The 72,089-nt window shown below is 35.6% G+C and overlaps 1 long non-coding RNA gene across 1 annotated transcript; it reads right to left on the bottom strand.

Annotated features, from left to right (window-relative positions):
- Positions 1 to 24,886: 24,886 nt before the first annotated feature.
- On the bottom strand, positions 24,887 to 57,993 carry LOC308188475. Its single transcript, XR_013945518.1, has 3 exons — positions 50,480 to 57,993; positions 47,244 to 47,336; positions 24,887 to 26,155 (listed from the first exon to the last, which is right to left on the bottom strand). It is a non-coding gene; the product is annotated as an uncharacterized lncRNA (long non-coding RNA).
- Between the last annotated feature and the right edge of the window lie 14,096 nt (positions 57,994 to 72,089).

The following is a 72,089-nucleotide window of genomic DNA, read 5'->3' as shown; positions in this document are numbered from 1 at the left end:
GTTAACAACTCCTTTTATTCACTTCTCTTAGCCAAGAATCATCATAAGAGATTACCTACTTCAGAAAACAGCATGATTCATGCACTCTACTCACTCCTTTGAAGAATTCACTAGCCATATTACTTTAATAGTTTTAGCTTGATCTATAAGTACTAACTACACAATATACACATTTCACTCACTAATTCTGCACTAAGAAATTAAATTGAAAGTTTGTTCTCTAACATCCTTTCTATTATAGTTCCCAAAAAAAAGAATCCTTGTCCCACCACTACTCAGTTGTCACAGGCTCTGTTATCTCACAAAACATATTCCAGAAGACTTACATGTTGACCACGGCACAAAAAAAAGTTACCCACATGTAACACAGGATACACTTGTTAACTTGCACACAACCTCTGTCCCAGAATGGATATTTGGCATGTGCTATAGGGCAGCAGCCAGGTTCATCAGCAGCAGGTACAGTACATCCACATGCCGCATTCATTCTTTGCAGGGAGCTCTGGCCATCCTCAAAGTCCATCCCAGTACAGAAATAAGTTGCCATCACCTTCTGAACCTTTGCTACCTCTGACTCTCCTAAGTCTTCCCTGGAAGTCATTTCAGCCACCGCTCTGTTATGCCAATGAATACCGTTATGTCAGAGACCCCAAGGTCCAATTCTGCTCTCCACAGGTGAGGTAAAAGGGCAAGACGTGGTTGAAGATATCAGCCTGGGTGTGGTCCATATTCGAGCTTCACCATAGCAGAAGTTACCTACTCATTACAGCTGTGAGCTCTGAAGCCACTTTCAGGACAACCTCTGTTCACTTCTGTCCTTATAGGTCTTGGAGGAGTATGTATTCAGACACCAGACTGTGGAAAGGTTACTTTTGAGAGACAGGGTGGACAACATGGTCCTTAATGCTAACTGGGTTATCAACTCTTGCTCTACCTTATGCCCCAGGATGCTTAGAAGCCATTCTGACAACAGGCAGTACATCTCGACAAGATCCTTCAGATGCTTCAGAGCTGAAGGACCTAGTCCACTGCTGTCATACCAAGAGTGAATGACAGTGAGATGGAAAAATACGTGTAGCCATCTGAGCAGGCTACAGCTTCACCATAGGCCTCAAGAATCAATGCAATGAGGCCTTTCAGTCTTCCTCCAGCAGCTGTCAAAAACTGGATCTGATTCCTCTTCTTTCTCCTACGCTTTATGCACTGGCAATCACTGCTTGTTACCAGTTTCTCTGCTGCTCTTTGCATGGTCTTTTCTTCAGAGAGCCTTCCTGCCAACATCCTTCCAAATCCCTCCCCTAGGAGCTACAGACACAAGGCATGCTTTCCTCTGTTCCCTTGATCATTGCTCTCTATCCACAATGTTTCTTTCTCTTCACTTTGCTCTGCATTTTATACAGACAGAAATAAGAGTGTCTATCTTTCACCTGCTACTGATAATTAACATGCAGACCACAGTTATCACCAAGACTTTAAACTTCATTTAAAAAAAAAAAAGATTTAACATAAATCTGAACTATGAATAAAGTTTGCTTTAAAATATATATATATATAAAAATAGCAATATTAAAGATGAAAAAAGCATGCAAGAAAGACATTCAGACTTTGGAAAATAAATAATTCATCCACTCCATTTGCTGCCATGATCACCTTCCTAAAGAAGAAGACATTCCAAAACATCCAGTGGTTCACTTCATACAGACTTCAGCTCTCACATTTAACTGTTTGCCTGGAACAATTTGTCCTCCAGCTGCAGCCAGAGGAAGGTCCATTCCTTCTAGTACTTACAGACCAGCCTCTAGGGTAACCCTGTCATTGTACTTAGACTGTAAGTTAGGGTCACACAAAATATGTGAGGGGAGAGAGTAGACACAGAAAACATGCTATGGCAGCAGCCGAGTTCTCCAGGTTATACTTTGTGTGTTCAGGAAAGACTGGTTCTTCTAACTGTACTTCGTGCTTCTAGGAATGCGTGAAAGAAATATTCTGCTATGTAGTTGTGATACACAGTGTCATTTTTAAAGGTGGTGCCATGTCCTCAACCAGGTGGAACAGTCAGTAGAACTGATTGCTGCCATGCTTGGGTGTTGCCAAGGCCAGCCATACTCAGGAGACCTGTGCACAGGAAAACTACATTAGCAGTTCTCTCAGCACGCATGGTCTGAGTGGTGATGTAGGATGTAGTTTATGAGATGCAGATTGACTACCCAGCAGCTGCTGTTTTCTTGACTTCAGTTTGCCTGGCAGGTCATCAGTTAAGGAAATTGCCCTCTCTCTTTAAGGCACAGTGTCTGTCATTTTTTGTTGCCTGGTATAATCAGATATTGTACTTGTCTCCTGAGCTGAACCCAGAAAACTGTCCCCTCTCTTCCACTCCTTTCTTATAAGTATAGAAAACAATGATCACATCCCACTACTTCTCCTGGACTCATCCTGAGCTCAGGTGGAGGTTGATTATGGCAACCATACCAAACTGCATCATATCAGTGTTTATGACTGTGGGTCCTGACACATGCAACTTTTAGGTTTTGGAACTACCTTTCCAATCAAGCCCAATGTTTTGCAGCTTATCTCCATCTAGGAACTGATCTTTATTTTCCTTCTCACCCTTCTCTGCTTTCTTGCTGCTTTTCTTTTGGCACTGATTAGACTAGTACAAGGCAGTGTAGTCTGGATGGAATTGCAACCCTAACTTTTATCAAGAAATTAGAATTTTCTCTGCCTTAGTCATTGTTTCTTTGGTTATGCAACCTGTCATCTTGATTATTTTTGACCAAAGATGCACAGTGAGCTGTCTGCACTGATAAGCTGATACACTTCTTATTTTGATGTACTTACGTTTTCAATCCTGCAAAGAATTTGAGTCATTTAATTACTTTTCATATCTAAGGTGCGTTATTTTGCAATTGAGTTACATTAAATAGCAATTTAATATTGTTAATTAAAAAATATAAATTTACAGCTTTGTTCAAGTAGGTAATTTATGTCCCCAGTATTCCCTGTGATTTTTCTTTGGTTGTGACTATCCTATAAAACCTTATAATCTAACACTTCTGACAAGCATAATGAAAGCCTGAAGACCAGGACTCACAATTAAAAGATGTGATTCCTATTGTAAAATTTGTGTTGGTGAAAATAAATGAGAATGTTTTAACGGTTGCTACAGCTGGTCTTGCATGCAAAGAAAATTGATCACCTTTTGCAATTTAAAATACATGAACAAGTAGTTCTAACCAGTTGGAATCTAAGACTGAAGAAACAATAACTCCTGAAGAAGCAAGTATGTTTATTAACATCTCTTCATCTCACGACATAGGAAACTGATACTAAACCACAGATTCACATAATACTTAGACTTATAGAATATTGAATTGCTTTCAATTAATTTACAGTTTCCTAGTCATCCTGGAGAATTCTCTCATATCCTTCGCAACAACATAGACATTTTGGGAGGAGAAAATAGCAAACACTCAGAGTGTTAAAAATAATGTATGTGGAAACATATAAAACCCTTATTAAATAGCCTCCATATGACTCAGACAAGTTTATGCTACAAAACCTATTTAATTTAATTCCAGAGTCTTTTCATCCAAAACATACAAAAAGACACATCCTTCCTTTATATTCTTCTGGACTTTCAGAACAGTTACTTCTTCTATCAACTCTTAATTTCTGAATGCTGTTTAGAGGGTGGGATGGAAAAACAATTTACAAATACAAGGAAGGAAGAAATGTTACTTCTATGAAGGGTTTTACCTCTGCACAATCCTCATAGAGCGTAAGTCTCTATTCTTACTATAGAATCAGAACCCTCATGCCTTTTCTTTTTCCTTTCCTTTCCTTTCCTTTCCTTTCCTTTCCTTTCCTTTCCTTTCCTTTCCTTTCCTTTCCTTTCCTTTCCTTTCCTTTCCTTTCCTTTCCTTTCCTTTCCTTTCCTTTCCTTTCCTTTCCTTTCCTTTCCTTTCCTTTCCTTTCCTTTCCTTTCCTTCCTTCCCTTCCCTTCCCTTCCCTTCCCTTCCCTTCCCTTCCCTTCCCTTCCCTTCCTTCCCTTCCCTTCCCTTCCCTTCCCTTCCCTTCCTTCCCTTCCCTTCCCTTCCTTCCCTTCCCTTCCCTTCCCTTCCCTTCCCTTCCCTTCCCTTCCTTCCCTTCCCTTCCTTCCCTTCCCTTCCCTTCCCTTCCCTTCCCTTCCTTCCCTTCCCTTCCCTTCCCTTCCCTTCCCTTCCCTTCCCTTCCCTTCCTTCCCTTCCCTTCCCTTCCCTTCCCTTCCCTTCCCTTCCCTTCCTTCCCTTCCCTTCCCTTCCCTTCCCTTCCCTTCCTTCCCTTCCCTTCCCTTCCCTTCCTTCCCTTCCCTTCCCTTCCTTCCCTTCCCTTCCCTTCCCTTCCCTTCCCTTCCCTTCCCTTCCCTTCCCTTCCCTTCCCTTCCCTTCCCTTCCCTTCCCTTCCCTTCCCTTCCTTCCCTTCCCTTCCCTTCCCTTCCCTTCCCTTCCCTTCCCTTCCCTTCCCTTCCCTTCCCTTCCCTTCCCTTCCCTTCCTTCCCTTCCCTTCCCTTCCCTTCCCTTCCCTTCCCTTCCCTTCCCTTCCCTTCCCTTCCCTTCCCTTCCCTTCCCTTCCCTTCCCTTCCCTTCCCTTCCCTTCCCTTCCCTTCCCTTCCCTTCCCTTCCCTTCCCTTCCCTTCCCTTCCCTTCCCTTCCCTTCCCTTCCCTTCTTCCTTGGGATTTTATAATGTACCTTTCATTACTTTTTTTCCAGGCATGGTTATCTTTACCACAGAAAATATTTTTTAAAGAGATCTATTAACATCAGAATTAGCTGAAATTCATAACCCTTCCATAACACAGGTCTCCCCCAAACACCCTATAACTTCCTTATATTTCATCTAGCGAGGCCATTAGCTTGATTTATTTATGCTTTTTTCTTTTTCTTTTTCTTTTTTCTTTTTTCTCTTTTTTTCTTTTTTTTTTTTTTTTCTGTACACCTCATTATTTTGAGCATGTACAGCATCTCTACTTGTCAAGTATTAGCTCTCTTTTTGGTTTCATCTAACTTCTGCAACTCCTCTAATAATACCTTCAAATACGTCTTCAATCATGTTCAAAAGCTTTCTATTTTTGCTGGTTCTTTCACTGAAATTAAAATTTTACATAAGTGAAAAATCTCTACAGTTTTTACAGATGAACAACTTTTTGAGGTAAGAAGCAGTAAAGGAAATTAGCTGTTCAGAATTATGCCATTTGTGAGAGTCAGCTTTCAATTGGACAAAAATTCCAAGATTTAAAAAATAATAACCCCAGAATATTGCATTGTTCTTATGAAGCTAAAATAAATATGTATTAAACAAAAGAAAACAAGAACAAAAGAGATTAAGAACTAGCAACACTCTTTTCATAGTAAATAAAGACCTTGCAAACAGCTTAACCAAAAAAAGGGTTCTAGAACTTTATAGTATCAAAATAAGTTGGAATTAAAATCATGTCATAAATGAGATAGCTATGTTTGGTTTTGTTAGTTAACCAAGAGATCTGCTTGTGAATTTGATGGATGATGCACAGTTGTTGAAAGGGATTGGATGATTTAAGTATTGGAAAGAATCATGTTTGACAAAATTATATTGATTTCCTGAGGGTATTTTAAATTTTTGAGTTGGTAGTTAACATGGATAAGTAAACTTACTCTTGCAAAAATTTATTGTTTTGAGTGGTATTTAAACTAAGTAACTACTATGGATAAAGATAAACCTAAGATCCTTATTTATTCTTGCTTTTCATAAAAGAAAGAGATATATGTATATCTTACTTTGTTATCCTATATACATAGAAATCGAAGCAAGAGTAACATCATTAAAACCAAATGATACTTAATACAAGCTACTATTTTAAATGATTAAAAAGTCACTATGATTTTTTTTTGTCAAAACAGACAGACAAAAAGATTTTTTTTGCCTAGACATGTAACATTTAAATTTGAGCTGATTGGCTCCTGGTTCATCTGATCAAATGCAGACAAACTACCTTGCATATACCTTGCGTTCTATATCTGAACGGGTCACCTTCTGGTTTCTCTATAGTCACCACAGAGAAATAGGCACTTCCAAGGTAAAATTTACCTTATCCTGATCAGCTCAGCTCAGACAAATCATGCTTTGTCAGTGTTTATTTCTCCCCATTGACTATAAGTTAGTTTTCAGTGACGAGTGTATGCAGATGTTCTACACTGATATATATATATTATTATTATTATTATAACAATAATAATAATAATAAAATAGTCAATTTGTTTATATTTGTGGATTCCTCTACACAATCATTATAGCTTATTTTAGCCAATGTTATCAATAAAAGCAAAGGATACTTATATAAAGTTTATTTCTGTGATCTTCAATACAGAAAAACTTCAGGTAATGTTCAAATGAATTTTGTTTAATTAAGCAATTCAAAACCTCACTATACAATTGTTTTATTATAGCATAGAGGTAAGCTTATAACAATACCAAGAGAGAAGAGTGACTTCTTAAAAGAACAAATCACCAACTAAAAACGTGTTCTGTCCACCTTTCACCATCTGCAGGACTTTTGTGTGTTTGTGTTGTGCTTTGTGTAATTTTAAAGAAAACTGTGGCCAAAAGTAGTCATGTAAAAGTAATAAACAAGGAATCAACTCCCTTGTACAATGCATTTTTAATTAGGTATATTGCTTTATTACCTTTTTTTTTTTTTTTTTACATTAAGTATGAAAACATTTCCATACATGAAAGTCTGTATGAAAGTCAATATGGTGAATACAAATGAAAATCTTGACTAAATGTTATGAAGGAGAACATGTTACAAAATTAAATTTGGAAAATGAAGTTATAGGGAAATCTTGTGTATTTTCATTTGATTACAATAGTCTTACTTTACAAGATCCAAATTCTTAATTTCTGTGAATTTATGTCCTCAGTATATAAGATGTCTGGCTTGCAGACATTCTGATTAACTGGACAAGATTTAACATTTAGGTTTTAATCTCTTCAAAATATCAAGATTAAAAATAGTCTGACATCTTTTTACTTTAATCTGGGGCAATGGTGAAGCAAAGATTTCTGAGAGAAAACTGATTACTCCTTCAGATCCCTCATAAGTTACCATGATGAGTCAGACCAATTATTTGTTCTGGAGCAAAATTTCCAGAATGTCTCGGTTAATTATAAGCCTTAGTCTCATTTTCCAATTTATTTTCAGGATTAGGATTTAAATATTTGTGAAAACTTTATGTTAGAGAAAAAGGAAAATCTTGACTTTCAATGATGTGGTGATAACTAGGTTTTCAGGTTTAATTTTCTTTTTGCTTCTCCAGAGTTGTCTGTCTCCAGCAGATTTCAGAAGACTTCCCGATAATTCTCTTTAGACGGCATACATTATTCTGTTCATTATATGTAGAAACTAGGTTTACACAAGAGAGGAAGAATTAGACAGGCTGACAGGATATGATAGACAAAATAAAATGATATTTACTCAAAATATTTCATGGCTTTTTTTCTCAAAATTCATATGCAATTTTTCAATCTTCTTTTTATTCAGTCAATGTCAAATAAAATGCCAGCAACATGTTAATTTCCAATCTTCTGTTTCCAAAAGAAGTAGTGATAAGACAAAAGCTTTAAAAGTTCTTGAAAAACAACAACAAAATGTAATATTTCTCTTTCATATGTTAAAATCTTATCAGGTTTTAGTGATCTGGTTCTCTCCGAATTTGGTTTAAATTAAAATCAATTAGAACCATAGAATGATATGAGAAGCAACAATGCAGCTGCCTAACATTGAAGTATGTCTCTTGTAACAATCAGTCCTAATTCAGGGATCTGAATAATACAGATGGATTTTTTCTTCAATTATTTCATAATAATGGATTTGCAGGCAGATTAAAGTCTGGAGACCTGGAAAGACTCGGGGAAAATTTTGTCATGTATAAATAAGCATGTCCTAAAGTGTCTGGAAGAATGGAACCCAACTTGTCAGCAGTGTGTTATCCATTATAAACTCAGGGTCAGGAAAACAATGACTGCATACTGAACATATATCTGTACACAGATTTCTGCTAGTAAAGTCTCTTCAGTGTCAATCTTTCTTTTTATGGGAAGATACATTACATCTTCAATCCTGTCACCATATACCTGCTCAGGCTCTACCTCAAGCCAATACCCCATCCTGGTTCAAAACACAGGTATTACTCTGCCTTTGTTTCCAGAGTGTCTAAAATGAATGCTATGTTTGGAAAGCTCCTATCTATTTGAAATACACATGGAAAAAGAGAAGAAGCAGAGTCAAGAGGAAAAGTTCAATTTTATATACTAAAAATTAAAATATTTCCTTTGGAAAACAAAATATTTTAGAATTCAGAAGGGATTTGCAATATTTTAAAACTAACTATCCAGCAGGATAAACCAGCCCTCACAGAAGAATGATTTTCAGCATAAATTCCTTCTGAAAGGGACCAGAGGCTTTGTTTCTTGGGTTGATAGGTCACAGAAAGGATTTTCAAAGCTTTGCAGCTGCCATCTGTATGTAATATCATATCATGTCAGATCATATATCATATCATATCATATCATATGCATAACTGCTGTTAGTGATTTTGAAATCCCCCAACCTTCATTTGCACCTTTTACAGATATTAACATTTTAAAAGTATACAATAGAGACACATTAAAAGAATAATCATACTAATCAAAACACTACGATGAATGAAAAACTTTAGTAAAAATTGAACAATAATTATTCTTTCTAATATTACAATTTGTGAAGATGGCTTGGTGGAAAGAGTTATTTCCTATCTCTAGTAGGAATCCAAAATTAAGTTTCAAGCCTCTGGAGAAATAACTAATTTCCTGAATTCTGAAAGTCTTGACATTTTCAACAAGATACCTCTTCTACACAGGCTTTAGACTTCCATTTTAATCTTCACCAAGCAAATCTTTCTTAATTCAAAAGACAGCTGCTAACCAGCAGTTGTGATAAGCTTAATACTCCCCTCAGAGTAAAGCCCATCCCTGAAGGACAGAGTCTGAGACATTCTAGCCCTGGTTATTAGCCAAGAAGCCTTTATATAATGACCTATATGTAGCTCCTAGGCTTTTTTTTTTTCCCTTCCTATATAGCAAGACCTCACGCAAAAGCTAAGTTATTCTCTTTGGATCAGCCTGGTTGCTTTATTTCTGTAGCTTCAGCACAATGAAAACAACTTGCATGAGCTGTCAAGCCTTATCATTCAAATAACTCCTAAATACTTCACCACAGAAAGTAAAACATGGTGATTAATACCATAACATCTGTTGCACATTGTCATGTATCCTGCAATTGCCTACCAGCTAAAACAGCATCACATTTTAGAGCCAGATGTGTCAAGTTTCATCTGCTTCTTCACTAGAATTCTAGCTGATCTGAGCCCCTACATCCCTTATATTCTAAAAGATAAGAATAAGAATCAAAAATCTTCTCTCCAAACAAGATTTGTCATGTGCTTTGTCAAGTGTAAAGGGTTCATGCCCTGCTTTAGGCTTCTCTTATCTAATTGAAGATTCAGTTTTAGAAATATTTAGTCACAACAGATAGTTGAGGGGAATGCCTCAAGACATTTCTGTTTTGATGGATTATAAAGTAGATGGAGAAAGATCAAATATCAACCATTATATTTTTTTTTGGTCTGATGAAATCAGTTTCCTTGAAGGATTTCTACTGTTAATAAAATATGTGATTTTGAAAAAACAAAAAAACCAGCAAATGTTTCATGAACTGAAATGATTTTTTAAGAATAAAATCACAGCTCACTCTTCATTCTGAACCTGATTCTTTATGCTTGAGGTTTGTACATATTACCTCTTAACAAGAGAGACTTTGTATGTTAATTTCAAAGCAAACCAGCTAAGTACAACTGTCTTGCTGTCCTGCACGTCTTGTTTGACATATCAGAACAAATTAGACAATTTCTGAAAGACCAGCTGTAGTTTAAATAATTTGTTAGACTCAATTAATAGAAATGTTTTATTGACATTGTTCTCACATCATCAGGGAGTTTATAGAATTCTTCAGGTGTCCAAGCTTAGCAGCGTTTACAAAATACCATAATCAATAAGATACCTAAGACACAGTCTAGCAGTATGTATGAAATGATTAAATGATTTGTCTGTTTACAGCACTTCCATAAATCCTAGGATGTATATATCTAAATGTTGTAGTTTAAATTTATTGGTATTTTCTATGACATAAATGTTCCTAATGAAGTTGAATTTTCATACAGATTCTGAAATCCACACATTAAAGCCTCTTCCTGTCATGAGATATTGTGCATATCATTTCATAAGAAATCCTTCAGCTTCCCTTTACTTTACAGAATCATCCTGTCTGATTGCCCTCTTTGGAAGTATAGATAATTCAAAAAATTGCATATGACTGTAGGATTCTAATTTTATTCATCTAAAAAAAATATCTTTTTTTTTTACCTTTGGCCATTTGGTCTTCTTTTTTTTTCTTTTTTTTTTTTTTTATAGATATACATATATACATAATCTTTTCTTCACGTGACAGAATCACTCCGGCAAAGTCTTTTATTTCAAATTCTTAAAGGTAAACTGCCTTTAGACATAATATTTTATACTAGGATCTCATCAGATCTTACAAACTATGTAGAGTCAGAACAGATTCATACTTGGAACAGACACCTCCTAGGAATATCCAGGTCCCTTAGAAAATCTAAATTAATATACAGCACAGTGCTAGACTGTAATGTACTGCTTAAAAAAATGTCATCCTGTATATACATTAAAAAACTGAAGTCTTGACACCTGCAAAATCTTGTGCCTGAAATAGTATGTTTCAGTTTTCGGTATTGTGTTAGGAGTCTTAATATTTTCAATAGCTGAGCTGCCAAAATACATTTTTTTCTAGTACTGGAAAACTAGACCACCTTAGTTGAACCAAACTACACTTGTAAAAATGGATGCTCCTAAGATAACTGCCTTTCTGAAACTTTTGGCCACCATCTACTGAAAACCTCTCCTCCAAAGTCTAATAAGTAACAACTGACTTCTAAGTACATGTGGGATTTCCTTTGATGATAAAATTACAGACTCCATTTTAACCTAAGACAGAAAATCTGTCTTCTGTTTTCACTGATTACCGCTGATCCTGGTTGCAGAGAGCATAAACTGATTTGACACATGGAACATCCCTATTTACATCATGAACACAGATTCTGGCTCAAGTTACAACATTTATTATTTTTTAATTTTTTTTTATTTTGAGGAGGCATGACAAAAGCCTCTAAAATCAGATTCCTTTTCAAAGTACCATTTATATCTCCTGTATATCTGCTAGGCACATCTTCCCTTTTTTTTTTTTTTTTTTTTTTTGGCAAAGCAGTGCATACTGAGCAGAAGTATGGATTCAATGAGCAAACTAATGCATGTTAAAGAGGAATAAGGCATAACAGAAACTGAGATACTTAAGCTCAATACACCAGAATCTATCTAACATTAACTCAAATCTCAAATTAAGCAATTAGCTTCCCCCAATACACCATAAAATTTAGGCACTGAAGGGTGAGATTCATAGAAGTCAGCTACCAGAGCTGTGAACTGTCCGAGTCTGCATGTTATAGGCTCATTCTTCCGCTAAACTCCCACCATTTGATTATTCTCATGGGAAAAATATGTATCAAAATTTGTATCAAATGACTGAGTGCTGGCAGAGGTTGCCCAGAGAGATTGTGGAGTCTCCCTGCTTGAACATCATCAAAAGCCATCTGGACCATCCTGGTCATCCTGTTGTATGTGGCCCTGCTGAAGCAGGAAGGTTGGATGAGATGGCCTCCAGAGGTCCTTTCCAACCTCAGCTATTCAGTAATTCTTTGACTGTGAGTCTTTTACATACTATGTGGTTGTTCTGCCCTAAGAAAGGGGAAAACTGGAGAAAAGTAGGCTAGAATATTTCGTCTTGCATTTTATGCAAAGTCTAATCTTGAGTCATCTTTTGACAATGATAATGGATGCAGTATTTCTAGATGACATAGGGTGAATTTCAATGGAGCTTGCAAAATGCATGAGTGTGAAGTAGTTCAGTGCTGCCTAGAGTGCATACATGGAAGGAAGCAAGCAAAGGCATTCAAGCTTTCTCAGACAGTGCAGGAAGCGTATGTTAATGAAGTTAACATTTCACTTAGCTTTATATATACAGCTTCTCAACTGCGGTAACTAGATCATTTGGAGTACAGTGCCGTAATGCTGCCGGAAATTGAATGAGTACCTGTAACGCAAACTCCAATGTATTGCCATAGTATTCTATTTTGCCCTACTGATATCCCTGTCAATAGTGAAACATATATAATGCAGGTAGTTACTTTTAAACAGTATGTTCAACCCACAGTATGGACTTTAGTTTAGAGTATTTCAAAGTGTTAGTAAGAGTACCTCTTGGGAGGGTTTATTGCTCTCTCTTGAACTTAGACATAAGATTTAAACAGTAACTAAGACTGATCATATGGCAGTGTGTTTTGAGGAGTATAAATGGCAATACTTTCATTCTTAATCCATTTGCTCATTGAACCATAAGTCTATCAGAACAACAGATCTGTCTTCTAGTATATCAACTGTTTTCTCACAGTTTGGTATCATCTGCAAACTTTCTGAGAGCACCTTCTGCCCTGTTGTCCACATCATTAATAGAAAAGTTAAACCCTATATGGACCCCTGAGGGACACCACTATTAATTAGCTTCCACATGGATTTTGGAGCTTTTTTTTTTTTTTTTGATTTTTCCCTTTGAGTCCAGCTGTCCAATTATTTTTTCATTCATTTATTGTTCACTTATCCAGTCTATATTCACTAATTTGCTTCCTAGGACTAAAAGGTATCCTTTAGATAAGATAGGGATGTTATCAGAAACAATGTTGAAAGTCTTTCTAATGTCAACATTCACTACTCTTCCCTTATCTGCCTAGTCATCTCACCATAGAAAACTACCAGTCTGGTCCAACATGATTTGCCTTTTGAGAAATCATTGCTGGCTGTTAACAATTACCTTCTTGTTCTTCTTTGGCCTGAAAATGTCCTTGTGGAGGATTTACTCTATGACCTGCACCAGGAGTGATGGAAGTCTAATTTGCCTGTAATTCTCTGGATCTTCCTTCTTGGAGATGGGTGTGGTTTTTGTCTTTTTTCCAGTCGTTAAGAACCTTCCCCAGTTGGAATAAGCTTCCAAAGATGACAGAGAGCTGACTCCACTAGCACCCTGCCTGGCCTCATGCACTTGGATATGCCCAATTAAGTTAAGAGCTCCCATCTCCTCTAGCTAAGTCCACCTTCCTCTGGTATGGTTAATGTTTCACTTTGCATTAAGTGAAGATCTTGAGGCCTAACAACTGGACTTCAATCTATAAAGCTCGCTTGTCAATGAAGCTTCTGTAACAATGTTTTCTCCCTTTTGTTCACTCTTTCTTCTTCATGACAAAGAGATGGATTTACAGGTTAACTGGTTTAGTATCTACCCCTCTGTTAGCACAGTCCAGACATCAGGTACTCTGAGACAAAAGTGGAGAGGAAAGCAGAGTGCTACGGAGGTACCATATCCATACCTGAACCGTACCAAGACTTATTCATGAAAATAAGAATATTTGATATATTCATTCCTTAACTTATTTTAATTTTATTTTTTAATAGGAACTTTATTGTTATTTTTGCTTTTTTAGGTACCCATAGATCATGGGTAGTGTATATGTGAAACAAAGGGGAGTCATGAAGATTATGACACAGTGAATCACTGTTTATTCTATCTCTAGAAATGCCTGGGGACACATAATTTGACTTTACAGTGATTATAGCCCTATTACTCATCTGTTCTCCATAATGGTAACAATTGTTTTAATGAAAAGAATACAAGAGTTATCTGAAACACCTAGATTAATTTTAACTTGATTCTAGCTGAGAAGAAATAGCATGTCTTCTATAGTATCCCAAAGAGTTTCTGTTTGCAAGAATAGAGCAAGAAGAATAACTTCTCAAGTCAGTGCTCACTGAGCTTTACTGGAAGACTATATCTCCTCAGATTGTTGTTTTTGTTTTTTTTTTTTTCCCCAAGCATAAAAGATACTAATATCATCTAGATTGAAATGAAAACAAGCCAATGAAGGAAACACATTTTTCTTGTGTAGCTTATTGTTTATAGATGAAAAAAATAAGGATTAGTTTTTAGATGTAGATATTATCCCAATTAGTGAGTTTGTTTGGCTTGATTTTTCTTTTGAGATTTTGTTTTAGAGCCTCCAGGATAGAATCATTATTAACAGATAACTTTGAGTATTCTTCATGTTCAGCAGCTCAGTGGTTCAGTTTAGCTCTGATAGGATACATCTGTCAAGTGAAATTGTTTCCTATCATAAGAAAGAAACTGCTAGGAAATACATTTTAAAATCTGGAAAAGAGTGCAATCTTTATTTTCAGACCATCTAGACCTTGCCTCCAGCATCGTTTCTACAATATTTGGTTATAATGAGATATATAGAGATAAGTGCAGTGATCAGTTTTTATGTCTTGTCTTCAGATTTAAAGAAAGTTTTGCATGCAGAAGATGACTTCATGGCCTTCTGTGGCTCATTTCCCTGCCCTTGGCAAGAAGATTTGGAACTTCCCTTGTCTGTTTAAGACTGTATAAATCCAAGGTTAGATTTGACTAGGAACTGTTTTGCTTTGCCATCCCTTAATCTCACACTTAAATACATAAAAGTCAAACTAATATTTTTCTTTTACTTGAAAAAATATCTTGATACTTTTAGCCTACAAAAAAAGCTTAAAACTAAGCAGGTAAAAGTAGTCATTTCTATGAAATTGTTTTCGCACTCAGAAAACTTAAAAATTAGTGACGCCAAATCTTACATTAAATATAAAGCAATTTTCCTTTTTAAACATAATGTAAAAAGCTTTTTTCCTTCTGTTACAGATCTAAGTTACTGTAACAGAGTAACAATATGTACAGAACCTGTCACAAATTAAAAAGCCTTTTCTTGTTCATTCATTTATCATCAGTTCTTAAGTGAGTGTTGGAGTTTCCAATTATTTAATATATATATGTATGTATATTCTCACAATCATAATCTAAAATTCTTTCCACAAACTTCCATAAAAACAAAATTTCATCCCACTCTAGAGAAAGATTATACATTTCCACTATTAAGCATATAAGTAATATATTGGGAGAGAATATACTGTTCTTCCTCCAATGAGATATTGATTTAATATCAGTAATCTACAGGATCACCATCTCTAAATTAAACCTAAGAGATTGGCTAGTTTCTTACAGCTCTTAAGGGATTCCAAGTCAATAATAATACTTGACATTTGTATAGTACAAGATTTTGAGATATCTTACAGATGTTAATTATATTTCACAATAACCTTTGCAACTAGTAATAAATGAGGCACTATATCTACTACATGAAAGTCAACAACATCTTTTTTCTGGTACCTAAGATGTCTTAAAATATTTTTGATCTGCTAGTCATACTGGCATAAGTATTTTATGGGGAAAGTGACCACCACATAAAGTTACTTGTGTACCTGATAAGAGCTCTCTGTATACCACAAATATAAACAACCCAGTAACATCTGTTTTAATAACACTTGAGTTAAATTCTAAGGGCCAGCTGGTGTGAGCACTGGCACTTCTCCTGTCTCAGTTGGGCAGTCTCTGTAGCCTGCCTGCTGCCCAGCTGAGCACACCCAAACAGCACACAGGCACCCTCACCCTCTAAATTACCAATGCAACTTTTTAAGAGAAGCAAAAATAAAATAGAAAACTGTTTAACTTAAAATGTCTTCAAACTGCAGTAATTTAACAAGGAGTCAGTACTCACTCCAATGTCCAGGTAGGAAGGGCAGCTGCAAGGAGATGGCTCGTAGACTGTCCCCAGTGCAGCTGTCACCCCTATCAGCCAAAAACCAATGCAGTGTTTCCAAGATGAAAGCCAGAGGATATGCTAAGCAGCATAAAATTACACCTAACATTTCCCAATATTTTTGGTTGTCTACAAAAAGAATTGCTGGCCCCTTTCATTGGCGTGGGTTAATAAACTCTATTCCTAGAGAAATTATTTCTCAAGGGGAAAAAAGTCTGTTTTGTGGAAATTTGTAAGCTTCCCAAATCATGTTTTCTTCACATAAATTAGTATATTTGTTTAATTATTTTCTCCTTCCATATATATCTTCTTTAAAAACTAAAAAAGAAAAATAAAATTAAAAAAAAAATAAGCAGAGGAGAAAAAAAGGAGGACAGAAAGAAAGCAAATTAATGGAATACGTTATCTTACATGCAGATGAGTACTTTTATGTCTTTCATATGGAAAATTGTGACATTTTAAAGGATGATAAAATGTTTTTTTGAAATTATAAAGTATAAATATTTGTAAATTTTTTTTTTCCCGGTTAACACTACTTACGATGTTCTTTTATACACTAATGCATTACATTAGTGTTACCCTAACAAAAAGACAGTGGATTCAGCCTTTCAACTTTGCACAAGGACAAAGGAGAGGAGGCACTTCTGAGATTCCCAAAAGAGGCCACTGCCTCCTAAAGATCATTCCCCCCATTACAGGGACTATCTGCCTATCTGCGGTGCCTATCTTTTTTTCCCTAATTGTCTCACTCAGTAACAACTGACAGTACTAGAGCAGGAGTAGAATCCAGGAGTTTTAATTTCCTATTATCTTAAACCACTGGAGTATTCTATTCCGCATGTGTTTTTTTTTCAATTACAAAAAAAGTGAGGAATTTATTTCAAGATGGGTGTTTAATTTTATGGCCTTTTCCTTTGTTGTCCCACGAAGTCTGAGGTGGAATGATATTTATTTATTAAGCAGACAGTGCTATAAAACAGAGTATTGCCAGTTTCCCTTTGCATTAGCATTCATTTCATGATTTTTATTTTTTTCCTTGACTGGAAGAACTGCCTACACCCCTGCTCACCATGGCAACTGAAGAATCTAGCAACAGACTCAAGGCAGGAAAAACATAAGGAAAAAAAAAGCTTGAAAATATCCCCTGATACTAAAATTGGTTTTGTTTTCACAGCAACACACTATGCAATTGAAAGAGAAAGAGAGCTATCTACCTATATTTCAGTTGGAATCACCCAGCATGGGAGGAGTACAAAAAGTGTGGATGTTTGCATGTTACTCTGGAGTATGTTAAGGGTAGGTGGCACTTATTTTCAAAGCGTATTTTGACTGCTGAGGGAGGATGAGTTGTTGACAATGATGTATTAATGGATGTTTCTGCGGAAGAGAAGACATTCATATATACTGGATGGAAGTCACAGCAATTTTGATCAAAAAGTTTTCCTTCTGTTCCTGAGTTGGTGCAATAAAAATAACTGTTGACAGACATTTATGTCTAAATATATGGAAAGAATGAACCAAACTTTTTCAACCACTGTAAGAATGAAAACAGGCACTGATGAGTTGGCTAACAGCATAGCCAAATGCTGTACAAGAATTATCATGTTTTAATTACTTAGATGAAAAAAATTGATTTTATAGGAATAATTCTGTATAGTTTGCTAAAGAAAGTTATGTTAAACATTACCTGAACACAAATTAGAAATTAAAACTTAAAACAATAGTAAAGTATGCTTTTTCTTTTCCAGGCAGAAAGCCACATATATTAGAAATAAGAAAGAACTGGGGGGGGACACATACTGACTCACCTTACTGAAGAGAAACGTGTCAGTATCAAAATTTATATGTTAAAAAAAGTCTACTAAAAATTCTTCATTTCTGTGGGAAAGTCTTTTGACTTACATGAGTCTTTTGACTCATATAAGTAAGGAAAACAGTCTGACATGCATTAGCCTAATCACAGCAGACAAGTTCATTCAGACAAGTTCAAGTTTTCTTTCATAGAGCTAGTTAAATGATCTAATACTCTTAATGAGAAGACAACATGTAAAATAACTTTCCATGTTTGCCATCAGTTGCATATGATGGCAACTTGATCGTAAGAAAGAAAAAAAAAGAAAAAAAAAAAAAAAGAAAAAAAAAGGAACAAATTGACTTCCAACATCATTTTCCACCACATTTTAAATGCAATTTTTTCTATATAATAAAAAGATCACTGGTAAGATAGACACTGTTATCTAGAGGACAGAGCTCCATTAGATCCATTGTAATGTTGCATTTTCCTCCAAGCATACTTTCCACATTCCTCATGTGGAAGGAAAGCTGTAGTTACATTGTGGTTAAAGGAGAGAAACGAATGGGAGGTGCAGTACGATTCAGGAACCAAAATGCACACCTGTGTCTACAGGGCAAATGGCACGCATTGTCAAAAGACTAATGGTCTTGGTTTTTCCCACTAAAGAAATCTGAATAGGTGGTTATTGAGTTTGATAAGCCAGATAGTAATAGGCATGTGTTGAGAAATACTGTATGAACTTTATTTTTTGTGAACATTTTTCTCACTGCATTTTATTTTCATAAATTAGTTTTCCATTGCAATTTATTCATTAATTATCTGACTTTTTCTCTCTGAATGTGAGTTGCAAGAGAATAAAAGACAGAAACAAAAAAAAAATAGAGAAAGCAAAACTAGTGCTACAAGAAATGTAGTTTAAGACAACCATACCTCTATACCTCCCTGCAAATTCTGCTGTAGATAGAAGTTGAAGGGCAAAGGCAATTGCTAGCCCTCCGATGTAGAACCATCTCTGAATAGTAAGCTAAAGGCATTAAACTAGCTTGAGTTTGCATTTCAAGCAATGGAAAAAAAATGTAGAAATGCTCCAGGGACGGTGCATGAAAATCACCCAAAGACAGATATTATGAGTAAGTCAAGGGACAAGGAGAACTGGAAAAAGGACTCATCAGGAAAGAGCAAGAGTAAAATCAGACATGCCAGAAGATGAATGATAAAAGTTTTTTTTTTTTTTATACAAATAAAAGAATAAGATGTAAGTGCAAATAGCCTCATCTTTACTGTTAAAACAAAAGTAACCTTTTTCCACTGTGTTCAACAAGCAATGTTGTAGTGAAGACATCATCAAGGATACTGAAATTGTGAAATTTTAATGAAATATCATTGCTTGAAGTAGCAGGGGTTGGAACTGCATGATTTACTCCTATGCATGTCTGATATAGCTTTTTATTTCATCTTTTAACTTAATATTTACAATTTCTTTTTATGACAACTTAGTCATGAGAGGATGACTAATCTGGACATCTTCTCAAATTAGTTTTGTAAAAACTAGAGAAGCACTTACTTGGAAGTACCCTATAGCTTCCAAAGGTACTGCTGAATAGTCAGGTGGTACCTGTAAGATTTGCAACGTTCATATCTGCCTAGGAAGAACTGGACTTTTATTTTCTAATTTTTCTTATTAGTTTCAAATGAATTACCTAATATTCAGTCATGTCTTCTTTGTACTATGTCAAAAATAAACAATTAAATTTCTTGTTATTACCAGACACAGTGTAGCAGTAAGCAATTTGGGTAAAGTTTCCAGTTTTGCTTTCTAAGATGAGTAATGAGAAATGTGAAAATTGTATATTCTCTACCTTCATTTATCTGCAGATATTTTAAATGACTTTAACTATTTTATTTTAATTCACTTTTATTTATTAAATTCTTTGGATCAAGATCTTGAATATACCTTTTAAAATAAAGAAAAAAACAATCATGGGATCTTAGCATCATCTAGGTTGGAAATGACCTCTAAGATCATCTAGCCCAACCATCCACCTACTATCAATATTGCCCACTAAACCATGTCCCTAAGTACCACATCTGCCCTTTCCTTAAACACCTTCAGGGACGGTGACCCCACACTACCCTGGACAACCTGTTCCAATGCCTACCCACTCTTTCTGAAAAGAAATTTTTCCTAATATCCAACCTGAACCTCCCCTGGTGCAACTTGAAGTCATTCCCTCTTGCCCTATCACTAATATATGTATATATATATACAGACATATAACAAAACTTCCAGAAGTGGAATTTTCTTTGCAAAAATTTCATGAGAATTTTCCTCTAAAAGAAAGAAAAATGTTTGCTGGAAATTTGTATTCATGTTAGTCCATTTTCATTATACAAAATGACATCTCCAAATGCTTCAGGCAGGCATTTCTAATAGAAACCAAAAGAAGAAAAAGTGATAAAGAAATTAAAATCTAATAACGTATTATGGTAGAATATTTATAAGTGATCAGCAGTGTATTAAGCTGTAAAGAATACTCATCACAGTCACTCTGACTGGTTATATTCTCTCCTACACAACTACCTAACCTAAGGCTAGATTGCTTTGAAATTTGAAAGCAGGTTTCTGAGCATTAGACGGTGCATCTATTATCATAAACAACTTTAGCATGTGAGCATGCATATATACTAAATTAAGCAAGGTGCTATCTGCAAGGTTTCTTATTTATAGATACACTTTTCTTCCAGTGTTTATTTAAATTGTTTTTAAGTGAATGATACTGAAGAAGTAGATACTTCCAGTGCAAATGAACAGAGTGCAAGTCAGTCCTTATTGGGTATGAATTAAGAGTAACTGCAGAATAACTTTACACCACCTGGGATCTACTCAAAAACATCAAAGTTTTTCTTCATAACAAATATCCCAAAACCATCATCCCAAGCCCAATATCTAAAATCCTTAATTCCAGCCCTTTGATATTAACATTCTTTGCATCACAGTAAAATCATATTTCATTGAGAGATTAATTCCAAACAGTACTTTCACTTTTCTTACCGAAGTAAAGCAGAACACCAATTCTAGTTTCAAAAACACACACACACACAAAAAAAAAAAAAAAAAAAAAAAAAAAAAACAGATGACATTATACTAAACAAAACTTGGCTTTGGTCAAAATCTACATGTAGAATTCTTGTATTTTAAAATGAATGTTCTAAAAGTTAAGAAGGAAGAAAGCAAGTTTGGGCTGCTGATTGCTTTGTTTTTATTTTTACATTATGGAGGCTTTTGGGTGGAGGATTTTTTCACCATTCACAACTATGGCCCATAAATTAAGGACTTTTTAAAAAGTACCATGTTGCTTCTTTTGAAGTTTTTTGGATTCCTTTTCATAGTCTGAGTTACTTAACATTCAACAACAGATTTGCAGAAAGTGTTCTACTAAGGCTTGGAGTGCCTATTGTAAGATATTAAATTTCAATCTTACTATCACAAATATGTCCTGTGCTACATGCAGCTACTGTTCATCAAGAAGCCTTGGGCACAATAAACCTAGTTTAGCTGGGAATGTCCAGAAATAACATACAATAGGTATCTGACTGCATACCAGGAATGACAGAAATACATATCCTCAGCAACCATCAGGCATTAGTGAGAACAGTATCTTGCCTGACCTTTGGAAATATTCAACAAACTTAGTGGGTATTCTGTAAAAAAAAAAATAATAATAATAAAAATTGCCTGGAGTTTTTCAGGAAGCTTGATGCGGTACTGACATATGGGCAGCATCTGATGAAGGTCATCATTACTTTAAGGAAATCTGAAGTATATTTTGAAGTTGAGTATTAGAAGATATTCTTGATACCAAAGAGATCACTCTGAAAAGCAACAAAGACTCAGTGAAGGTATGAATTAAACTACCATTTCTCTTTACTCTGAACATGACTAATTTCCAATTTTCTATTTTCCTTTCACCTAAATTATTTTTTTATCATCCTGAACCTGGTAGTTCTAGCAGGATGACTTGCTCAGTTGTCCTCAGTTAATAGGCAAAGAGCAAGTGTAGCCTGCATTGAGGGGAAAATGCTCATGAATGAAGTATTTGAGAAGACTTTGTTGTAGAGGGAGTCCTGCGTGATTTCTTATGCTGAATGAAATATGAAATTAAAGACAATTAAAATGATGTCTAGTGAAAAAGGAAGCTCACAAGATATGGTTATAACATTCCATGGCCCTGAAGGTACCAAGGGACTATTATGACCCTACCCAGCCCCCACCAGTGCCTTCCACAATTTATCCATATCCCAGAACACCATTTCAGTCCATCCCAGGGCCATCAGTCCCTGCCCCAGTGATGTTATAAATGTGTCATTCTCCAGTTCTGTCACTGCAGTCCCGACTTGCTCACTGGGCTTCCCAGGCTGACCTTGGACTTGACTTATTATTTCCTGTCTGAGGAACCTCTCATCACATCAGCCCCAACCCTTTGCAGGGTAGCAGAACTTGCTACTCTTGCACCTCCCTTCCAGAAAAAAGCATGCAGGAAAAGCATGCAAGTAAGAGAAAAATCCATTTTTTCCGATAGCTTCTCTCCACTGTTACTAATATTGTTTTGAGGCTGAAAGGCTTCAGAGGTATTTCATCCACAATGACTTGGTGGTTTGTAATTGCTCTTCTTAGGGGAATGTTGAATCAAGAAACCATTTTGCAAACTAAAAATATTCCTTAAGTAAGATCACAGGTATATAAAACAAAGGCGGGAACCAAACTAAAGGGAAAGGAGAGCTTGAAGAAGCAGGCTGAGGTTTGGGGATTCTGGGCTAGTTTTTCTGACCAATGAAGAACCAAGGAAGGTCATGAACAGATGTGCTGAACATAATATACACTATTACCCCAGAGCACAGTAAAATCTGTAAAGTCTGAGAATGAGACATAATTCTGCTTCTGCATATAGCAGAGCTGCATCAATATAACATGTTTAAAATTATTCACGATATTCTTACTTCCACTGAAAAGAAAACACACAAAAAAAGAGACACAAACAAACATGCATTACTTTTTCTCCTCAGCCAAAGCTAGTACCAAGACAGCACTGTTTTGTCAGGGTATGTGACGTAAGAACATGGCTTGTGCCAGGAGCAATCAACTTTCTTCTGTGAGATTGATGTCACAGAAGAGTCAGTCAAGTCAATCACTTCACATTGTCATCATCCAGTCCACCTCCTTCTCCAGCTCTTCTTGAGCACAAGTCACAGACATTTCAAAGTGAGTGGAGACAGGCATGGCTTAGCATCATTTTGAGTGTCTGTGAAACACTAGGACTTCCAATTTGTCTTGTATGACCATAGAAGATTTGTTATAGGATTTTCTTGGTGGTTTTTTTGTTTGTTTGTTTTTTTGGTTGGGTTGTTCTGTTGTTCTGTTAGTTAGTTTGTTTCTTTGTTTGCTTTTGATGGTCAGGACTGTCTACAGAGAGTGGTCTTCATTAGGACCCAGCATTCAGCTGTTCATGAGGATATATCATGCAGAAATTAGCAGACAGCTGTCATTGCAATGAAAAAAATAGCATCCCCCACTCATGTTTAGAAAAACTGTGATACAGGTATTTTAAATGTCACTCACAACTGCCTTCTAAACTCTCAAACTAAACTGAATCCATCTACATCTCAATTATTCCCTTTGTTTGTTTGTTTTTGAAACTAAAGTTACTTTGTTTGAAAGTTTGAGGCTCTCAATAGTGATTGATTTGCCCTCTTAAAACAGGGAAGCAAGACATACAAAACATAAGAAATGGTAAATCCAAATATTTTTGGTGGAGTTTTTTCTCTAACTTCTGACCCAGTTGATGATATCACTGTTTCAAGTTCTACCTCGGCCACTGCTTTTTCATAGTTCCAACTGGAGTGTCATGAAAGAGAAGCAGAATCTTTACAGTCCTAGGCAAAGCTTACAGTCTGATTTAAATCTCTATATAAAATATTAAGGTCTGGTGTTTTTTATTTTTTTTTAACTTATCTTCATATAATTTCATAAAATTGCTGCATCATAAGAGATAAAAATGAAAACTTTTTATGACTAAAATTTAAAAATAAATCAAATAAATAGAAACAGTCTTCAGTAAAGGTGAGGTTTTTTAGACTTCAAAAAGGAGAATCAAAGGGCAGACCTTCGATTCTTCTAGACAATTCTGTGATTCACCTTTTATGAAGACACGTCTTCAGGGTTTCAGTGATTGTGTTCAGCTGAAAAACGCCATGTCCAGAGTCAACACCAACATTCATTTGCTGTGTAGTTTTGGATATTAAAACATTTTGCTATCCCTTTTTACTTTTCATTATTTGGGAAAATTATTTCTTACAAATCTACATTTATATTTCCTTACATGCAGATAGATAGTTTTCTATAAATAGTAGTACGTATTCATAGTAATGAATACAGACATACACCTGCATATGTATTACTTTATTTTTTTCTGTGTTTTCTGTAATAGAGCAGATTAAGTATCACCATGAATTTGCCACACATACAGCACAGCCCAAGATACCTTTTTTCTTTGGGTTTTATTCATTTTCTCTATAGACCTTATATTTTCAGCAAGAGCCATATGGACATAACAGTTCCTGGTAAAATTTTGGATAACAATTAACATAAGCACAGCAGGAGATTCCAACTGTTGACCCCTAAAAGGTAGTTAATCAACAGCATATGGGTTTATTTATCCCAGCACGGCCTTTTAATTAACAGTTCTGGAAAGTGTATTTTTAATGAACACTTTGTTATAATATATTGGAAAAAATCTGAATAGTGTAAATGAAACTCCAGCTTGAAACATAATAACATTGTTTATTAGGAAAAAAAATCCATCAAGAATTCAGCCCATGAGAAACATTAATACTAACCTCAAACAATGCTAAAGTAGCAATGTTCATGTCTGGAATCAGATCTGAATTTCAAAGAAAATCCCTAAACTGCAGAAAGTTTGGATTTAGGCTTCAAATTCACTTTAAAAAAATGTACATTGTAAAGTTCATGTTTAGAGTAAAAAATATTAGTAGGACAAAGAAGAAGGTCTCCAATCCTGTGTTTTGGTTTGAGCCCACCCTCTGAACAATGCTGTGACATTTACTTTCAAACTGACAGTAGAAGACACTTGATAATTAGGGTAGGCTGAAAGGAGGAGAGGGTACAAAAATACAGTGCTATCAAACTACAAAACAGAAACAAACGCAAACAAGTGCACAAATGACACAGAAAAAGCAAACAAAAGAAAAACAACAAGCATTCAAAGTTCTATTTAACAATGCATCTTTATTAATGCAATAAAAATTATTTAAAGAGAACCTAAATAAATACCTTAAATCAAAATATTTAAGGTAAATTTTTTAAGGAAAACAGTAAACCAAATTTTCAGTTGGTGTGACTCAGGGTAACTACTGGCAGAAAACTGATTTACATGGATCTTCAAAATATAGTATCTAGTTCTTCATACCAAAGAAATTCTGACAACAAACTGAAGAGCTTCTTCTTTACCTTTGATCAACTAAAAAGAAAAATGTTTTTGATAATCATAGAATCATTAAGGTTGGAAAAGACCTGCAAGATCTTCTGGTCCAACTATCACCCTACTAACCAATGTCACCCACTAAACCATGTCCCTAAGCACCACGTCCAACCTTTCCTTAAACACCCCCAGGGACGATGATTCCACCACCTCCCTGGACAACCCATTCCAATGCATGACTACTCTTTCTGAGAAGAAATGTCTCCTAATTTCCAACCTAAACCTCCCCTGGTGCGACTTGAGGCCATTCCCTCTAGTCCTATCCCTAGTTATCTGCAAGAAGAGGCCTATTCCATAAGCTTCTTGGTAAGCTTCCTGTAAATTATGTCTCTAAAATAAATTAATTGTGAGCTCTTAAGGTTTTCAAACACCTCTAATTAGAAAGCTATACAAACTGAAATAGTTGCAGAACACCTTGGAATATATTCACATTCCACTCTCAACAAAGAAGTCTATCCCTGGTTAACAGCAACTACTCCACCACAAAGACTCTTTTATATAACCTTATTCAGCAGCAGAATCAGGCCTGTCCTACAGTGTAGAAACATGGACTTATTTTACTCTTTTACAGGATATTGTGCTAAATGAAAGAAAAGGCATTTTTGCTCTTAGAAAATAATTTCCCGATATCAAGAGTACTAGAGTCACCATAGTTGAGATCCTTGATTGCCTTACAGCAAAATGGAAGATTACCTTACAGAAGAATGCAGATTTGAAGTATAGTGAATATCAAGGTAATTCCAAAACGTAGCTACAGACAACACATTCTAAAAATGTTTACCAAAGAGTCTGTCAGTCAGCTGAGATTATGCTATATAAAGTGTTACATTTGTCTTCAGAACAAAACAAAAAATGTTTCTGCTGTATCACCAGCTTGTTTTGTCACCTGAAAAAGTAAGAGAAAACAAAATCAAATTAGTCACTCACCGTCTATCTTGCATTAAGTACTAATGAAGAATGAGAAAGCAAGAATGTGTATAAGAGTAGTCCACTGAAAGGACCAATTTTGGAGAAAGATCTCTATGGACTGCTCATAAAGAATGTGATTAAACACTGAATATGTTTTATAATTTCATTTCATTTCAAATTTCACTTCAAGACATGGAAGTCTTCAGCAACGCAGATAGCAACATGTAAGCATTTTTGTATCTACATGAGAGAAGAAAAGAAAAGAATAAATGTCCTGTCTAAACTACACCAGCTATCAATCTTCTGCATATTGAATACTAATTATTGAAAAAAAAAAAAAAGGATAAAATAAAGATTATTATAGAATGTTACCCTAAGAGAGCACCTAATTTCATAAAACTATAGCCAGTATCTTGTATAAACATAAAGAAAAAAATGTATTTCATAATTATTAAGGTAATCGATTCATACTGAGCTGTTGGTTTGATTTTTAAACATCAAAGATTATGCAAATATGTGTTCTTGGATTCTGTCATCACTAGTAAAATGTTTTATTTTGAAAAAAATAAAAAAAAATGTTTTTACTCCACTAAAAGATATTTCTGAGTTTATTTTTTAAAATGCCAGTGAGTAATAAAAGTATTCTTGCTAGAGTAGAATTATGCTCCACTTGGTGCATTTAAAAGATTTCAGCATTGTTTTTAATAACAGCAACAAATATATGCATGTAATTACATCTAGTTTATATATAGGGACTACTACCTCAATAAGAAACATCTTGAGTCAGTTTTTCATCTATAATGAGCTACCTGTTTGGTACATGTTTAGTCCTGCCATGTTAAGTAGGTCACCGTTAGTTTAGACCCCACATTTTCTTTTTGATTGTTTCTAAGAAAAGAAGAGATGGTTAAGAATTATTTTAGGTGTGGGCACTGCTTCTCATTTGCATAAAGTGTTTCTTATTTATAGATGCACACAACCAGCCACATTAAGCAACCTGATATAAATGATTTAAAAGAATTATCCAATTCTAGAGCAGCAAAAGTAAAAAACTCTGACATGCTTTCAGTCCAGTTATCTCCAGAAAGAGTTTATTCCCAAAACTGAAAACATAGATCTAAGAAACATATATTAAACATCTTAATCCTGCAAAAACAGGAGAGCACTAAAGGGCTAGATTCATTCTTCAGCACAGACAAAAGAGCCTGGCTATATATATACCATACTATATGAATACTATACTATATGATATATATATATATATATATCTCATACTATTCGATATAAATATATTTCATACTATGTGATATAGTATGGTATATATAGCTCTCTGTTTTTTAAATCTTTCTTGAGTGGAAGGTAGAAGAAGCATTTCCTTTGAAATTATGGAGTCTGGGAGTTAGCCAAGTGAAAATTAGTTAGCTTCCACTGTAACTAATTAAAGTTAGATATTGTTTTCATTAAACTCTCATCAACCTCACATTTTGTTTATTTTCAAGTGTAAGTTTCAAGTGTTGCAGATGTGTTGGTTAGGTCTCAGAGAGGGAATATCATCTGTCACACCTGGTTCATTTGCTGTGTTCTGCCTTTCTGGTACTGAGCTGTGGGACACCCTTTTCTTCTCTAATGCTTGGGAGGTTTTGGGGTTGCCTTTCATTATATAGTTATCATTCATTCATCTCACTTTCTGGTGGTTAAAAATCAATCTATTCTGAAGTGCTCTCATAATTTGAATCAAAACAGGCAAGCCTGTTAGTACCTCTTGTTTGCTGTGACATGCTTTGTACTAATGTAGACTCCCACCAACGGTGCTTTGTTTTACTAGATTTCCTGCATTTACATATTTTCAGAATCTGACTAAACTATATAATACTTAACAATGAGCATCCTAATATTTTAAAGGAAAAAATTGTTGTATACAAAAAAGATACCTTTCCAAAGATGAAGTGAATTACATTTGAGGAACCATTTAACTGCCAAGACAAAATTTCTTTTTCATTCCAATATAACAATGATGTAAATACGATGTTATAGTGCTAGGAATATTTATCTTATTTTCCATATATGAGCATTCATTTTGCTTGTCAAGACATATACTCGGGAAGTATTCTTTTTATTACTATTTACTCTTGGTTATTCATCTTATTCTGATAATGAGGAAAAGAGAACAATACATATACGTGGAATGGACATGGCAGAAAGCAGGTTAAAAGAACAGTTGCCCAAACTGTGATGGACTGAGAAGCATGGTAAAGGACCAGGAGATAAAAAAAAACTCAGCTGTCTATATGAAGGAATAAAAAATTGTGCAGAAGAAAGAAGCAAGCAGACCTTGACGGTTAAATAACTTCTCTTAGATAAAGACATTAATAATAATTTTTAATCATTTTAATATTAATGAATAATTATTCTGAAGTGTTTTCAGTAATGTTGAGTATTAATTTACTTCCTTGTTTAAAATATATATAATTAATTTATGTCATTTAAAGGTAATGATATTCCCATGTCTGATTATATTTTGTTAGAGAAACTTTAGAGAAGTTATAGTTCTTGATAGCAACTCCAGAAAAATAAATTTGCATCAGTACATAGCTTTCAGTAGGAAAGTATTAGGAAAGTCAGAAACCATTCTGAACATATAACCATCCTGTTTTTAATCATGTTAAAATGTGTCCTCTTACTAACATACATGTGAACTGTACTTCTAACTTGTCTGCACTGCTTACAACTCCACATAGCAAAACCAGAAAACTCTCTCACTTTTCTGATTTCTTTGGATAGCCATAAGAATATCACCACACACCCTGACAGAGCAAAATAGCTATTGCATAATCATATGACCCATTTCATAAACTAATGGAGAACCATTCAAAAACAAGTTTAATTTCTTGCCTACTTATTTCTAGTGGAAGATTTCTTCAGAAACTTCTTCCAAACATGGTTGGAAATTTGAAATATCAAGCTTGAGTCTATTACTTACTGAAATATAATCACTTTTTATGTTCACAATGTCATCCTTTAAAGAATGTTTTCCCGTCTGTCCTTACTTCCTAGATTTAACCACAAGCATACCCAACCTCTGTTTTACTTAAAAAAAAAATAAAAAAATAAAAATAAAAATTAAAAAAAAGAGAGGCATATATTTCAGATTCACAGAATATAGACTCTCCTGGTAATCTGAATAGTATGTTCTGAACATATTCTAGTTATTGTTTGTTTATTTTTGTAAAAGCTGAGTGACCAGAATACTGTTTTCAGTTGAATATTGCAAAGATACTATTCCTTCCCTTAAATATATATATATATCAGATTATAAATCTTAAGATTGTCATTTTCACAGTCACATTAATTGACTGATGCTTGACTGTCCTTTATGATTAAATAATTCCTTTGATTTTCTTCTTCCTGCATCATTCAGCCCAAATTCCTCTCTTATAGAGGAATTTACATGATCCCAAAATGAATGATATCATGCTTGATAAAAAGATTTCATTACATTTTGTCTCTTTAAGACATTTACATTAGTCACATATTGACAATATATTTCAACTTTTTTTTGATTGCAAAAACAGTTATTGGAACATTACTGTTCTCTGTGCTGTGGTCAGAAATGAAAATATTTAGCAGCATTTACCTCTTTCTCAAGTAGTACCATTACAAAATTCCTTTCAATTAAATATTAATCATAACCCTTACACTTTTTAGGTATCCTACATTTCTTAGATTATTTCATTATCATCAGTTTTACCAGTAATGTTGTATGTTCTTTATCTAGAAAATGACATACCTTATCAAAGAAAATATTGGATGAGTGCAGCATGATGGACTTGGTGAATCTAAAATGTATGTATTTTTTGTTTCAGTATCCTACTTACTCAAATGGCTGATAACATTTTCTCTTTCTTTTTTTTAAAGGAGAACCTTTTCTGAAACATTTACATCATTGAGATAAGATTAACGGTGTTTGCTATGTTTGTGTTCTCTGCATTCTTAAGCATATCTGCCACATTTAATACTTTTCAACTGTATAGTATAATTTAATAAAAAACATAGAGTTATTAAAAATCTTTGCCTTTGGACTACCTTCTAACAATAGAATTAAAGTGACAGCTTCTGTTGAGAAACTCTCACAGCTATCAGGACTCTGAAGCTTTCCTTTTTCTATCGTGTTTTGGAGAAAAAAATGTAAAAGTGCATTTTCTTATTCAATAAAAAATTAACTGTCTCAGGGGCTTTGACTAATCATTGCAGCTCTCTTTTAACTGCAGAATTTTCACAGAATCTCCCAGTAACATGAGCATGCAGCAGTATCCTCACTGTGAGTGTAAAGAAAAGTCTTGTGTTTATCAAGGTAGAGAATGTAGCTGCAGTCTGGTTGGAGTCTCACACAGATGCACAATCACGGTGATATAGGGAGATGTGAATATGGTGTGTGGTAGGTAGTAGGGGTCACAGCTGATTTATCCTGTCAGTAAGTCATTAACTAGCAATAAGATGATATTAAGTAAATTAAACATGTGCTTCATTTATATGTGCAAATGTACTCATAACTTCTCTTCCTTTATGTGGGGTTCAGCTTTTTCTGGTGTTAATGGACTGATTTGCTACTGATTTCAGAACAGATAATCTCCACCATTTTACCAGCATTTGTGGGCTATAGATAATCTGATTGATTCTCAGTTATGTCCATCCAAAATAGAATAAATATTTCATTAAAAAATACCAAATCATACAAATCAGTTTTGAATATTGTCTGCTATATAACAGCATTTCAAGTTAACCAGTCATTCAAATTAAACATATCACAGAATGGCTGAGGTTGGAAGGGACCTCTGAAGATCGTCTAATCCAAACCCCCTGCCAGGCAGGATCACCTAGAGCACATACATAAGTAATTAGTTGAATATTTGTAAGCTAAGCATAAATCCAGAACCTCTGTTGAGCTAATGATGGACTTTGACAGCAAGACCCAATATTCTACCTCTTATATTCAAAAGTCATATTTAAAGTTTACAACATAATTTCCTCAGAATAACATACTTCATTTTACTTGTTTACTGGAAGACCACCTAACAGATGTAACCATCAGCGTTGGTGCTAAAGTAATACTTTTCATGAATTAATTCTGTATTTTATATTTAGGTTATAGATTAAAATGTATTACTTAGGCTGAAATCCATCTGGGCTTATTAAAGCATAGTCCAAAGCCCAAAATATAGCCGGGAAGGCAATAAATAAGTTAGCCAACTACAATGTGACCAACACAATAACAATACAGCCAGCTGCAAGCTGAATGTAGTAGAAACTTCTCGGCAATTAAAAATCACTTATGCATGCACAGTTTCTCATCAACTATTTATAACTGCTTCCTTTATTTATATTAAAGATAGGGAAAATGTAATCATGTCCAGCAGAATTTTGTTTTAAAGAATATGAAATAGTTTAATAGGTAAAATTACAAGAATCCAAGCAAGTGAATATAGATGTTTTTTAAACAAAATACCACTTATCAGAACAAGTTGTCAAGACCTACTTCAAGTAAGTAGCAGAATTATAGAAAGGCAAGTCCAAAAAATAATTTATGACACCCAAGGCAAAGCTGAGCATGCCACTACTGTCCTTAATATGTGGTGCTTTACAGATATCCAGTGAAGAAAACTACGAAGGGGTTTGCTAGCAAAGTAACACAAATAACTACCAGCAGATTTGGCAAGTGGGAAGGCTGTAACAAATGTCTGCATGTCAAATCAAGGTGGACAGGGAGAAATATGAATCATCCTGCAAGATGAAGATCAGATACATGACTTCTGAAAGAAGGAGCAGTATAGAAAGAGCAGGTGAGCTTTTTATTTAAGTTGCTGACTTTACCAAGCTGTTTCAACACCTCCCTCTCATTAAACAACTCATTAAATGTATTCCAAAGTTTCATACGCTTTTAAGCCAGATATTAAGAAAAACTTTATTTTTTGATGATAAAGTCCATGTTCTCCTGTGTTTTTCTTATTCAAGTGTCCTTCCTATTGAAATCTCTTCAAACAGAAATATATCATGTATCATAATCCTTCTGGCATCCCTTAGATTTCTTTCTCAAGCTGAATGGAAGGAGTTACTCCAACCTTCCTTGTGTAACAAAGAGATGTTTGCAAAACAATCACGACCTTAGACGTCAATAGATTTTGATGGGAATGCTTCAATTAATCATTTTTATTCATCCAATAAAAACTTCTGATCCTTACTTATAGTTTTAACCAAAAGTCTTTGAAAATAACATGGAAAATGTCATCGATATTTTTAAACTGAAAGATTCAATTTTCTTCAGAGCTAATTTTAATTTTAAAAGTGTTAATTTATATTTTAAAATGGGAAAGTTCAAATTAAACAAAACTTACAAACTCAATCTCTTTTTCTTTCTTTGCTAATTTTCAAGTTGATTGAATTTGAGTCCTAGAGAAATTCACCTCCAGTCATATTTTCAATTAAATTCCTAACATACAACAGCAGCATTTATGTTTGAGACTTCTGTCTCTATAACACAAGCCTGCATTGCTTGTTTTTATAAACTGGATCAGTCCCCTGGTCAACCATTTCAAGTACAAATGTATATTCATCCAGCTGTCCTGTTTCATCCTGTGGAGTACAGAGATATATGTGTGTGTGTCTATGTATAAATATATATGTATATAATGCTTTAATAAAGGTTATACAAAATTGGAACTCACTGAAGCATCTTAGAGGTCCATTATATTAATTTGGTATGTATTGCAGCATCTTGAAATGGCACAGCAGTGACTGTCACCTAGCCAGACTGCCTAATGTGGAGAATTTCCCTTGTTAGGTACCTTATTAAAGTTCTCAGCAGGGTTTCTGATTCGTCTCAATATCAAATGAATAGCACCAGTCTTTATTCAAGAAAGAGATAACTACAGCCTAACTGGATTATGCCAAATTCCAGAAATGTGCTTTCACAGTTGCCAAAGATTTTTTTTCCTTTTTTTTCTACTGTGCATATTTCCAAGGGACCTGTCAATATGGACCCTACTCATAAAAATATTATGCTGGGTTAGCTGCACTACTGCCTGAATAACACCACCTAACTTTCACAAGGTGATTTAATCTAAGACAATTTTTTTTTTTTTGATTTGGGAATATCTGTGCAATTTTCAGTCCTTTGGAAGTAGCTACTACAGAAAGTAAAATAATGAAAGTTCAAGGCAGCTTGCTCTGTTCCCCTCCCTTTTTTGAAGTTCCTCATGAATTAGTAGAAAATGTTGCTACTGAATGTAATTCTAAGCAACATTTACCAACTTTTATTAAAAACTCTCAGCAAGAGTCTACTTTGCATAGCATAGAATCAGATTCTGCACAGACAAGAAATAGATAACTCATCTCCAAAGTAAATCTCTAAGTACAATTCCCTTTGCCCTTCATTCAGCAAGAAAGTCATCTGATAGATACCCCAAATGAAGTAGAGTTCAAGAGCTTCAATCAATGGAACAAGTTAGACCTGTATTTAACTTCCTGCTTCATCAGACCGTGCTGATCAGAGAAACAGTTACTGAGAATCAGTGCTATTACAGGACAGAGCTGCTGTGACAACTGCCTTTCAGGACCCTGCTCTCAGAACCACAGAGATTACAGACATCTGTAATCTCTACACAATATACCCAGATAGTTAAGTACCTCAGAAAAGCTACTTAAAATTGCTTTGGGAAGAGTGGGGAGGTGCCTATCCAATAGCAAATGCCACAAGTAGTGTGTGAAATCTCACTCACATTTGAGGTTTAAGCAGCTCATTGAAGGCTGTAGACAGACACATGTATGAATAATCAACATATGGACACAGGAATACTGATGGTAGATGGCTACAAACCGTTCTTCCAAAGAGCTGAGTAAGGTTTTTTTTCCTTCACTGGTTATGACTTTTCAGTCTTCATATAAGATGCTCATGGTTAAAACCGTTCAGGGAGATCTGAGCACCACTCCCATGGTGTTACCAGTTTTCTACCAAACATCTGATTCTTACAAAATAATCATGGGTGCCAGCACTGTTCTGCTCCCTCATATAAAGTTACTGTTAAGCTATCTTTTGCTCTCTCTTGCTAATCCCAGAATTTTTTGCATTACCAGATGCACTATAGCACAGCTTCAGCAACGCAGATGCAAAGACTCCCCATCCTCTTGAGGCTACAGACGCACTTGACAGATACATTAGGAGAGACACCAGCTCAAAACTTGCAGGATAGAGATTAAATTCTCTATTTCTGTAGGCCAGTGCTTTAGGAGGCATTCTAGAGCAAAGTAACATGTAGAAGAATGGAGGGAACACATCAATCTTTTTAAAAAGAAAACCATCACAGCTGTATTTTCTGGGAGTTCCAGGTGCTGTCAGAGTAGTCAGTAGAGCATGACTGCATGTGAGATGTTGTTTTGCCTAAATCCTAATGCAGGAGCTGGTTATCCAGCTGCTCAGGACACAGACAAAGAGAGTTGGAAGCATATCAACATCCTCACTCAAGTGTTTCACGCTCCAAGTACCTCTGAGCAAAGGAAAGCTGGTGAAATCACTACAAAGAGATCCAGTAAACTGCCTCAGAAGTGTTTCCCATTTCTTCCTGAAAAGCATTATACAACTTTCAGTCCTTACCATTATGTACTTCTCAGAAGTTACTTGCTTGTATTTTGCAATGGACAACTAGTCTGGAATTTCTTGAATGTCTTTGAAAGTATCATTTTATGATTTTGTCACCACACACAAGATTACACTCAATGCTGGCACATAAACACACACACAAATATCAAGGGGGAGCTATTCCTCATTTATAGTTAATGTTTTTTCTCATTATCTGTAAAAACATCTGATAAAGAAACAAAAACATTAATATGAAAATAGGTTGCATGTCTTGCATACCTTTGTTACAGCCCAGGGCCAAACAGTGTTTTCCATGAAGGTCAATTAGGAAATTATGGATCAATTAATTTTTAATGTATCACATCATGATCACAGTGGAGAAATTGTCCCTTCTAAAGGATTTGAAAAGATTATTGAAGTTAGGGTGAAGCATTACTTAAGAAGTACAAAGTACTTAAGTACAGTTTTAAACACACACACACACAAATGCTTTGCACATAGAAATTTTTGTCATTGCAACACAACCTCATATTCAATTTTGACAATTTTAAATCATCATATAAATCATAGCATATAGCCACTGAGAGTTGACCATACTGAATAAAAGAGATTAATTTCTACAAAGTCAGTTACCACAGGCTATTCTCTCATCTTTAACACTTCTTAAAAGCTTGCAGTTTAATTTACTTGGTGTTTTAACAAGGGGCTGTTTCTGCAGAGTAATATAAACATTATCCAGTGAGGTCATTAGGAGCTTCAGATTCCTCCTGAAGCCTTACTTTTGAGAGGTTAGTGGGAGGCAGATTGCTCAGACAATCAATTTCTCTTCTTTTAAATTAAATTTCTTTCATAACAGAGCAGCTTAGGTTACAGCAAGAGGGAACCATAGAATAGTTGCAAAGTCTTAGGAAAAACTATTTTTAAAGTAATGGTGGGAACCAGTGTCTGGACTGTAGTGTCCCCACCCCCAAATCATCTGTTCTGTCCTGAACTTCTAATATAACCTACACGGTGAAGAATTTGCCTGGTGAAGAATGTGCCTGTTAGGATTTAATTTTCAAAAGGACTTTAAAATTGCATGTTATAAATGTTGATGTAGTTTTCCATGTTGAGCTTGATCTGATGCTCAGATCTTACAAAAAAATTAAAAGAGAAGTTGGGTTATAAATAAGCACCTCTCCCCACTTCTGCCATCCACAGATGTTGTGTTCAGATGATAGACTAGATGAAGAAACAAAGTAGCTGAATTAAGAGGTCTGGGGTGTGGGGATGGGGAATACTACAGCAAATGTCTGCACAATTTTATGGAAAAAAAAAAAAACAGGTATAGCTGTACTTCTCTGGAGGTTCAGGCAGAAAGATTTTTAAAAGTTGGAACGTAGTTCCTAAGAAAATGCACATAAGCTGTCAGATAAAAACAAAACTGGTTTAGATAATCAGTTTCTCACTTGGCTGAGCACCTTAAGAAAGAAAGTTTGAAAAAAAAAGGAATTAAAAATAGTCTGTTTGAGGAAAATTTTCTTTAATTTGAACAAATTTAACCTGTGGAACTCACTGTCATTAGTTATCTCTACACCTGTTTTCCTGGATTGAGTGAATTCGCAATAATTTTTAGCATTTATACTGATAAAATTATAAAGTGCAATTGAATATCATTTTTCAGAATAAACTAACCTGGATTTCTGCTGTTTCTGTTATTGTAAGGCACATTGTACCAGATACAAGAGGCAGAGAGAAATTATACTGCAGATCCAATCTTGAAGACAAGTGATGTTTTCAGTGATACAGTTTGCACAACTGATAGTCTCCTGGCTCGTTCAGAATCAAATATGACAGTTATGAAAAGAAGTAACAATTTTCCGTTGTTGTGTAGAAAAGGCAATATTGAATAGTCTGAGCACAAAAAGCTGTTCAGATATAGCCTGTACTACAGAGAAGACATCCAACATCTCATTTTCATTGTTTTTTGTACTCAATATTCACTCAGCTGTGGAAAGATGTTTTCAGATATCAGATAGTCGGAAGAAACACTGGAAAATGAATAACACTGATTCCATTAAAGAGAGCAATAAAATTCTCATTGGACTTCTACAGAAGACAACTTCAGACAATGCAGGTGACTTTTGAATATCTGTATATTCATATTTGTTCCAGCTATTTAAATATATTCCAAGAACCTAGATATTGAATTCCTTAAGCCAGATCCTGCAAAACCAAAACTCCCACTGTTGCCGAATTTGAAAATACAAAGAAAAGTTTTTGTATAAAAAGCACAGATATAGTTATTTTGTAAGCCAAAGTTTATACAGGACCATGGAAATATGATACTCAAAACACAAAATAAAGGTTATGTATTTCTGTCCAAAGGTCTCTGGTGACTTGCTTAGACAATAGATTTATTGCTCATGTCTGTTGCTAGAAGAAGGGTGTTTCTTGTTTAAATCAGGTTACATATGTTATGACAATTTTGGTTAAATAATAAAAAGAATGCATATATGATATGTATATATGTAATGTATATAAGAGAAAGAAAAAAAAAGTCATTTTCTTTTGGAGGAAAAGGCAGATGCATTCCCATAGTTACACATATCAGTAACTGTTGGAAAGCAAAATGAAAAATATCTATTAATAAATTCAGCTGTAGAAAGTTCTCAAAGTCTTATTATCTGTTGAGAAATTCAGAAAATTTCAAGTTAAGAAATAAACACCGTTTTTCTGAATCTGCAATTTCTGCCAATGTAGGCAGCATGCAAATGAATATTAACCTCTCTGACTGCCTTTAATGTATAACATATGGTTACTGCTGCTGGGCTTGTTGAAGGAGTTGGGCTGAGGGTATGGGGGAAGGAGGGAAAAAGTGAAGAAGAGTGATTCTGGTGAGCATTTGTTGTTTGTACTCTAGCTGCAAAAACTGAAAGTGTTTTCAAGAAGGAAGAAAATTCAGCGCTGCTGAAAACAAATGGCCTTACTTAAGGAAAACTGGAGGTGGTTAGGGAAGGGAATTTCTTTACTGAAAACAAAGCAGTCTCGCTGTTGAAAGAAGGAAAAAAAAAAAAACCATGAACACAATACCTCAAGACTGCTTAATACCAGCTGGGAATCTATTTCTCTCTGATTGGAAGAGAAAGGGCAGTAGGAGGGGTTGCCTCAAATTTCTCCCAAACTGAAGGATTGTGGGGGTGGACTGGAGGGGGCTGAAGACTATGTAACATCAGGAGACACATTTGTTCAGTCTGCACTGGCATTTCCAAGCTGAAGAATTTGTTTCTGAAAAAAAGGTTAAAAACTGTTCTGTGACTTAGATGAAATTAATTTCTTTGGCATGAAAAGATAGACTTTGACTTCTCTGTTTGGTGCCGAAATCAGAGCAATCTTACTTTGTTTCTGTTCACTGTTTTAGTTTGTCATCATTGTAAGGCTTTCTCTTGCCTGCACAGAAATCTTCCGTCATTAATTCTGATTTCTTTCCCCTGTTACACATCCTAATTCACATTTTTATCCCCTGTTGGTACTTGTAGTCTTTCCCACTCTAAATATGGGAAAATAAATTTTGATTAAAACTTGTTCAAAACTTGTTCAGGGCTTATTTAGTTCTCATTTATGTCTGCTGGAAAGAAAATAAAGCCTAGATTCAGGAAGGTAGAACTTTCTTAAGTTTCAACATCTGTTTTTCTTTTTTCTTCTTTGAGATATTATATTAAAATATATTACAGGAACTGTATTCTGTTACCTGAAACATAAAACTCAACTCAAAATGCATGTTTAAAACTATTTTCCCACATGAAATCACAGCTGGATAAAATATAACCAAAATAAATCTATGCTCCAAAGAGTACTCATAATTCTCTATGCATTCCACTTTTGCCATAGTTATATTCAATCCCTTGTAATGTCTTGGTTTTTCAAGACCTCTAAAGGTGGAGAGTCTACAGTACTTCTAAGGACAGAAATTTGATACATTTATTGTGACAAAATTTCTTGTTCTTTTTTTCCTTCATGTCTTCCTAATCTCCAGCATTTTCTTGCTGAAATTCAGGACCATTATTTCCTGTACTGTCTCACGCAGACACAAGAAGTAGATTATTGCCTTGTTAACAAGCTTTTATCGTTCTGAAAACTGTCTCCTTTCTCTTCTGAGCAACCTTAATTCTCATCCTGATGAGACTCCCAAAAGGATCTATGGGTTTTCCCTCATCTGCAACTTTTATAATACTCATGACATATATTCTGCATTTCCACCATGAACCTAGATCCAGTTATGAAAAACAACCAGAAAGTGATGAAATCCACAATGATAATGTAGAATGCATCTTCTGATACTTAGTTTCAGATGAAAGCAAAGTTTTATTTTGTCTGTCCCTCCTTAATGTATACTTTCCTGGCATTTTGGACTTTACTGTTTGTAAAGCAACAGTAAAAAAAAGAATATAGTTATTTCCTGGTTTAGTAGCTTGGTATACATAATTTCATTAAATAAATAGGCTAAAAAGATGCAAGTGTTTGTCCTTTCCAGATATATTTTTTTCTTTCATATTTAGCTGGTTTTTTTTAATCTTATTTTTTTTTCTTTTCTCCTCTGTGTGACACCAGATTTATTTGAGTCCCTGTCCCTCAAGCAGGATAATAACATAAGAGAGCAACCCAAATTAATCCACTGGGGAGTTCTGTAATGTTGCAACTGCCCCCAACTTTCCAGCTAAATAGACATAGACTGATTTAATGGAGCATTGTTTAAGGTCTTCTTGCTTGCAGCCCATGTTCATTTCATCAGTTTTCATGCAGTCAGTAACTTCTATTTATTGTTATAATTTTACTTATATTTCTCTATACAGTCATCATGACAAAGAATTACTCTTGAGAGGTACTCTAAAGCTTTCCAACTTTTCTGAATGTGACAGGATAGGATACTGGAAATGGTTGAAGTCATGGAATGAAAACATCATGGGAATATGACTCAGGACTAGTCATCACCACCTGGAAAGCTGTCATTAGAAAAAAAAAAAAAATCACGTTAGAATTCAGCATATAGTTCTGAGTCTTGCAAAGTTGCTGGAAGGCATGCTGATAAACACGAACCAGGTTCTGGAGGTTTAAATCAGTGATATTTCTTCAGGGCTGAAGTTTTCACTTTAAAAAAAAAAAAAAAAAAAAAAAAAAAACCCTTCTAGAGTCAGAATTGACCTCCAGAATATTTTTACAGAATGCTGTCAGACTACTTCAAACTACCTCTGCACTATCTCACTTTCCTGTAAGTGGTGCAGGCTGTAGTAAGATGTGAAACAACATCTGATATTCCAGATTATGCTGGATAAAAATGTTCCTAATAGCAAAGCAACTCTAATGTGTTTAAGGCCATACTGGATGGGGCTTTTTTCAACCTGTTCTAGTAGAAGGTGTTTCTGACCATGGCAGGGGGTTGGAACTAGGTGATCTTTAAGGTCCCTTCCAACCCAAAGCATTCTATGATTCTAATTACTGTGAGATCACTCTCAAGTCACTATGATCTTTTCTGTTGACCTTGGGACATAAAGAAACAAACACTAGTTGTTCTCCCAGACAAGTTTCAAGGTTGGATCTTGTGCTCTGTTAGTGCATGAAGGATTCATGAGGATCTGCTCTGAAGTATGTAATTGTAGAATGTAGTTATGAATGCATTTTAGAGTAGAGTAGTACTATTCTTATCAATTTTGTTTATGTTGAATCATACTTTACTATTTTAACCTGATTCAGAATTCAATTTTATCTTTTAAGCAAATGGTTTCAACTCTATTTCACTTTATTTTTTTCTTTATTTTTCTCTTCTGCCTCATCAACACTTCAGGATTCTCTTAGACCTATTGTTTTATTTTCCACATTAACCATTATAGTGATAGAATTGATCTAGCATGCCAAACTACTCTGAAGTCCAAAAATGTCCCAAAGGGAGAACTTTCAAGGTGAGGCTCTACTTAAGCTCAGTATTAAAACATAAATGAATATATTGAATGTTCCTTGAATCTACATGAGAAGTGTTAGATATTTTTTCATTAATCTACAATATTTACTGTACTTTCTTCCTAATCCAGTCATAATTCTTTGTAAGAACTTAATTAAACTAAAACTAGAAGCATTAAAACTGCTTTGGATTTTAGTTATCTTTTTTTCTTTTATCTCCTTTCATTTCTAGCTGTCTCATTAGCATAATGGCTGTATTGGCAGTCATTACAAGAATGAGATTATATAGTGATGAGGATTTTAACACTTCCATAGTGAAGAACTTAAACTAGAGTGTGAGCTCATCAGAAACTCAATGGCTGTAGTGGGAGTCAAGAATACTCAGCACCAGCTAAAAAATACACAGCCTTATGCAGAATTTGGCCTAATTCTTTAATTCTCAGTCTTCATTTCCAATTAAATCTGCTATACTTTTTATTATTTGCTCAATTTTTTTTTTTCCAGAGGACCTCATATTTTACATTCTAAATGAGCAAAACAACATCATTTTGGCAGGGAAGACACTCAGCACATCATGAACTAGAGTGATTATAGTCTCCCATCTTGAGAGAATTAGGGTGCTTCATAAATTTTAAAATATTTACTTTCAAAATCTGTGCTCAGTACCTTCAGTAATCTTCCCCTGAATATTCTGAAGCTGAATTACAGTTATCCTATAACTTCTTGGCTTTACAGTAATTTCTGGCTGAAACTGTAAGGTGTACTTCAACTGTAAAGCATTTCACCTTTATTTATGCTGCTAAGACTAAAAAAAGGATTTATATATATATATTTATTTAATCCTCTCTTGATTTATTTGCCCAGCCCATTGATTACTATTTTCTGGTTATGACATTATTAAATATAGTGATGATGTTGTATTATGGATGGATGGATGGATGGATGGATGGATGGATGGATGGATGGATTGGATTGTACAGCAACCAAGAAAAGAGATAGGAGCCATATACATGGGTTACATTCAATTCCTAAATGATATCACACTATATGAAATATACTACCTCAGTGAATAATCTTCCTATTTTCACATTATCAAAACACTGTTGCACTGGAATGTGTAGAGCAGCAGGAAAAAAATTATATATACGATCTGTGGCAATTATGAATAGGTCAGCAGGAATCCCTAAACTGCTGGTTGCCAGAAGCCAGTAAGGCATTTCGAGGAAGGATATTTAATATATTCCTTTTACTTATACACTTTATTCAAGCATCTGCTGCCTGCCATTTTTAGACCAGGGATGTTGAACCACAAGGGCCCTTGGGCTAAAAAAAATGTGTCTGTTTCTATGAAAAGTCCCTTTATTTTCGAATCGGTGATATTAATACAACAATGTATTCATTACAAGTGCCACAAACATCAAACATTACTGGAGATGACAATGTTTTACTATGATGAGAGTAAGAACACGTTTTTTTACCAAAAGTGTGATAAGAGGATTGGAAATGAGCATAAGGTTTCTCAACAAAAAAGCTCTCATCAGAAAAGACTCCCAGCTTTGGAAATCTGTCTTCACAGTGCATGCCCTTCATCACTGACAGACCCAGCAGTTTGTGAAGCCATCTCTAGGTTCCGCTTTGGGAGATTCTGGATCTTCTGGGGACAAGGTCCAGCATCGTTGTGGGGATTCCTGGAAACCCTCTGAGAGACTTCAGGGTGTCTACTACCACCAGGGAAGGACAAGGGAAGGGGAGTCACATAGGTGTGGGCCTGAGGAAGCTCTACCAGTTTCTAAGAGCTCAGTCAGCTACCCTTGAATGAATGGTTGTGAAGTGCCACAGTGCACATTTTCCAGCATGTTTTGGAGCTTTCCAGGGTGGAGGCTTTGATCCAGACAGGGCTTTGGGTGGTGGATGCAGCCCTGCAAGCACCACACAACCCATTCATGCAAAATAGTCAGAAAGATGGCCTAAATAACTAGAATAAATTCAGTGAAATCATGGTGATGCAGATCTGGTATAAGTTGTTGAACTTCCAACTTAGTAAAAAATCTACAAAGTAGAGAACAAAAATAAATAAATTGCTAGATAGATAAAAATGAAAGAGATGGGTGAGAATAATGGGATATTAAAATAGAACTTTGGATAAGATAAGATTAGGTGTCTACACTGTAAGTACAGGGAGGAAACAGAAAAAAAAAAAGCCAAAATGTTTATAAAAATCATACCATGGCTTAATCAAAAACAGAGGGGAGGAAAAAAAAAGGATGGCTGAAATTAGTGTAGAAGAGTTTTACTTACAAAAAGAAAAAAAAAGTTTTACACAAGTGGATGTATTATTTACTTTTTTCTTCTGTTTCAATATTTGTCGAACAACCTCTAACTTCTTATATTTGCTTGAATTTTAGAAGGAATTGAAAGAAATACCTTTTGAAAGTATCTGGTTGAAAACTAATCAGAATAAAAGAGCTTTGATTTAACTGTAGGTATTTGATAAACAATTTCATTAAAAGGTGTGGGCTGAAACAATTTTTGTGTGTGTGTGAATTACCAGATGAATTGAAAAACAATAATGGTAGTCTTTGCCACTCTGCTTTTGGAGAAAAAATACAGCAGTACATCTTTGACAAAAAAAAAAAAAAAAAAGTTTGAAAAAATTAGAAAAAAATAAGAGCAGCTATTTTACAGTATATTTTGGGAAAAAAAAAAAGGCAGTACTTCATAGTGTAGAAAATACAATGGGTAAAACTGATGGGTAAAACACAATGCAATAGAGTTTGTGGTTTTAAGGTAAAAAACAAGTGAGAACAGTTGAACAATAATAGAAAGAAAGAAAGAAAGAAAGAAAGAAAGAAAGAAAGAAAGAAAGAAAGAAAGAAAGAAAGAAAGAAAGAAAGAAAGAAAGAAAGAAAGAAAGAAAGAAAGAAAGAAAGAAAGAAAGAAAGGAAGGAAGGAAGGAAGGAAGGAAGGAAGGAAGGAAGGAAGGAAGGAAGGAAGGAAGGAAGGAAGGAAGGAAGGAAGGAAGGAAGGAAGGAAGAACAAGAAAGAAAGAAAGAAAGAAAGAAAAAGAAAGAAAGAAAGGAAGGAAGAAAGGAAGAACAAGAAAGAAAGAAAGAAAGAAAGAAAGAAAGAAAGAAAGAAAGAAAGAAAGAAAGAAAGAAAGAAAGAAAGAAAGAAAGAAAGAAAAGAAAAAGAAAGAAAGAAAGAAAGAAAAAGAAAGAAAGAAAGAAAGAAAGAAAGAAAGAAAGAAAGAAAGAAGAAGAAAGAAAGAAAGAAAGAAAGAAAGAAAGAAAGAAAGAAAGAAAAAGAAAAAGAAAGAAAGAAAGAAAGAAAAAGAAAGAAAGAAAGAAAGAAAGAAAGAAAGAAAAAGAAAGAAAGAGAAAGAAAGAAAGAAAGAAAGAAAGAAAGAAAGAAAGAAAGAAAGAAAGAAAGAAAGAAAGAAAGAAAGAAAGAAAGAAAGAAAGAAAGAAAGAAAGAAAAAGAAAGAAAGAGAAAGAAAGAAAGAAAGAAAGAAAGAAAGAAAGAAAGAAAGAAAGAAAGAAAGAAAGAAAGAAAGAAAGAAAGAAAGAAAGAAAGAAAGAAAGAAAACCAAACAAATGTAGATTTCAGAATAGAAAATTACTGGAATAGACCCTGGCAGGGAAAAAAAAGTTCAAGAACGTTAGTTTTGATAAATATCATTATTAAGTCAAAAGAACAAACAGTTTCAATACAGAGAAAGGATGGAAAATTACTAAAAAAAAATCTTGAAATTGAAAAGTATGCAACCTGTCCCTTTTACTAAGACCCAATCAGATATAAAATGTGTACCATTACAGAGATACAAAACATAAAAACAGAAGAATAGGAGAAGCAACACTTTGGAAGGGACACATAGTTAGGAAAACTTTTATAAACAAGGTAGACAAAAAACTAGATTATGGATTTCCTTACTGGGCAGCAAGCAAACCATACATGACTCAAAAAATTGTAGTGCTCACTTTGCTAATTAAAAAAATACCAGTTTGTCATTGTTATCTTATGGCAGTCAGTTATTTTGCATTGCTCCATCCTAGGTAAGCCTAAGCTGGAACACTGTGTCCAGTTTTAGATACCACACTAAGAAAGATGCCAACAAATTGGAACAAATTGAAAGAACAGCAGAAATACAACGTTTCGAAAATGTATCCCAAAAGGAAAAAATTGAAAGTAAATTGAATTTTATCAGAGAAGACTAAAAGACGATGTAATAAGGTACATATTCAATTACTGTAAAAAGAGATGGATGATTAATTTACAGCAAGGGAGATTTAGGTTAGACAATTGTACCCAATATCTAAGTTAAGGGTAGTAAAACAACGGAACAGTAAGTGAAGGTACGCAACCTGATCAACAATCTGGTCTGTTCATGAAAACGATCAATTTTAAAAATAAATCAGATAAACATTCCCCAGCCGTGTTGTAACTATATCTGGTTCCTTAGCATGAATGAAACATTTGCTTATTCTTCCTGCTCTTCTGGATATTACCACACCATTAGGTTTTTTACTTAAAAGTCAATTTTTTTCCAACTATGTTTTTGTTTTTAATGTTTTATGGTATAGTTGGAGGAGTTGTGGTGAATGGAGCCAAATCCAGTTGGAGGCCGGTTACTAGTGGAGTCCCCCAGGGCCCAGTGCTGGGGCCAGTCCTCTTTAATATCTTTATCGATGACCTGGATGAGGGGATCGAGTGCACCCTCTAAGTTTGCAGATGACACCAAGTTAGGTGTGTGTGTCGATCTGCTCGAGGGTAGGAAGGCTCTGCAGGAGGATCTGGATAGGCTGGACTGATGGGCTGAGGTCAACTGTATGAAGTTCAACAAGGCCAAGTGCCGGGTCCTGCATCTGGGGCGTAACAACCCCAAGCAGAGCTACAGGCTGGGAGATGAGTGGTTGGAAAGCTGCCTGGCCGAGAAGGACCTGGGAGTATTGGTTGATAGTCGGCTGAATATGAGCCAGCAGTCTGCTCAGGTGGCCAAGAAGGCCAACAGCATCCTGGCTTGTATAAGAAGCAGTGTGGCCAGCAGGTCTAGGGAGGTGATTGTCCCCCTGTACTTGGCTCTGGTGAGGCCGCACCTCGAGTACTGTGTTCAGTTTTGGGCCCCTCATTAAAAGAAGGACACGGAGGTGCTCGAGAGAGTCCAGAGAAGGGCAACAAAGCTGGTGTGGGGTCTGGAGAACAAGTCTTACGAGGAGCGGCTGAGGGAGCTAGGATTGTTTAGCCTGGAGAAGAGGAGGCTCAGGGGAGACCTCATCGCTCTCTATAGGTACATTAAAGGAGGCTGTAGAGAGGTGGGGGTTGGTCTATTCTCCCACGTGCCTGGTGACAGGACAAGGGGGAATGGGCTAAAGTTGTGCCAGGGGAGGTTTAGGTTGGATATTAGGAAGAACTTCTTTACTGAAAGGGTTGTTAGGCATTGGAATGGGCTGCCCAGGGAGGTGGTTGAGTCGCCATCCCTGGAGGTCTTTAAAAGACGTTTAGATGTAGCCCTTAGTGATATGGTTTAGTGGAGGACTTGTTAGTGTTAGGGCTGAGGTTGGACTAGATGATCTTGGAGGTCTCTTCCAACCTAGACGATTCTGTGATTCTGTGACTCTGTGATTTAAACTCCTCCTTTCTCTTCCTCATTCAATTGTTATTTATCTTGGATGGCCTGTATCAAGACCAATTTCAGTGTGAAAATTCTATGATTTTTTACTGAAATGTTTTATGACCAAGTATTATGGAGCTGAATCAGTAACTTGATTCAAGACATGATCTGGCATCAACTCTTGCATTTCACATAGAACTGTGCACTCCTGTGTCTGTCTGTGTGGCAATCTTTATAAAGACAAATAAAATCATTTTTAACTTTTAAAAATAAACACAAAAAATAAAAAAAACTTCTAGGCCATGTGCTTTAATTTCACCTTTTAATGAATCCTCAAAATTAACTTCTATTCATTCCGGCTTCTGAGTTTTGCAATGTAAACCAATAAGTTTAGTTCAGTTTCAATTTAAATTATAGAATATAGAACTACAGTAAAAATAGATGGATGATTAGTATTTCTCAACTATATAATCTGCCTAATTTGCTGCAGGGGAGATTTAATTTAGAAAATTGCATTCAATATCTATTTATAAGGATAGTAAACCGAAGGAACAGTTAGTGAGGCTATGAAGCCTGATCAATAGTCAGGTCTGTTGGAATACGTTGGAATATTTAATATCAGCATTGTAATAATTTAACCACAATTGCATTTAACATAATTTGCATGATCATAAAAATCAAAGATTAACTGGCAAATTAAATAAATCATGTAGAGTTGCAACTGTATGTAAAAACCTTATGACTTTTATGAGTTAAACTATTAATTTCACACAGTAATTTATAAATTAAGACATCTATCTCACAAATCAAATATTTCGTTTTCCAGTAGTAATAAGACATTTTGCATTTAATGGTTTCTTAACATTTTGGGCAACAAATGAAGCTGTCATTTACCTTTCTGGCAACAGTAATTGCTTGAAAGGAAGTCTTTCCAGACAGCTGCTGAAAAGTCTTAATCTTGGATCTCTGCTTTCACCTTAGTGGTCCCTGGTAAAAAGACCATGCAATGTCTGTCAGTCAGTTATTGTTTTCCTATGTCCATCACTCTTCTTTATTGTCACACATTATCTGCACCATTATTCGCAAGTAAATTCTCTTGCTGCTGCTCTGTTCAGCCTATTCTTTTCCATAAGAGCAGCTTCCTTAGCTGTACTCCCACCAGCTACTACATCTGACCAGCAATCTCACACTGCTGTTAGCTTTGACAATCAACTTGCCCCAACTGTCCCTTTGCTCAAGCAAGTATGAAACTCAATCATTGCACCTTCCAAGTAATACTTTTACTTGTCTTAGCCTGCAGGATTTTCTCCCAGCATAGTTTAATATAGTACAATTCAGAATGGAGATAATTTAAGATCCTTAAAGAAAGCTAACAACTATAGTGCTATAAACAGTTTGGAGGTGAAGCTAGAGGAATTCCAGAAACCAGTGAAATCAGCTTCCACTGCCAAACCACATTCATCTACACAGCCTTCAGAAACAGCAACATAGATGCTTTTTATTGACACAAAGAATTTATAGATGAAAAAATAACTCCTGTTAGACTGAAAAGAAAATTTAAGTCTGCCGTGCCATGATGTTTTTGCCAGGTTGCCACTAAACTTGAAAGATGTACTGCTGCCACTTCATTTGAAGATAGGGTTTTTAGTGTGAATGTTATAGGTGGTGGTTTTTCGTTTGTTTTTGTTTGATTGTTTGTTTCTTTTTTTGCATGTGTTTGTGTGTGTGTTTTTCTTTTTTTACGTCTTAAGCAAATTTAGTATGAGACTCATGCTGGGATCAGAATGACAATACACATTAAAAATATGCAAAACGCAAGGCCTAATCAACTATAAACCAGTTGGAGCTTGGACTCTTCTTAAACACAAGATCTTGCAGTCATCAGTGGCAGATTTACAAAGTATTAAAGGAGATGCTACTCTACCCTACAAATTTTACTCTAACTCTGCTCCAGGTCTGCTGAGGTCAGAGGGGCAATTTTTTATGAAGTTGTGTTAAGCAGAAAAGAGCATCCTGCATCCAGCCCTGATGGTCAGATAGGGTCAATACCCTGCCTCTGCAGCTGAAACAGCAGCAGAGACAGATGGTAGCTACTCTTGAAGAGGCCCAGACCACAATGGAGACTGATTACTTTGAGAAATCCCAGAAACATCACAAAAGAGTTTATTAAACTGAACTGTATATGTCCCAAAATGCAAATGTCTCTATGTGAACATCTTTCTAACCATTAATTATATGATGGAAGGAAGAATCCTTTTTTTGTTTGTTTGTTTTGATACAGTTCACCTGATACTTTTACATTTTTAACTCAGGATAAGATGAATTATACTTCATTCTCTGTATTACCTATAAATGAAAGCAAAATATTTAATTCAGATGTAACTATCTATGCTGTAGAAGCTGAAAGTGATGCAAGACGAATCCCAGTCTACTTGTTTTGAGAAAAGCTTGCCGACAGAGTTCAGCCTTTAATCCTCCATATTTGAGAAGACCAGCAATTGACTGTAAACCAATTTTTATTCTTCTTACAAAATATAAAAGTTTATAACTACATACAGCATTAGCTGTGGCAGAGTAATTTGATTTATAATTTAGGTGGATAGAATTTTACATTAGGGATCCATTGTGCTACCTTTATAAATAAATAAAATACTTATGGGTTATTTTTTACTGTGACATTTCAGGATTTATTCAGAGGTTTATTCCACTTCCATAACTTTTTTACTTCTTTCTCCTCTAGTTTTGTCCCAAAATCAGGGAGAGCTATTTTCTGGCTTTAGTAAAAAGAATTACATCATTTGATTCTGATTCTGTGATTCTGTGATTTTTTTCAGAATGAAAGTTGTTGTTTCAGGATGACTTTAATTTCAAAAAATATCTTTAAAAAAAAAAAAGGAATTTGAAAATATTTCACATAGTCCCAAAGTGAGACCAAACACTTCAGGCTATCTGAAACACTTGAAGATGCTTCTTAAAATCTTCCTCCTCACCAAACAGTGAGGAACTTGTTTTATCAAAGAATTTTGAAAGACATTTATTTTTTCTCCCATCCTGCTTTCTATGCCTCTGTCTCACACACTCACATGCACTCGCACTCATGCACCCGCATGCACACACACACACACATACTTCTAATAACAGATCTATCTCATAGACAGTCTCCCAAGAGCAAACTGTCTGCCCTTCATCCACAGCCAGTTTGAGAGCTCTTTGATCTGATTTGTTTCTTAATTAATTAATGCAGAGGAAGGACTGCCACACCATATACTGGGCATATCCAGCCCAGAGATTTGCTAAAAGCTAACCAGAGTCCTCTTTATTACCTGTAAATGAAAACAAAGAAAGCAAATACATAAGGAGGCAAAGGAATAAACCTGATAGTCTGCACCCACTTAGGAATACATAACGGTAGGCCAAAGAACAAAACAAAACAAGCTGGTATCTGGCACTTTGGATTTGGCAGAACATGCTGTCAGCCATTAGGGGTTTCTCAAAGTCAAACTTTCTCAAAGTCAAACAAAGTCAAGCAAAAAAAAAGAAAAATCTGTGGGTTAATGTCTGTATTTCGTAATGTTTATAAGCACTTGATTGATGACACAGGATCCTAGCAGTATCATGCATATAACATTGATAATATTATCTACTTCCTATTTTATATTGTTTCCAGTAGAGATGTGTGAATGTATTTGCTCTCATGCTGTTAGGTTAAAATGCCATGCTGTTTTTCACGGTAACTCACTAAAAGCACTACCAGCATTGAGTGAGTCAAATTTTGCTCAGTGTGTGGCACTGAGTAAAGAATGACTGAAAAGCAAGATGAAGCTGCTAGACTAATGGTTAATGTACTTGGTGGAAAAGCAGTATAAAACTACTTCCCCCTGCAGAGAAGTATAAAACTATTTCCCCAAAACCTCATCTAACTAAAAAAAAAAATCCCTAAAACCTCATTTCTGACAGACTTGCCTTTTCTTAGAGGAACTGGATATATATTTATTTATTTATTTATTTATTTATTTATTATATCCTCTCTCTGTTTTCCTACTATTGAAAACAACAACAACAACAACAACAACAAACCAAAGAACAGAGAAACAAAAAAAAAACAAAACCATATTATTTATTTATCCAACCTGTTAAGTCTCTGCAGTGTTTCCAGGAAGACATCATCATATCTTTTCTTCTAGAAAAGCTTGATGTGGGGAAAGGAAAACATACAGTTAAATTCTGAAGACAGTGAAGTGTTTGAGAAGTTTCCTGTGGGGAATATTTCCTCTGGAACACCAGTATGGCCAAAAGCATGCTGGTGCCATGCCACGGAGGCAAGCTGTCAGCTGAAATCATCACAGTCACAAACGTCATCTCAGGTAGTTCAGCAAATTGCCTGTAAATATAACTTCTCTGTCCTACAATTTCAATCAGATTTCCAGTATTTCTTTTCACTTGTGTAATGGGTTTTCTTAATTTCTATCCTGAAGCAACTATTTTTTACTTTGATTGTGCCTGTTCAGTTCCCACATTCACTGAGGTTTCATTAGAGAGTGTTCAGATTTGGAGATTTTTGGAATGGGACACTTTTTCCTCTGAGAAAGGAAAGAATATCTGTGCATATTTATTCCTTTTTTTTTTTTTAATTTGTGTGTCTGTGTGTGTGTTTTGTTTTGTTTTGTTCTAAATCTTAAGACTTTTTAAGACTAACTACAGTCTTAATAAAACTACAGATATGAGGAAAAAAAACACTGACAAGGGCTTCTTCCTGGTTACATTTCAAATTCCACTCCAGCTCTCCTTTTATTTACGTTTTCTAACTGTCCAGCTTCACCTCCTAAATTTTGCTTGTGTCACAAGCCAATAGAAAGCACTAATTCTAAATTCTGTAAACCTGCATTCCAAGCATTGTATGAAGATATATTGTAAATCACAATTTTGAATGATTATTTTGAGGTTTATGTGCAATGGATGGAATTCTACATTTTCCCTGTGTTTTTAAGAAATGGACGTGTCATCAGGAATGCACCAACCTGGTTAAGCATTCGATTGGTGTCACAAATGTTAGTGCTCCACTTGTTTATTTTCATGACTTCCACATGCTCTACCTTGAGTCCTGCTGCTACTCTATTTAACTTGACATGTTTCTGCTTATGCTAAGCAGGCTGGATCTTATTGCATCCATTTAGGAGCAGATGTTCCCTTCTATACCCTGCACTCCTGCATGTCACCTTTTTTCACAGCTCTCTGCTAACTGCCTGCAGGTAGTGCACTCTCACTTTTATGTCACCCTCTCCACAACAGCTCCTGGAAAGAGAGAGAAAGAAAGATGAGTTTTTAATGTTGTTATGAAACCATATGCACCCTGCTGCCACCATATCAGCGACTGTGTTTTCTCCCAGAGTGTTTAATACACCTCTTTTGACACCAAAGAAAATGAATTGTGAAGGATACTGCAGTTAGAAAAGTGTTGATTTTTGCCTGGGGAAAAGAAAATCAGAAAAGGTTATAAAGTTTAGTGTTCAATATTAGCTTAATAACAATACATATTTTAGCAATGTACAACATGTTACTTTTAATGCATAGATACAGTTCCATGCCTGTCTCTTTTTCTAGTCTAGCCTGCAGCTCTCACTGGCTGTGAAAGTTAAGATTTATAGGGATAATATTTGCTATCTGACAATGAGTTTCGAAGCTAACAGCTTTGTGGTGTTTTCCCTATCTTGTTGCATATGTTTTTTCACTTGCAACACCCATTAAGCTTTAATAGGAGAATTGTGCACATCATGAACATGAAAATGAGAATATAATTACCCCTCTGTTCTCAGATCACCAAAATCAATCTTGTTTTGTTACAAAGTCTCAGTCTGACTATAGTTGAAACTATTTTCTCAGAAATCCTCGGAAAACCTTGTAAGTGCAATGAATACCTGTGCTACAAATCAGAATATTTCTTCTTATGTCTGAATTTCAAAATCTATTTATCCTCTTCTCATAATATATTATCCAAAACTGAAGTGCACAAAATATCTAAATATGATGCTATTTGTCTGAAATGATTTCAAAGGAAATGCAAAAATAGTACTAGGAAAATTGCTAAGCAGTCTTAGACCACCTGCTAGATTGCTATACTTTTTATAAAAGATAAGGAGTTGTCTTTTCTTTAAGTAACTTTTTAAATTATGCATTTAACTGATAGGGAATTCAGTCTTCAGAAAAAAAAAAAAAAAAAGGATTCTGGTAACAGACACATTTAACTTGGAAATATGATTGCATAACACCCTTACATTACAATGGCAGTGAACTAGTGCTGAGAAAATGGGAAGAGACAATCTGAACCATAAGGCAGCCTAGGTGAGATTGGTGGGGCAATTCCAAGTAACTTGTCTGAACTTGGCTTTAAGTCAATAGTAAGAACATTAAATCAAATAGGTGAAAAGCAGAACCAGTGGACCTGGAACCAGAGAGGCTCTCTGAACCATAGGTTTGACTAAGTGTGACTAAGGACTCCACACTTAACCTCCTTGCCGAACAAGCCAAGTCACTGAAGCTCAGGCAATTCCAGAGCAAAACTCTCAGCTGACAATATGGTGAACAAAGCTTCATCACCCAAGCAATAGCTGCAATTCATTTTGCTAATAAGTCTTCTTTTCTTGAATTGAATTTGTCCCAGATAAAATCTACTCAAAAGCATTGCTCAGGTAAGCAGGACCTTGACCACAGATGCCCAGCTCTAACTGATTAGATGGTTCTGGTATGGGCTCAGAAAAATACGATGGGATGCCTGACCAAGAGCACTGCTAAATGGGATATGGACAAATCTCTCCTGCTATGGTGGTTTAGGTATGTGCAGAAAAGAAACAAACACAGGTGAGCTATTAACAGCTTGATATCTTTGTGTTTAGGTTAGGAGGCTTGAAGGTGATGGTAACACAGGTCACAAATTGTAATTGCTTTTAGACATGGGGAAAATGACAGAGATTAATTAACCTGGGAATATGTACCTAGCAGGACCATTAGCAGCTTATTGTGACATTCTGTTTTTAAAAAGCACTAAAGAATGAAAACAGCTACCCCCCACGGGACATTTCACACCTGGGTGTTTGGCACCTTGTATCAGCCTGGAATTAAGCTGACAGCTAAACAGCCAGAACTCAAGCATGTGGAGGGTTGGTATAAGTGTCCTCTTTCTCCAGGTCCATGGTGCAGGTCTGGGACCCAGGTTGGTGTGTTTATGTGTGTAGTGTGCCTGTGTCAAGAAGCAGAAATCTTGGAAGAGGAATCTGAGGAAGAGAAATCATTATTCCACCTTCTTTGTCAATAAACTTCAGATTTCATGCTGCTAAGTGGTATGGTCCTCTTGTGGTTACGGTAGCCTGAATTCCCCCATGACAATTACTGCAATAAATATTTAGTTCATTCACAGGCATCAGCTGTTTATCTTGGTGGTTAATTTCAAAGTCTCACATCAAATTTCCTGAAAACTAGGATTTCCCATGCACCAAGTAATATCTATTTTGGCTGAATTTCAAAACAAAATTCATCATGAAAATCTCACCATTATGGCAGAGTTTTATTTCTAAATGAGATAAATATCTGATTCCTTCCCTCCTGCCTTCTTCAAAACCATCTGTAAATTCTTTACTTTTGGCTAGTTGAAAGGAGAGAGAAAAGTGCATAAAATGTTTCATTAGTTTCTCCACAAGTGTTCAACTTCAAAGAGAATTCTTAATCACCATTTGCTCTTCATGCAAAATACAGTCTCAGAGAAAAATTTGAACTCAGAAAAAGCTTTTTAAAGAAGATTTTAAGAATATATTTCATAAATAGTAGATCTTCATATGGTCTTTGCAAACACATACATTTAAAACTAAATATCTCATGAAAGAAAGTCGTAAAACATGATTAATCTGAGAATTTTTGGTACTGATATTCTGCAATGATAATTTATTCATTGTAAATAGCGATTGTATATATCACTAGATATATAGATAGATATATCTATGTCTAGATATCTTTATCTGGATCGGTCTCCTGAGTACATATAATTTAAGAAAAAAAAAAAAAAAGTGAGAGATGATAGATTAGATTCTCAGGTGATCTTTCCAAACATAGAAACATAGAAACACAGAATATCCTGAGTTGGGAGGGACCCACAAGGATCATTGAGTCCAACTCCTGGTTCCACACAGCACCACCCAAAAACCAGACCCTATGTCTGAGAATATTGTCCAAACTCTTCTTGAACTCCAGCAGGCTTGAACTCCAGCTTCCCGTTTGCCTGGGGAGCCTGTTCCAGTGAATTGTACCTCTATTGACTTCAAATGACCCTTTTCATAAGAACTAGTGAAAGAATTTAGCCACTAAATGAAAACCTATGTTAAAGAGTTTACATTTGATCTATTAGGAATATTCTATTCAAACGATTGAACAACTCAGTTTTCATCATATTCGTTATCAATGCTCCTTTTTTATATTAAATTACTGTAATTGATTGCCTTTTGTTATTAGAGATGTTTATGAACAAGTTTCAAAGTTGTAATACAGTTGGTCTGAATTTTTAATCTGTTTGATTACCTGTTGCTTGTTATTGATGGTGTGCTGGTCTCCAAACAAGCCATTACATCTTGGGTCTCTTAATATAGAAGGATTTTGAAGTATAGAGGAAATACATTTAACTATTTCTTTCACCATAAGCTCTCCAAAGCTATTTGACAAGTGTCACTAAGTCTTTGACAGGGTGAATGCCCTCACACCTAAGTGACTGGAATTTTCAGTTCTGGTCTTTCCTTGCCTAGAACCCCTGGAACGTGCAATTATTCTAAGGAGCAACATACCAAAAGGCAACAATTTGTGGTCTCTGCTGTAATCTTTAGAAGACTATATCTGTTCTTTGGGAAACCTTGTAAAAGTTTTCCAAACATTGACCAAAGAAAAGTTGTTTCATTTTCACTAAAATAATATTTGACATACTGACATTTTAAACACAGAACAAGTTAAACAAATTATCTTTGGCAAAATTTACTAAAATTTTACAGTCTCCTCAAGTATAAACACAAATTTGTAATAAGCATGTTTGGAAAAAGGATACACAGAATTCTCTGTGTATATTTCAAAGTCTCTAATTAGAAGAGCTTTTTAATTCACATTCTCTTTTGTAAACAATGTTAAAACTGTGAAGCATTTCTGACACCAAATGAATCAAATATTCATCAAAAATGATGCATTTCTTTTCTTTCAGTATTTTAATAACTTATAATAAGTAAAAATATTCTATGATGTACATGGAATACATGGTGTTTTCTGTATATTATGTGTATTATGTGTATTACCATAAGAACAGAAAAGAGATTTTTATTAATGGATGTCCACTGTGCATTCTCATTGCATAACTTCAATGCCTAACTGAATGGTGAATAATGTCAGTTTTCTTTCCAATTTTGCAACTTAATAATAATAATAATAATAATAGAAAAAGGAAAGAAGCTTGTAAGTAAATCTAGCTATCTTAAAATTTAGATTAAATATTTTTGTTAATCAAAAGTTTGGGGGATAGAGGCTGATATATATTTTTTTTCTAAATGAGGAAAATTTGTCATCATGAAAACAGTGGCAGTGCAATATCACCAGTATTGGTAATATTAACTTTTTGCTTATATTATGAAGCATGAGGAATTTAACTTGTAAATATTAGTTCAGAAGAAAAGAGACGCCTAAGTACTCTGGGCCCTATGCCAGTATTTCCCCCATTGCATTCTGAATCATGCTAGAACATTACACTATTGTGAAGACAACCTGCATGCTTGAGCACTGCTTTGTATTGAGCACCTGCTGACAGAACTGTGCCTTGAAGGCTGGGATACCTCATTAGGATCATCACCAGAAATGTACATGTAGGAGTCTTCCTATAAGAGCAAATATTTAAAGACACAAAAGCATACATAGCCATTTTGCAGACTGTAGCTGAAAAAACTGTTAGGGAAAGGAAGAAGAAATAATAAAATATATTACACATATAAAATCTATATTAGAAGAACGCTATTAAGGCAAAAAAACAGGAACAAAAAAAAAATAATAATACCAGCATGACTGCCACTTGTGCAATGCCACTAATTCATTTCTTTTCACATATTCACTAGGATTAGAGATAAATGTCTTTTTAAATTAATTATCTATTTCTGAAAAAGTAATTTTGAGACTAAAAATATGCATGCACTGATATCAAACTCCGTGAAGGATTTTCAAAGCAAAAAGTGAAAAAAATCAATTATTGAACTAGTTCATCTGGACTTTCCTTAGCTGAAACATTTTGGGACACTAAGTTCAAAAGGATCCATACCCAGAATTAGCGAAGAGAGATGATACCCTTCAGCTTTTTATGTCCCTATTTGTATTTGGTGCTCAAGATATACATCAACATGATGGGAGAAAAATTCAAATACCTGCCTTACATATTGCCATCAGTGAAAAGACAGAGTTTCATTCCAAAATTGTTTATTGATAAAAAAAAAAAAAAGATGAGGTCATTGTCTGGTAACTTTAGAAGATCTAATCTTCTAAAGAGCTAATCTCACATACTTTCCAACAAATGCAAGATGACAGTATAATATCTATAAAGAGAGAGGTTGTGACATGGGTGGGATCGGTCATCCTTGTCAAAGAGCCATGCTAATACAATAATGGTAATATTCTATTTAGAAATTTACCCATAGATACTACCACAAGACAGTAGACTAAAGTCTAAAGAGATTAGAGTTCCCCACTCATTGTCATCATGTGATGAACTCATTAGTTTCAAACTGTGATGGCTGGAGAAAAATGAATCTTAGTAATTACAGTCACGATAAATGTGAAGTGTCTATCTAAGTTAACTCATAGGTACATTAGTCACCTTTCAAGCACAGACTTTCAAGTCACTTTCAAGTGCAGACTTTGTTCTTAGTGTTTCCTAATGGCTGGCTGGAGGTCTTCAGAGGCTCATGACTTTCTCTCTTTTTATTTAAATTAAAATCAAAACTATACATATATATATATCCCAACGATATATAGAATAACTTGTAGAAGAAAAAGCAGGCAGTAGAAAACCAGTGCACGCAATAACAGGGTAATTAATGTAAGGGGATGAACAGTTGTAATCTCAGATAGTCAAACCAGCTACACTTATATCAGTATAGAAAGTATAAACAAAAATGAGAAAGTTTCAAGAAATAGTTAATCTAAAGGAATACATATATATATTCACTATATATATATATATATAAATTGCACATAAAATGAATTTCAGTACCTAATCACAATATAAAGTACATTGAATCTTCTAAGAATGGATGACCTACTAAAATTTTGTATGCCAAGTTTAATTTTAGCTAATCATGCAGAAAAAATTGTCCAGGCCTCTTTGCTTCCAAAATTGAACTTGTAGATTTGCACAATGCATACTAATCATTACATTACCTTTAACAGAAATGCCTCCTGCCATTCACCAATGGTCTACTTGTAATGCAAATTCCTAACTAACAATACCCCAGATTCTTCTGTTAGGTCTATCTGTGATTTATTTCAACCATATATTCTTTTAAAGAGAAATACTGCAGAACACTAACTTAAAACCACTGACTTGTCACTTTATACAATATGCAAAGGTTTTATTCCAAGTCAACAATAGATTTATTAAGGAAAAGTCATACAAGAGAAAAAGCCACAGTAATCTTGAATTCTGAAAGCAGGTCAGTATTCTGGAATCTGAACAGTAGCTTCACATTGAACTTCAGGCACTCAAATCTGAAAATATTTTCCTTTATCCATTATGTCCTAGCCTGAGCAGAGACTATATATATATATATATATAATTATATTTAAAATAGATTTATAAATGCATATAAATAATAAATTAATGCATTTAAATAAATTTAAATTATGTTGAATAGGGTTATATCACTTGCCTATATCCTTCGTTTACTTATGCATCCCTAGTTTTTGTTTTACCTGTTTATCAGCTGTGCATTTACTTATACTGTAAGATCTTCAGAAGAGAAGTGCCTTCACTAACTGATAGGGCTCTACTTAACGTAGTGGCACTTGGCCTTCAGACTTCATCATGATGCAAATAATATATATTTTTGCAAAGGTTGCTGGCAAAATAAAAGAATCTATTGAAAATACAATTTCATATGTTTTTCATTAAACATTTCAGATTTTCTGAAATTTCAACAAACTTTTCAAGAGGGTCTTAATCAACATATGTTGTGTTCACCATTCATGTAGAATAACCACACTGGGCTTCTTGACCACACTCTCTTACAAAGCTAGAAGTGGTTATGTGCTATTGTTTGAAATGAGGTGATAAGATGTGTATCTGAATTTCTTGCCATATTGTTCTCTGATCCTAAGTATCTCTCACTTCATTATTAGGTGCCGTGTTACTTACTCGCAGCTGTGGCCTGATCTAACCACACTTGAACAATTTCTAGCGTGTCCTACAGCTGTGATCAAATATGAGATTTGTATGTTGCATGCTTTTCAGAAGTTAAAATATCTTTTAAGTATTCATTGCTCTTCCTATTTAGTGACATAGTTAGTAGCAATTCCTCTCCTAAGATTTAATTTACATTTCCTGAAGAGCTAAGACAGTATTTGTTGTGCCTTACTAGAAGTAATTGGTCCAGAGTTTGGCAATTTGCACTTCCAAGAGCTGAATACCAAATGTCAGTGTTGATTACAAGATATTTTACATTTTCTAATTGTGGAAGCCTGCTTGTAAATGTAGATACGCACATTCTCACGAGAAATTTTAGCTCATGATTCTTCCACATATGTTGTGTGTGAAACATTTCAACCTATGCTATCATCTTTCAGTCAGCTGTGCATAGCATATTCAGTTCCTTAATACAATCAACAGGAGAGTATGTTTCTGTGTACACTGAACTAACATTCCAACCTCTAGCATGATAACAGGGGTAGATTTAATGCTACCTGAGTGACTGTTCCATTAGCCTCACATGAAAGTTGTCTGTTCACTCTAGTTTTATCCCCACTCTACCAGCTGGAGATAAAAAGAAGGCCAAGGTACATAGGTGTTACCAAATATAACTGCACGTGCCTTGTGGTTGGACAGAGATGCCAGCTGGCTACCCTGAGCCAAACACCTCTGTTCTGACCTTTGGTAATATTTCAAGGTGTTCCCATTGTTTTCCATCAGCCAGGTTTAGGTGGTGCCCCTCTCAGTAGCTAGATTTCTGATCTCTTTGAATGTCACTTCCTCCCATGCCACAGACCTTGGATTTGGAATGTCACTATAGGAGCAAGCCATCTCCAAGTCAAGCACTGCTGTCAGATAGGTACCTGAAGTTCTTCTTGGATTAAACTCCTCATTTGTGACTGAATATATTATAATCCCTATCCTCCACTGGTCTCTGTCAAGAAGACTCTAGTAATCCTAGAAATATTATTACTGTACATTGCTAAATACACTCTCATTTTCCAAAGCCTTCATCAACATAAGGTCTCAGCTAGTCTCTGAAACTGTCAAATATTTGAATTGTATGAATGCTAAAAATCTAGATTTCCAAGAAGTCATGAATTTCTAAGTACCTAATTTCTACTTTAAGTGTTTCTTCTTATCAACCATTGAAATCATGCCAAAAGGAGATAAAAGAGATGATTAAAGAGATGCAATTTTAGATTACATTATTTGTTTCACAGTATTCTAAAATACAGTACAATACTTTTAATACTATGTTTTTTATCAGCAAATGGACTTTGATCTTAATGCAACTGAAAAACAGTTCCATTTAAAAACTTATAGGTTTAGTACACCATCTATTTTTCTGGGTTATTTTAAATTGCTTGATAATTTTTTCTTAATAGAGTATCCATTAAGGTAAAATGGTAATTTTAAAAGTAAAATAGCAATTTTACTGAAATATATCCTATTAAATAATCCATTTGCATTTGAATATAGAACTATATTTAACAACAGAAACAATTTACAAGTGGCCATTCAGGCATTTTAAAAATACATTACTGTAGTTTCCCCTAATGACGCTGTACATATCAAAAGGAATGATCAGAAAGCATTCAGAAATTCTATTAGAAATACTTTCAATAGCTGGAACATAAGAGCATACATGCAGCCTATATATCTTCAGTGAAAGTGCTATCAGTTATTTTGCATTCAGAGCTGTTAGTTCAAAAATCAGCTAAAATAAAGAAAATTATATTAAAATGAACTAACGATACTTTAAACTTTTCTCCTTTCCCTTTGCCTCTCAGTTCAATAACTTCTATCTCAACAAATGATTTCTGCAATATTGCTTTAAATTGAATCTAATAATAGGGGTGTCTAGGCAGCATCTATTTTGCTGTCTGAATTCTTTTTTCCTATCTGTTTCAAAAAACTGACTTTTAATTTAAAGTCCAACATTGTATGAATTTATTTCTCCGCTGATACAAACTTTAGCACAACAGGAGCAGAAGTAGATCAAAGCAATTGGTGCTGAGAACTCTACATCTATAATAAATGTAATTTGGGGTTTTACTTCAAGCTAGTCAGTTCCCTGAACCTGGCACCCCACCACATGATTTGAATCTGCTGGAAGGAGTAACAGTTGCATTGAACCATCATTTTCCCATTAGAGGCCAGAGTGCATTTGGTGAGCACCTGAAGCACAGTTTCCAATGTCATTTTGCCTGAACAGAATCTCATTTATGTGTACCAAACCACTGTTAGGGGCAATCGAGGGATTTGTCTCAGTATTGTATTTCTGCCCCAAACTAAAATGCTAATGTAGATAGAGTACTAATGCTCTGATTTTTATTACTTTGATTTGGCAGTTCTGCTGGGCTTACCTCTCCCTGCGTTCTCTGGATGCTACTCTGTGATCCAGGCATTCCTCCTTTATCTGCATCTCTGAGGCAATGAATCTTTTATTGTGTTTTGCAAAATGGAGGAAGTTCAAAAAGAGGTCAACCAAGAACAGCTGGTGGCTAAAGAAACTTAAGAGTGAAATATATCTCCTTAAGCAAAAGAAGGCACTGAACCCACGCCTTCCTCCTCTACAAACTGGTCAGCGCATCCTACTCAAATACCATTTGCAGGAGCAGACTTTTTTTTTTTTTTTAAACAAAGATATGCCCTATCCCTCACTATTTTTAAGAGGAATTCTAGTGACCAGACTCTGAGCGCAGTGGCTTGGATTGGTACTTCCCAGGTGCCAGTGCCTGCCTCTCCCCATTTGCTGCAGGGTTAGCCACCTAACATATAGCCATGCTAATTTATCCTAAAGACAAATAAATGTATCCTGTGCTAAGTCATAAAATATTACAGGTTATAAACAGAAAAACTTACACTTTAAGAAAAATATATTTCATGCATACAAGGAATATTTCAAGTCTACAGGAGGTGAAGACCAAAACTTTATTTAATATTAATGACTTCCTTATTTTCAGGAGTAAAAACACAGAAAGTCACTACAGTAACACAGGAAAGAAATGAAAGAAAGAAAGAAAGAAAGAAAGAAAGAAAGAAAGAAAGAAAGAAAGAAAGAAAGAAAGAAAGAAAGAAAGAAAGAAAGAAAGAAAGAAAGAAAGAAAGAAAGAAAGAAAGAAAGAAAGAAAGAAAGAAAGAAAGAAAGAAAGAAAGAAAGAAAGAAAGAAAGAAAGAAAGAAAGAAAGAAAGAAAGAAAGAAAGAAAGAAAGAAAGAAAGAAAGAAAGAAAGAAAGAAAGAAAGAGAAAGAAAGAGAAAGAAAGAAAGAAAGAAAGAAAGAAAGAAAGAAAGAAAGAAAGAAAGAAAGAAAGAAAGAAAGAAAGAAAGAAAGAAAGAAAGAAAGAAAGAGAAGGAGGGAGGGAGGGAGAAAAAGAAAGGGAAAAAAATGGAAGAAGGGAGGAAAGGAGGAAGGGAGGCTAAAAGAAAAAGAATAGCTGTGAAAAATGAATGGAACTTTAGTCCATTTGAAGTCACATTTTCTAACATGCAGAAAATATGTTTTCTCTTATCTGGTCCTAGAACTCTGCAATACTTTTGCTTTAATAATAGTTGTCACAGATTAGCTTTAGCTATCTTCTGCTGCATAAATCAAAGGAAAACCAGGTCAAGCTATACTAACAAGCATATAATTGTCATTGTTATCTATAAAATAAACACACCTCTGTTTGTGACTTTACTTCAAGGAAGCTGCCAGGTTGGATCAGATTATTAGTCTGTTTTACTCAGTACACTGTCTCCCTGAGTTTAGCACCAGATCATTTGGAAAGGACTAAGAAATTCCAGCACTGACAAATACAGAGTACATTGCTGATAAGATGTATTTCTTCATACCTTCTAGCATTTAACGACCAGTTTGTGCCTCAGAACATAAGCTTTAAATATCATACATATTAGGCAGCATAAAAATATTTTTTTTCTAGCTGTGGATTACAATGTGAAATGATTTGCACAAGGAAACCTCAATATTCTGAAATGTGAATTTGGCCTGAAGCTGAGATGAAGCACTGCATACTGTTTTCCTTGCAAATTTCAGTTTAGAAACCTTACATTCTGAGCTATAATTGATGTTAATCTGTTTCCTAAGTAACAGTAACATTTTATGGAACATCCAGAAACTGATACTTTTTCATCTTGGTTTCTTATATTCTCAAACTGATTCCTGCAGTCTTGAAAACACAGTCTTTGGGGTATCATAGAGAAATATACTGAATGTCCAAGCTGGGTATGAATATTCAAAGTTCCAGCCAAAGAGACCACCACAGAAATGTGAACAGTTCTTTGTGTTAGAGTATTATATCGTTAAGTCATCACCAGCTTGACTTAAAAAAAAAAAAAAAAAAATAGGTAACACATTTAGAAAGGTTTGTAAACATAAGAAAAGGAAGAAAGACACACTTAATCTACGTGGTTATTCATTAGTTTATGTCACTTCTACAGGCAATACCAGCTTAAACACTCCCAGTCTGTCTCATTGTAGCCTGGTCCCTTTTCCAACACTCATGCAATTTCTGTTGTCCTCCTCCTCCCAGGGTTCCAGCTCAGAACCTGGTCCCAAGTTAAATTGAACTGGGAAGCTGACACGGCTGGAAAAAAAAAAAAAAAAAAAAAAAAAAAAAAAAAAAAAGCTTTAAAAGATAGGTTACTTTTTTCTTAGCTCAACCAGATCCTTAGCTCCTTAGCATGAAATTTTCCCAAACACAGAATATTAGATCTTCTCAAATTTGCAAGCAAACTTATTACATGGGGGATATACTCCTAGTTAATTTCAAACTATGGTTTTATGCCAAATAAAAACAACAAATAATTTTGCTGTGTCTGCATCCAAGGTGAATGTTTTTAGGTTTATCAAAGTACAGGACTTTAAAGGAGTTATAGTTTAAGTACTCTGTGCTATCAATTTTGCATTATGTCCAGACTTCCAATCCAAATTCATTCACTTAGGTCAAACCACAGCAAACCAGAGTATTCTGTGAGCAAAAAGTGTTTGTAAGATCAATTTTCTTAGAAACTACAGGCTTATTCTTGAAGGGGAAGGGTGCTTTCCTTCTCCAAGCCCATTCCCTCCTTGCCTAATAAAAGAATTGTGATACCTTACTGTTGTGGTTTAACTCGGCTGGCAGCTAAACACCACACAGCCGTTTGCTCACCCTCCCCCCTCCCTCTCTGGGATGGGGGAGAGAAACGGGAAAGTGAAGCCGGTGAGTTGAGATAAAGACAGTTTATTAAGACAGGAAAATAATAATAACGATAATAATAATGATAATAGTATAAATAATAATAATGTGTACGAAACAAGTGATGCACAATGCAATTGCTCACCACCCGTTGACCGATGCCCAGCCTATCCCCGAGCAGCCGGCCCCCCACCCCGGCCAGCCACCCCTATATATTGTTTAGCATGACGTCAGATGGTATGGAATACCCCTTTGGCCAGTTTGGGTCAGCTGTCCTGGGTCTGTCCCCTCCCAGCTCCTGCTGCACCCCTAGCCTGCTCGCTGGCAGGACTGAGCGAGAAGCTGAAAAGTCCTTGGCTTGGTGTAAGCACTGCTCTGCAACAATTAAAACATCAGCATGTTATCAGCACTCTTCTCATCCTAATCCAAAACGTAGCACCCTACCAGCTACTAGGAGGAAAATTAACTGTGTCCTAACTGAAACCAGGACGCTTACTAGCTGTTTAAGCTTTGCTACCAACTCTGAGATCTCAGTATTCTCACCAAAACAACGGGGGCTATGATCCAAGAATCAAAACAGACCACTGAAAAGACAGGCAAAATCTCCCTTCAAAAGCATCAAACAGGCAAGTGAATGTCAACTTAACCTGAAAGAAGTGGAGGATTTTTTGTGGCCCCATGGCCGGACAGGGCAGGGCCATGTGGAGCTGGAGCCCAGATCTGCTAGGGCCTCAATGGGGCAGGGGCTGATGGCTCTGGGGGTGATATGGGGGCCTGGGCCTGGACAGGCTGTGGAGCCCCGGCGGCCAGCAAGGACAGGGATGTCCTCAGGTTTCTTAGGGCCCTGACAGGGCACATCAGAGGTGTGGGAGTCCCAGTACAGAAAATACTTTGCACCTTGTGTCCAAACAAGGATTATCTGCCTAGTCCCACTGCAAGAATATTTAGTATTAATACTGTTCAGAAAATTCAGACAAAATCTTTTCTTTCTGGGATTTTTTACTGCCTCAGAATGCAAATGTTTCACTAAAATAGTTCAATTGTTATGAAATCCCACTGGAAATCTGCCACCAGACAAGCTTTGAAACTTTCTTGGTGTCCTGCCAGCTCATCTCTATGGCTCCTCAATAAAGCACCTGCTGGGTACCACGACCATGAACTCTGGGTCTTCCAGGGGCCATGGGACAGACAGACAGGTGGACGTCCCTCACGCCAAAACTCCATTCTATCTCTCACCAAATGTGGATATTCCTGGATTTTGATCCAAGTCAGTGTGAGAACAGTTTTCTAAACATCAAAATAAGCCACAAAAAGGAAGAATGTTTTTTCCCTTTCAACTCTACTCCAATGTATTCAATAAATTAAAGAATGAAGGATTCTAGCAGAAGAAACATTCCTTTTTATCAAAGACTTAGAAAGAAATGAACAGTTGTGTATTCTGGATTGCTGGAGTTGCATTAATATGCAATTCCTTATTATCTGGACATTTGTTTAGACAAAATCATATTTATTGTTCAGATGAAGAGCTGTATAAATTTTCAGATAAATGACAATTGATCCAATATCTCTGGATTACTGTAAATATCTGGTAGGATGTCATGTAAGAAATTTTACTCATACAGTGGAAGAGGGTAGAGTTTAATAAAATCCTGCTAGATGGGGAGGAAACTGACTTAGGGGGCAGACAAAATGGGTAGCTTTAAATATAAATTCTGACTAGGCACTGTTTACCAGCAGAGTTCCTGAGTGAGGTTTGAGGCCACTTACAAATTTCTACTAAATGCCCTGGCACAGGGAATGGAAGTCTTCTGATGACATTTGCTGGTGAAGAAAAGCTGAGTTTCAGTATTACAGAGATCAGAAAATTCAAAATAAGGGAAACACCGCTCTTCTTTGAGTCCCTGTTTTCTACAAATGGTATTTGAGAGAACAGGATACAAGGTCATGCAATGAATACTAAGAACTTCTGCTTTGACTTGGAATTCATCAGCTTGAAGTAAGAAAATGGTATTCTGAGGCATTAGGTGATCATGGGATAACTATGATCCAATAGTGTAGTGTAATGATAAAAACTGAGTCCAGAATGTATTGGTTGATATAGTGCTGTGGAGACAGAGAATTCTTAATGTCATCATACAAAGCTCATATAGCATGGTAAGTGCAATCCCTAACACCTATACTCGGAAAATATGACAGCATACTAGAAAAAAATAGAGTAAGCAGAACAAATGAATGGAGATACTATTGCACCAAGAGCAAATAATTTAGCTCCTTATCCTATTGAAAAAAAGTGTAGGAGAGTCAGTACTGCTGTCTATATATACAGCAGGAGGTAATCACTGCAGAGAGAAAACAACTATTTAACTAAAGAAAAATATCAGATCAAAAGTGAGGGACAGTCAGGTAGCTACGTAACCAGAGAATATTTAAAACTACTCAAAGAAAAAGTACTAAACATCAATGTCAAGCAGAATGGCAAAAGTAGTAGCAGATTTTTTTTTATTTTGTTTTGTTCTCCCATTTAATTTTTAATATTTTAATGTCAAGAAGTTTTTTGAAAAATTTAGAAAATGGTACTTTAGGTTTTACTGCAGAAGCAGAAACTGTACTGAACACCAGAAAGTCACTTCCAGTTCAATTTAGGGTGACATTCAATTATATTTAAGGTCCCAATCTAACTGATGGGTAAAGAAAAAAAAGTAGACTACATGGAATTTTTGTCATCTTTACCAAAAGCAAGAATGACATGTCACTCATAAATAAGCAGCCAGATTGCATTTAATTTACATAGAGTGGATCAAACTGCAGTAGCTTTACCTTTTCTATAAGAATAACAAGGGAAATAATACAGTTTTCTGGACACTAATCCCACACTTACACACATACACAGAAATAATCACAGAATCATAGAATCATTAAGGTTGGAAAAGACCTCCAAGATCATCTGGTTCAACCATCACCCTACCACCAATGTCACCCACTAAACCATGTCCCTAAGCACTAGGTCCAACCTTTCCTCAAACACCCCCAGGGACGGTGACTCCATTACCCACCTCGGCAACCCATTCCAATGCCTGACTACTCTTTCTGAGAAGAAATGTCACCTAATCTCTAACCTATACCTCCCCTGGCACACCTTGAGGCCATTCCTTTTAGTCTTATCGCTGGTTATCTGTGAGAAGAGGCTGACCCCCAGCTCCCCACACCTTCCTTTCAGGTAGTTGTAGAGACCAATAAGGTCTCCCCTGAGCTTCCTCTTCTCCAGACTAAACAACTCCAGTTCCCTAAGATGCTCCTCATAAGACCTATGTTCCAGGCTCTTCACCATCTTCGTAGCCCTCCTCTGGACACGTTCCAGGGCATCGATGTCCTTGTAATGAGAGGCCCAAAACTGAACACAGCACTCAAGGTGTAGCCTCACTAGAGCAGAATACAAGGGGGCGATCACCTCCCTGGTCCTGCTGGCTGCACTATTCCTGATACAAGCCAGGATGCCATTGGCCTTCTTGATCACCTGGGCACATTGACGGCTCATGTTCAGGTGAGCATCAATCAGCACCCCCAGATCCTTTTCCTCCGCACAGCTTTCCAGCCACTCTGCCCCAAGCCTGTAGTGCTGCATAGGGTTGTTGTGGCCAAAGTGCAGGGCCTGGCAATAGCTATGTTGAACCTCATTCCATTGGCCTCTGCCCATCTTTTGTGTGTGTGTGTGTTTGAAATGTCTGATAAGTAGGAAAATAAAGGGAATATATGGCTCATATCTGGTCATTCCCTAAAAGAAAGAAATGCATTAGTGTAAAAACGAGGAAGTATTTTGTATTACTGTAACAAAGAACGTGTAAACAGTTAAATAACGAGTAAGACTACAGCCAATATCATTGTCAGCTTCATCATTCCAAATCAGCATAACTCTCTAATAACAGAGGTAGAAAGAATTGAAAATAAGGGCCAAATAATTTTAATGATAGCAAAGGCCTTAATCAACAATTTGCTTCATTAAACACAGAATGTATCTCAGCCTGACAGAAATTCAGAGCTGATTAAAAACAGGCCAAGTGGTAATTTAAAAATGCTTGTCAAGGAAGAAATCAACTGAAAGTATAATTCTCAGTCCTTTTATACACATCAGTAGGATACTAATACATTTGTGCAAAAGCCACTTGACTATGTTCAAGTTAAATGAATTCAAATTGGGTAGAGAGAGACCACTACTAAGAAGGTTTTTGAATTACGGGATAAAAGATGGAACAGAGGAGCCTCCAAGCCTGTCATTAAATAATGATAAAATATGGAAAGTCACTAACTCACCTAGGTTCTTAAACCCCTGGGACAAATGTGGGCTAAAATTTCCTACAGTCATATCATAAAGATCCTCAGAAATTAAAACTGGTCAGTGGATAAGACCTTTCAAATATAAATACATTGTCATGAAGATCATAAAAATATTTTCCTACAGCTCTGTGGCAAATTGCAGAAGTCATGGCAGAACAGTTACATTTCCTGGATCCATCAGATATGCTAAGATGAGTTTTGAGAAAAAGGATTTAACTATTTTGTGGGAAGCCCTGGAACTGTAAACTGGGATATTTGTTTAATCATGTCATCCAAGGCAAGTTTTTCCCAGTCATATAACAGAGAAATAGGAAATTTTGCTATCCATCCATAACGTGGTTCTCCTTCTAGATTTCTCCTCCCTCCAAGATATTGCTAGGCTTGCTACTTTTCAGTCCTGCTTTGCTTAGAAGCAGATCTTATTCTTAAAAGTTTCTTTGACAAGTGCTCCTGATGATTCATGGTAATAATCAAATATCTGGCAGAAGCTCCACATTTCATTGCCAATTTTTTTCTTTATGTGGACAATCCATTGATACTGAGCACTGAAATGCTTCTGTAATATTTCTCATCTTATCTCAGGGCAAGACAAATATAATCTCATCTGATTAATTAAAACAGAGGCACGTAGAGCTTAACACTAAAATATACAAACTATGTTTATGTTCTCTACATTCTCATATTCTCCACATCATTTTGGTAATGAAAAATACAAGAGAAAGATCTCCAGTCAGCCATCTTACTCACAGAACATATACCTTTTGAATAGAAAACAAATACTCCTCTTTCTCTTCTTGAGAATTGAAACAGTGTTTCAACAACGGATGCGGTAGAACTAATGGAAATAAAGGATCATAAGCTATGAACTTAAGTGCTTTGCGGAACATATAGCAAAACTCCTTTAATTCTTCCCCAAGTACCACCTGGAGGGTGATGCTTTGAAGAAAGGGGGAGAGAAGATATCAGGCATTGTGTCAAAGGAGAGACACACATTTTACCAGCTTCTCTCTTCCTGTTTGCCTGCAGTCCATGTTAAAATTTTTGCTGTAAGACTGCAAGTAAAAATAATATATACAGCAAAAGATATGAAAGAAAACCATTTATTCTTTTGAACAGCTGAGAAAGAATACTGAAAAATTAAGCACATTTTTTTCCTAGCAGAAATGCTTGGAAAAAAAAAAAAAACTTATACCACAGTCATTACATGGGAGACAAGGTTCTACCTACCAAAAGTCTAGACTTCTTTCAGTATTTCAATCTATAGAAAAACAGTAGCTACTGCCTGAACTTTTCTGCCTTCAAATAACTGGTGGTAGAAAGAACTCCACAAGGTTCTCATGCTGCCTTCAGAAGACTTCAATGAGTACTCCCACTCCACAATCCAAAATTGCACTTATATTAGCAGTGATACAGTAGCCTTTTCTGGATATGGTAATTATAGTTTTTATCACGCTGGAACATGCACTGTAAGAGATATTGTAGCCTCATGTTCAGGGGCACAAAGTCCAATGTCTCGCATATCTTCAGCAATTCTACAAACAAAAAGCTTTAATATGAAGTATATCAGAGTTCTTTTATTTCACAGAAATCACAAAACCACACATTCCCAGTAGAGCTTCTTTTTTCCAACCTAATAATTTCCAGAAGGGCCAAGAAACTATGTCCTTTTCTTTTGATCTTTCCAAACAGGTTACCTGGATAACAAATGAAAACCATTGTGTCAGGCATGCAGGCAGACAGATAAGACACAGGGAGCATGACTTAATTAGACCAAATTTTTATTAACTTTCTTCATTCGGAAGCTATCTACTAATAACTCGTACTGCATTGGTCATCACTCCTTCCTTAATTGTTTGCCCCTGTAGCTATCATCATCTTCAGATCCAGTCCCAGGCTATTCTGGATGCCATTGTCAGCCCTTTGCAAAAAATCTGAAGAGGTGAGCGAATTATATCCTCTATAGTCCATACCAGCCAGTGTCAGCTCCAGTGGGAGTCTTCATCTTTCTTTTCTTTGATGAACTAAACCAGTAGTAAGGCTCCAATAAGCTGCAGGAGATTGAACCAAATTCCTGAACCACATAAGTGATTCCTGGTGATCACAGAGGGAAAATTTCACATGCCATTCTGCTTTGATTAACCTTGTTGTAAGAGAAAAACTCAGTAATAATAATAGTAATAGCAATAGCAACAGCAACAGCAATAGTAATAGTAATAGTAATGGTAATAGCAATAGCAACAGCAACAGCAATAGCAGTAGCAACAGCAACAGCAACAGCTACAGCAACAGTAATAGTAATGGTAATGGTAATAGCAATAGCAATAGTAATAAAAACCCTGACTAATATAATGCCCAAAGCACATGAGAAAGTCTGACATTTTTCTCAGAAAGTACTGCAAAGTACAAGGTGACATACAGAACAGAAGTCAAGACAGAAAAAAAAAAAAAAAAGAAAAAAAAAAGAGCCCATATTGTAGTAGAACGGACTTATGGGGAAAGGTCTCGAGCTTGTACAGGGAAATTTGAAGTAGATATCTTCAGTGTACTGGTGACAATATCCTGTTGTGCATAACCAAGAAGCCAACAAAGACAGGTTCTCTGATGGCTCTGATACTTGTGAACAAGTAAGAACTGGTCAGAAACATGAAAGCTGGAGGCAGGCTCAGCTGTAGTGACCATGAAATGGTGGATCCTGTCAGAAAGGAACAAGGCAAAAGGCAGGACCACAGACATGTTTTTTCAACATCTTTAATGGTCTGCTTGGAAGAACTACATGAAATATAGTCCTGGAGAGAAGGGAGGTTCAAGAGAACTAACTGGTATTCAAGGATCACCTTCTCCAAGCTCAACAAAAATCCATTCCAAAAAGAATAAATTCAAGCAAAGGCAGCTGGAGCAAACCTGTGAAGAGCAAGATGCTCCTAACTCAACTCAGACATAAAAAGGAAGAGTACAAGAGGTGGAAGCAGGGACAGGTGACCCAAGAGGTGTGTAGATTTGCTGTCAAATCTTGCAGAGATGGGGTTAAGAAGGCCAATGCCATCTGTGAGTGGAATCTGGCAAAGAACAGGAAAGGCAACAAGAAAGGATTCTACAAGTAGGCAAACAGCAAAAGGAAGTATAGGCAAAATGCGGGTTTGCTGATGGTGCAGGAGACCTGGGGATGAACGATGTGAAGGCCAAGGTGCTCAAAGCCTTCTTTAGCTTAGACTTTATCATTAAAATCAGATTTCAGCCCAGGAGACCAGAAGGAAGGTCTGGAACAAGGAAGACTTACCCCTGGTGGAGGAGGACCAGGTTAGTAAGCATTTAAACAAACTGGATGTACGTAACTCCATGGTCCTGACAGGTACTAAGGAAGCTGCCTGATGTCATTGCGAGGCCACTCTTAATTATCTTTAGACATCTGTGGTGAATAGGAGAGGTTCCTGAAGGGTGGAAGAGAGTAAATATCACTCCCATCTTCAAGAAGAACAAGAAGGAAGTTCTGGGGAACCACAGGCTGGTCAGTCTCACCTTGATCCCTGGAAAGGTAATCAAACACCCTAAGGACAAGAAGGTGATCAGGAGTACTCAGCATGGATTTACAAAAGGAAAATCATGCTTGCCAAACCTGATAGCCTTCTACAAGTAGATGTCTATCTTGGTAGATGTGCGGAGAGACTGTATGTTTTTTACTTTGATTTTAATAAAGCCCTTTACACTATCTCCCATAACATCATCATAGACAAGCTGAAAAAAAATAGATAAGTGGAAAGTGAAAA

This window comes from Anser brachyrhynchus (genome assembly GCF_964034855.1).
Source record: "Anser brachyrhynchus genome assembly, chromosome: 1".
In the NCBI taxonomy this organism is placed as follows: domain Eukaryota; kingdom Metazoa; phylum Chordata; class Aves; order Anseriformes; family Anatidae; genus Anser; species Anser brachyrhynchus.
The sequence above is the reverse complement of the archived record's forward strand: the minus strand, read 5'-3'. Positions and strand labels throughout refer to the sequence as shown.